The sequence below is a fragment of the Nyctibius grandis genome, chromosome 4, assembly GCF_013368605.1.
Source record: "Nyctibius grandis isolate bNycGra1 chromosome 4, bNycGra1.pri, whole genome shotgun sequence".
In the NCBI taxonomy this organism is placed as follows: domain Eukaryota; kingdom Metazoa; phylum Chordata; class Aves; order Nyctibiiformes; family Nyctibiidae; genus Nyctibius; species Nyctibius grandis.
Window position 1 is genome coordinate 100,447,051 of NC_090661.1, and position 58,166 is coordinate 100,505,216.

At 41.1% G+C, this 58,166-nt stretch overlaps 3 protein-coding genes across 5 annotated transcripts; 2 read left to right on the forward strand and 1 right to left on the reverse strand.

Annotated features, from left to right (window-relative positions):
• The first annotated feature begins 6,930 nt into the window (after positions 1 to 6,930).
• On the forward strand, positions 6,931 to 9,925 carry PSTK (phosphoseryl-tRNA kinase). Its single transcript, XM_068397461.1, has 6 exons — positions 6,931 to 7,224; positions 7,530 to 7,821; positions 8,218 to 8,416; positions 8,856 to 8,931; positions 9,430 to 9,523; positions 9,720 to 9,925. The coding sequence occupies exons 1-6, from the start codon at positions 6,931 to 6,933 to the stop codon at positions 9,923 to 9,925; spliced, it is 1,161 nt and encodes a 386-aa protein (XP_068253562.1).
• Positions 9,926 to 10,381: 456 nt separating this feature from the next.
• IKZF5 (IKAROS family zinc finger 5) lies at positions 10,382 to 24,677 on the reverse strand. 2 transcript variants are annotated; one of them, XM_068399007.1, is made up of 6 exons: positions 24,594 to 24,677; positions 22,838 to 22,903; positions 21,859 to 21,953; positions 21,413 to 21,576; positions 20,940 to 21,122; positions 10,382 to 15,664 (listed from the first exon to the last, which is right to left on the reverse strand). In XM_068399007.1, exons 4-6 carry the CDS (start codon positions 21,543 to 21,545, stop codon positions 14,721 to 14,723), a joined length of 1,260 nt encoding a protein of 419 aa, XP_068255108.1. In that variant the 5' UTR covers positions 21,546 to 21,576; positions 21,859 to 21,953; positions 22,838 to 22,903; positions 24,594 to 24,677; the 3' UTR covers positions 10,382 to 14,720. The 2 variants fall into 2 exon arrangements, with proteins under 2 accessions (XP_068255108.1, XP_068255109.1); XM_068399008.1 differs by lacking the exon at positions 24,594 to 24,677 and adding an exon at positions 24,003 to 24,062.
• A 94-nt stretch (positions 24,678 to 24,771) lies between these two features.
• On the forward strand, positions 24,772 to 44,924 carry ACADSB (acyl-CoA dehydrogenase short/branched chain). Of its 2 annotated transcripts, XM_068398912.1 has the most exons (11): positions 24,772 to 24,829; positions 29,511 to 29,670; positions 30,566 to 30,666; positions 31,443 to 31,649; positions 32,109 to 32,279; positions 34,200 to 34,325; positions 35,668 to 35,760; positions 38,390 to 38,479; positions 40,031 to 40,168; positions 40,864 to 40,963; positions 41,643 to 44,924. In XM_068398912.1, the coding sequence occupies exons 1-11, from the start codon at positions 24,791 to 24,793 to the stop codon at positions 41,711 to 41,713; spliced, it is 1,296 nt and encodes a 431-aa protein (XP_068255013.1). In that variant the 5' UTR covers positions 24,772 to 24,790; the 3' UTR covers positions 41,714 to 44,924. The 2 variants fall into 2 exon arrangements, with proteins under 2 accessions (XP_068255013.1, XP_068255014.1); XM_068398913.1 differs by lacking the exons at positions 24,772 to 24,829; positions 29,511 to 29,670 and having other exon boundaries at positions 30,574 to 31,054.
• Positions 44,925 to 58,166: the final 13,242 nt, after the last annotated feature.

Genomic DNA, 58,166 nt, shown 5'->3' on the forward strand with positions numbered 1-58,166 from the left:
CCCCGGCGCCGTCCCCTCCCCGAGCTACCTCAGCGTTTCCCGATGAAGCCGCCCGGGTGCTGTCCCCTCCCCGAGGTACCGCAGCCTTTCCCGCTGAAGCCCCCCCGGTGCCATCCCCTCCCCGAGGTCCCTCAGCTTTTCCCTCTGAAGGCCCACCCCGGCGCCGTCCCCTCCCCAAGGTACCTCAAACCTTTCCCGCTGACGATCCCCCCCCGGTGCCATCCCCTCCCCGAGGTACCTCAGCGTTTCCCGATGAAGCCGCCCGGGTGCCGTCCCCTCCCCGAGGTACCGCAGCCTTTCCCGCTGACGATCCCCCCCGGTGCCGTCCCCTCCCTCAGGCACCTCGGCCCTTCCCGCCCAAACCGCGCGCGTGCCGTCCCCTCCCTCAGGCACCTCAGCCTTTCCCGCCCAAACCGCCCGCGTGCCGTCCCCTCCCTCAGGCACCTCGGCCCTTCCCGCCCAAACCGCCCGGGTGCCGTCCCCTCCCTCAGGCACCTCAGCCCTTCCCGCCCAAACCGCCCGCGTGCCGTCCCCTCCCTCACGTACGGCAGCACCTGCCTCTCGCGCGCTCTCACACCCCCACCGCGGCGCCGTCCTCGCCCTGCGCCGCTTCAGCGTTTACCTTCCCGGCCCGGCGCTGTCCCCTCGCACTCACTTCAGTCAGCGCAGGGCTCCCTTCCCTCAAAGCCACTCTTACGTTTCCCGCCGCGCCTGGGCCCTCCCCCACCCGCGATGTCGCGGCTGCCGAGGCGCCTCGGCATCTCCCCGTGGCTCCCACGGGCTGGCTGCCCCTCGCCTTCCCCTCGTCCCTCACGCTCCAGCCTCCCCCCGCACCCGGTACCGGGGTGGCCCCGCCAAGTCACCTCCGTGTCCGCCCGCCAGCCCCTCGCTCACCTCCCGACCCATCGCCCTTCCACCTGCTGCTGCGCCCCGCCGCTGCCGCCGCGCCGACCGGCTCGCGCTACCCACGCGCCGTGCGCCTGTGGCGCGTGTCCCCACCATTCCCGTCACGGGGCCACGCCCCCGCCTCGCGGCCCTCGCCACGCGCCGGCGGCCGCAGAGCGGCGCCCCCCGCCCGCGGCGCGTCCCCGCTGCCGGGCACCCGCGGACGGTCAGGGCGGCCCCGGGTGACGCCGGCTCGGGCAGGGGCAGCCCGGGGACAGTCCGAGCGCGGAGGCTGCACCAGCCGCAGCGCAGCGGCAGGGAAGAGGCCGCACGGCAACACGAGACGGCAGGTTCTGTGTCAGTTTCACCTCCCGGTTTGCGGGGCTGCACCCTTTCTGCTGCTTTAGCTCGAGCATCTTTCTTGCTTCTAATTGCAGAGCAGCTAACACGTGCAAAAAGTCACCTCCGATTAGCTTTCCACACCAATCCAATCGCACCCACACAGAGAAAGTCAACTGTGATCCCTGTCCTGTACCTAACAGGTACCTACAAACTGTCCAAAACCTACTCACAAACTACCTACCAGATTTCATCCATTCACATCCACTTGCTCTCTTACTCTCTGCACTACACCTCATAGACAAGCCTACACAAAGGAAGCCTCTCTTCCTGCAATCATACGCCAACATCAGCAAACATCTGCATGAAGACTCTCACACTCTCCCAGAGGCCACCCTACACTAACTGCTGACACAGACACACTGTCCTCACCACAGCCAAAACACTGCTGCAGAGATAACATCGCACATGCAGATCAGCCTGTCCTTTTCCACCTTACCCAAATGTTCTGCCTGCCTGGGGGTGCCTGAGGCATTCCCCAGCTCCCACCTGGAGCTCACAGCCTCACCCTTCTCCTCCCCAGCTTCAGCACTCCCACTGTCCTGCACCCAGACAGCAGGTGAGAAAAAGCAGCTGGAGTACACATGAGCCTTACATAAACAGTGCTCACTTTCACACTACTGGTGAAGGTAGTCTAAAGGACAAGATGGTCAGAGATGCTGAAATAATTACAACAGGGAAGACGCAAGATGAAACACACCACAAATGAAAAATCCCATTTACTGGTTGCTGGGCCAAACACACACACCTTTAGTCCATGTCCCACTATTAAATATGTAGTGTAAGGGGAAGAGAACACCAAAGAACTCATAAATTCCCCAAAACAGCAGTACTGAACACTGAATTAGAACTACAAAGCATTTAGATTTCATGGTTAGAAACAATTTCATTCAGTTAATAAAGGGCAGACACTTGTTGAGACACTGAAGGAAAATTTGCTTGCCAGACCTGGGCAGACAGCCTCTCCAGGAGCTCACCAGCCACTGCTGAAGCACTCCTGAGGGGAATTTCTTTTATTGGTTAGAGACAATGCTGGGACACTGTCTTCATTTAGCCCTCACCCAGGGCTAAACTATACCCAGCTGTTCTCTCACCCAGTGTCCCTTCCCCAACCAAGGAAGGAAACTGGGGAGAAGGGGAGACTCATGGGTTAAAGTTAAACAGATTTAATAAAATAAAGAAACCAATATCAATGATAACACAAAACACACAAAATTATACTTAGCTACAGAGTGCTGGCAAGTTGCTCCACAAATAGCAATCCTTCAGAACACAAACAAAAAAAGCAAGGAGAGCACACAAAAAAACCCCACCCCTCCTCAGCAGCTTTCTCTTTTATAGTGAAATTGACATAAATGATATAGAACACACCTGTGGGCCAGCCTGGGTCAGCTGCCCTGGATTTAACTGCTAAGGGCCTTGATCACCATGGCTGGCCACAAACTGAAACAAAATGTAACAGAAACTTGATTCTATAAATTTCATTCCCATGAAACCAGGACAGACACCAGTTACAGACTAACTCTCTGTCCTGAGCAGAAGTGGCAGTTCAGCTCTGAAGGTCCTCACTTCCTCACCCCTACCCCCACCCCCTTGCTGGAGGACCAGCACTGAAGTGTCCAGCTCTTTAACATAACCAGCTTCTATCTGGATTTTGAACACTTCTTTTGGTTTTCTTCCAGGAGTTTAATAATCATCACAGAGGTTTAGGTTTTCCCAGATGTCTCATCTTTGAGAAACCTTGTGCAACAGAGTTATAGCACTACACAATAATATAGTCACTCTTTGCTGCAACTAAACCTAAAAAAGACACAGTCATTGATAAGTGATTCTACACCCAAGTTCCCATTTTTTTATTTATGGTGCTATGTTCATTCTCTTGGTGATAATCCATTCTCAGCAGGTTCCCATGCAACTCATACACAAGCATTTGGTTCCCACTTCCAGACAATGTGAGCTGAGCTAGAGCTCGTGGTTATCTCCAGGGATGGCATCAGGGCGAGAGGATGGAAAAGCGGCGGTGGCGGTACTAATCCATTATTTAATATCAGAAGAAAAAACTAGACTTCCAGGCAGTGGGCACCACACCTGAAGAAGCACAAGTGCCCTGAGGGGCTTGGCTTGAAAGCCAAAGGTCCCTCCTCCTGTACAATGCGACTGGCTCATGGGGCGCAACCAACCAGCAGTTCACTCCCAGAGGTGACCCACGCTTAGAGAGTCAAGCGGCTTCCTTCGAGGTGCTCAAAGAGCAGCTTCCCGTAGGCTGGGCTGCTGTCAGTGCCAGTGGCAGGGTGTTTGGTTACAGGCTGCTGCTTTGACCCAGATCTAGCGCAGCCAGCAAGGAGAGGGACACACACACGCAAACACCTCTGCTATGGCAGGGCACTAAACGTGGCTGTTACCAGACTGTTGGGAACACGACAGGTTCAGCAAAAACCAGGATTTGTTGCATAAGAAACCTTCTCCAAAGTGCAGTAAGTGTATTTAAAGAAATAACAAATGCATCACTATAGCACTGAAAAAAGTGCACTGTTTTGGGAGTTCACACACACCAGTAATTTCTTTTCTTCGGGGAAGAAGAAATACAAATAAGTATTTGTACAAAAAATGCACGTATAGGAGAAAGGCAGTCAGCCCTAGTTATTCCTTCAAAGATACCCCAGCGAAAATCTTTACATATATTAGATATGAGAACTATCAGGTGTCATGCTTTATAACCTCATTAAGTGATAACGAGTGAAGAACTGCAAGGGCAGAGGAAATAGATGGATGCCTGAAGGGGGCCAGAGTTTCTCCTCATCTCCATTTGGGCAGACATATCCTCCAACCTTGGCAGGAGACAGGTGAGGAACGGAAACAACCGTCCTGCTGTTTGTGGCTGTCTCTTTTGCATGTGTTTGTCTTCACCTCTGCGTACTTCTAAAGCTATCTGCTAAAGCAGAGGCCTCTTTACGGACCCTACAAAAACCCTGTGTTGTTAGACCATCCTGTCCAGAGACATGCTCACTCCCTAAGGACAGTGCCTCGCTGCCCTCCAGTGGTGGGAGCCTCCAGAACACCCTTGCATTTCCCCATTGCTTTTAGCCCCTTAAACTATGTTAGACCCAGATCCTTACGGAAATTATAACACTAATTTTCCATGAAAATTGGATGTTTAAATGCCTTTGGTGAGCTTACTTTTGGTTTAGCCTGGAGAAAAGGAGGCTCAGGGGAGACCTTATTGCTGTATACAAGTACCTGAAAGGAGATTGTAGGGAGGTGGGGGTCGGTATCCTCTCCCAGGATACCGACAAGCAACAGAACAAGAGGAAACGGCCTCAAGTTGCGCCAGAGGAGGTTTAGATTGGATATCAGGAAAAATTTCTTCACAGAAAGGGTTGTCAAGCATTGGAACAGGCTGCCCAGGGAAGTGGGGGAGTCACCATCCCTGCAGGTATTTAAAATGGAAGGAATAGAAAGAGTGGCAGAATGTGGCCATACCTGAAAATAAACAGTGACAAATTGTCTGTTCCTGCTGCTTTCACTTTGCAATACAATTTAGTATTCTGTCTTCATAGCCTCCGAGAGCTTTGTGCCTTGAATAAATCAGTAGGTAGAAACACAGTATTTTCTTTAGATTCACATTTTTTTTTAACACTGATTCTCTTTCTTAGTTGAATCATAACAATGTGTTACGTCATGCTACAGTAGTTGCACATGAATTGGGGCATAACCTCGGAATGAAACATGACGATAAGAGGTGTCCTGCATCCTATATTATGCACAGCACAGATAAGTAAGATTTCCACTTATTTTAATAGTTGTTATTTATCTGCAGTGACTATGCCTTATAAGCTGTGAAAGTCCCATGAATCCTGAAGAACTTTTGTGTATGGGGAGTTGTTTGAAACATTTAATCACAGAGGTGAATTCACTGACTTAGGTCTTGACATCATTTTAATTTATTTGAAATGTTATCTGTTTTTCAATCCAGTCATTCTTTATCTGTAGCATTCCTATAAACTTATTTGAATTTTCGTAATTCTTTTTTTAAATGATAGTGCGTTGCTGGTTTTTTTTACCCTGCTGACAATGCCTTGCATATATTCACTGGCTTTGTGCAAACATGCGTCCTTCGCACAGGTTCTCTTAACAGTTAATTTAAACAAAACCTCTCGGCCTATATTTCTTTCAGTTCATTTGTCCTTTGGCTTCCCCTTAAGAGAAAAAGATCGTATTATTTTATCTATCCACATTTGTATTAATAAATCAGGGTAATTGAACACTGGACAAAACTACTATAAGAAGATGCATTCCTGAGTTCTTAGGGACTCCACGTTAAGGTGAATGTCTTTCTGGAAAGTATTTATTAATCAAGAATTTTAGGCTCAGTACAGACAAGGAATTTCTAAGGCTTGTTTTATATAGGACACCAGAATGGATAATCTGATGGTCTCTTTGGCTTCTGAAAGTACTTGCATTTATGTTACACCTAGTATTTTTAACTTCTAGTACTGCAGTCTAATCCAAAATAAAGTAAAAATGAAGTATCTCATGATCTCCTAATGTTATGAAACATGATATTTATTATAGAGTGACAATATTTTAAGGGCTTAAGTTGTATATTTTCCTGTAAGCAAAATATTTATAGTGAAAAAATAACATTATGCTTTCCAGTGGCTCCTGGAATTTCAGCACCTGCAGTGCTGATGATTTTGAGAAACTTTTTCTAAATGGAGGAGGCAACTGCCTTAGAAATCCTACCAAAACAAGTCATGTTTACAAAGAACCTGTCTGTGGTAATAATGTCATTGATAACAATGAAGAATGTGACTGTGGCAAACCGCAGGTAATGAATGAAATTCAAGTGGATACTTGTTGTATGTTATATTATATTGTATTATATTATATTATATTAATTTGTTGTATAATGCTGGCCTTTTAGCATACCTGATTTGCATTAGTATCTGAGGAGTTTTCCTTGCAAATTTACATTTTTGCAAGCAATATGAAGATAAATTTTAGAAAAAGCCTACAATCATACTTTGACTTTGATAGGAACTCAAGGGCTTTGAGCCAATGCCTAGGAAAGAAGTGCATTTCAGTGCAGAGTATGTGGAAACGCCATTGGTTTTTGTGCTGGTTTTAGCAACATGGATATTTCTGTTACATGAAAGAGACTACTCATCTATAGAGCACTCACAGGTTTCCTAACTGTAACCCTGAAGCTTAGTCCACAACAAAATAACTTTTGTTGGTCATATTTGCATTGTCAAAATGTCCCTCATTACCAAAGTATTCTGCTTCTTTCCGTGTCCATAGTGTAAACCTATGCTATACCCCTGTGCCACAACACATCAAAACAGATGTTTTTCTGATGACTTGTTGTAAAAAAATACAGCCAAACTGTATGCTGGTTTCTGTTAGCACAGAAGGCTGCCAACCTCAGAACATGCAAGAGAGACGGTGTATTTAAGGTTTCCTTTGTCCTTTTTTTCCTTTTCTGGGCACACCCGGGATCACTCAGCCGTCTGGCCCGTCTGGGTTCACTAAAATGTGTTACTGAGTTTATTACCAAAATGAAATTGAGTGAAACCGGCTGTTCCGCGCCCACGGCCGCACCACTCCCCGCAGCCCCGCGCCCCGCCCGCGGGCACGGCCCCGCGCATGCGCACAGCAGCGGCGCACGGCTGCCGAGCCGCGGGAGCGGCGGCTGGGCTCCTGGCGGCGCTGGCGGCGGCGGAGGAGCAGCCGGGCGGCGGCGGGCGCCCTCCGGTGGGGCTGTGCGTGGTGTGCGGGCTGCCGGCGGCCGGCAAGTCCACCCTGGCCCGCGCCCTGCGCCGCCGCCTGCCGCAAGGCCCCGGCTGGGCCTGCGCTCTCCTCACCTACGACGAGCTCATCCCGCCGGAAGCCTTCCTCCCGCGCGAGGCGGGGGCGGGGCCGGAGGGGCCGTCCCCATTGGTCAGTGCGGCTCCCCTCCTTCCCGCTGCGCGCTCCCGGCTCTCATTGGCCAGCCGAGGAGCGTCGCTCAGCAGCGTCACTGGTCGCGCGGCGGCCGCTGCTAGGCAGCGCGGCGCGTCCCTCATGCGCGGCTCTGCGCCCCGCTGCCGGTGCCGGTGCCGCCGCGGCGGGGCCTGGGGAGGGCGGACGATGGAGGAGGGCCTGAGCGGCGGTGCGGGAGCAGCGGGGAGCTCGGCAGCGGCGGTGCGGGAGCTGGGGCGGGGTGGGTGCGCGGGCCTTCACCCCGCCGCGGCCTTCCTCCGCAGCTGAGCCGCTGGAAGCGGAGCCGGCGCGAGGTGCTGCAGTGCCTGGAGCGGTTCCTGCGGGCGGTGCTCACCGGGGGGCCGCTGTCCGCCCCCGCCGCCGCCAGCCAGCCCGTCTGGCAGCGCTTCCTGGCCTGCTGCCGCGGGCAGGGGCTGCTCGCCGCAGCGGAGAGTCACGCCGGAGCTGGTCGTTACCTGACCCGTGCGGCCACGTCTGGGCCGCTCTGCCTCATCTTGGATGACAATTTCTATTACCAGAGCATGAGATACGAGGTGTACCAGCTGGCTCGCAAATGTAATTACTCTTTGTTCTGTGCATAGGAACGTTTTCAGCTTTATAGGAGGTTCAGAGCGTTTTAACTGCCTTTCTTTTAAGTGCTTTTGTGGAATATTTGTTATGGTTAATTGCTAGGTTCCTGCAATATCATAGGCAGCAACTTAGTTTTATTGCTGTATTATTAGAAATTGCTAGGTCACTTAAAGACTTTCTTATGTCTGTTGATCTCAGAAGTTACTACTTGAGCAGCGTTGAAGGTAAAATAGTTTGTATTCTTTTTAGGTTGTATTCTTTTCAGGCTCAGAACTAGCATAGAAGTTACTTACTCATGCAAAGCCTTTCTCCTGCGTATTGCTCTCAGAAATTTTTACTTGAACAGTTTAGAGGTAAAATTGTCTGTTTATGTTCTTTTAGATTCCTTGAGCTTCTGCCAGTTATTTTTAGAGTGTCCACTCGAATGCTGCTTGCAGAGAAATCGTCTAAGAAGTCACCCGTTACCTGACGAGACAATATATTTAATGGCAAGAAAAATAGAAATGCCGGATCTCAAGAAAAACGCTTGGGAACGGAACAGCCTCATTCTGAAAAGTTTTGATGGCACTTCAGAGGATAAGTATGTTACTGTATTGACACTCGGGTTTTCACTGAGTGCTGTTTTCATAACTGGGTGGGTAGAAGCTGTTTACCTGTATTTAAACAGTAAAAAACTATTCCATATGCTGATTTTTGGAAGCCAGTCAATTACACACAACAGCTGCCAGCTGTTGGGAACTCACAGCCATTGTCCTTTGCAGAGGTAACCTCAAAACCAACTGCACTTCTGAACTGTTGTTGACAATGTATGTAAATTGTCTGAAACATTAAGACTTGAAATAATTGGCTGTCATTTTAGTTGTAATTGTTTTTCATCTAAATTATGTCATTGATTGCCTCATAAATTTAACTGAAAACTTGCTTTTTTTTCTGTGATGAGGTGTCATTACAAAATGAAAGAAAAATTTTCAGTGAAACTGTTTGATTAATGTGGTTTATTCTTTTGTTTGTTTTCTTAGTGAGCAGATAATTAGTTTGCTGGCCACTGCTTTGGAAAATCCAGTGAAGCAAAATGAGGAAAACGCTGAGCAGAAGGTAGCACTGTTTGTCTTCACGGTCACGGCTCTTTCAGATGATGGTGATTGAGTGATTAGTTGTTCCTGAGCTGGATGCAGAACACTGATGGCAGAAACAGAAATAGCTATTGCATTTCTTGATTGCAAAAGCATACACAGAAGAGTTCATCCTATTTGAAAGGGGTACTTCTGCCACCTTATTAAGTTAAGCCACTGAACTACGTTTAGGAATACTGTTGTGTGTCCTACAGTAATAAAGAATGCCTTTGGGAGCTCTCCCATCACACTGAGGGAAATAATGTTCACTTCCTAATGCCAAACATACATGTCTCTGGCAGTCACCCCGGTACACACACCTGCCTCTGAATTCAAAGGAGCAGCTGTGCACTGTGCCAGTCATGGCATCGCTGCTAATGTGTTACGTCTTTTCAAAGAGTATTTCAAAAGCTGATGACAGTCTCGGTCATGTTTAACGTGTTTGTGTGTATTCTTCCTTTCTGTTGGTCACCCTGGCCAGGAAGCAGATCGAGCCACCTGTGCAGCTAGCACTGTCCATCAGGCTGATCAGATGTGCAGGCGCATCATCTCTCAGACAATGAAGGACGCAAAAGGTACGCATAGCCTGTTCCAGGTGCCAGCCCACAACATAAAACTGAACCCATGAAATTGCTAAGAAATCCTAACACTGCAGCTGTGACTAAGGCAACTGCCAAAGCATGGTCAAAGTTAGTTGTAGAATGTGAGTCAAAGTCTGTCAATTTTGTCTTTAAGTATGAAGTTAAAATTTCACCTATAATTTTCTTTTAGATAAAAATGTCCTCCCAAGTGAGATGAAGAGCTTGGCAGAAGAACTCAACAAACTGAAAGCAGAATTTCTGGAAGACTTGCGTCAAGGAAATGATGTGAAAAACCAAATTTGCATACAAAATCAATATTCTGACCTTGCTACCAGTATAACTTCTTCATTCCAACATGAAGCAACCAATGTAGTGAATAAATATATTTTAAAATAATGACAGAGAATGTTGGTGGTTTTTAAGAGTCCAGAGTGTTTAAAATGCAGTACTCTTTCAGCAGTACAGCCAAAAACATCTGAGAGGGACAGCTTCCTTCGCTGGAGGCCTGTGCCTTCTCTAACTCCTCTCCCCCTATTATGGAAGGGAAATACAGCCTAGCACGCTCTGTGTGACTTTGAAGATCAAGTCAACAACAAACCATCCTTAAATTTTATTTAAATTTCACAGAAGATGACCAAATGTGCAAGATTAACAGTGGAAAGAAGTGTGTCCCAGTTCAGCACTAAAACGAAGCATTTTCAAATTAAGTAGACCAAAACAAATGCACCATTCCTTGCTTACCCAAAAGATAAGCTTCCCTTCCTTACAATACTGAGACCACAGTTAGTCATGAGTAGTTCACCAGTTCCACCTGTTGAAGCATATCCAATTAAGAATTAACATAAGACTTAATTAGAAAGTGTTATTTTATTCATATCTTACAAAAGCAAAGCTTCACAACATGAACTACACTAGATATAGTTATTTCAGAATTAACCTTGTCATCTGAAAACATTCACTACACAATAAAATTTATTTTACAACTCTAACAAGTTTCAGGTTTTGCATACAAAATATGCTCTTTACACTGCAATACATATTATTAACAAAGCAGGTACTTAGAAGCACATACATTGCTCAATGAAAAACGCTTCAGCAGGGAATAGATTTCCTGCAGCAGAACATCCATTTGCTGTAGATTTTCAAAGCAGCTTAAAATTAATAGAAAACTTGCCAGTGAAGACTTCTAAATTACATTCCCTTCGTCAAAAAAGAAACAAAAAACAAGCAAACCTCCCAAACATTCTGGAACAAAAAAAATAGCAACAGATCATTTTGCTAGGCTACACTGTTGGAACGTGGCTTCCAGCACTGAGTTTTACATTAAAATGCCAATCAACATCTTATGTCAAAATCTTTATCACCTAAACATTTTATCTGTAAAAAAACAACTATTATTCCCTATTAGCTGCTTCACAGTTGGTCTGAGTATTATCTGACATAATCTACTAAAATCTTCAGTCTAATATTTGCATCTTCATTGGAATATTCAGTCTCAAAATAATGTCTGTCCTAAGAGTACTATAAATAGTGCATGTTAAAAATGTCAACCAATCTATAAAATCACCTATTACAACAAAAACAAAAAGCCCACACAGTTAATGTTTTGCAACTACAGAACTTAAGAGTCAAGGTATGGAAAAATTTCAGCTCATTCCCAGCCTTCCCTGTTAATCCAAGTTAAAATGCTAATCACCACCTCATAATATAAGGATCTTTTTTTTTAAAAAAAAAAGCAAGTAAGTGCAGTGTAGCACATGGAGAACTCGGTATGAAAAGTCCTACTAGCCGAGGACTCGATCCCACAATGCCTGACAAGTGTCCCTCATGGACTCTGCGTAAGGCCTGCTTGTGCAAAGGAATCATCAGGATCATACTCAAAGTACTAATTCTGGTCTTCAAATTATAGTAAATAGTACATATAAAATTATGAAAAACCAATATGAAAATACACCTTCCAAACCTGCCCAGGAGACAGAAGGAAACAGATACAGTCAGGTGCTGTTTGGCACAACTGAACACAGAGTGTTACGTTGCAAAATGAAGAATCCTAGCCCAGAGGGTGACCCTGGGTGAAGGCTGAGGACGTCAGCAGGGATCCACCCCACGGCTCTGGTTGCAGAACCAAGGGGTGAACACCAAAGCCTGCTGCCGCCTGAGAATCCCCCTGCAAACAGGAGCTTGCAGAAGGAAAGCAGGGAAAATAGTTGTATCATTGTTCAACAGTTCATAGATGTTTGAGCTAATTTTCTTTTCCTTCAGTACTTCAAAGCAGAAACAATGATACAAAGTCAGCAGTATTAACATACTTCTAAACAGCAATTTGCAAGGTTTGGGGTTAGATTTTCTTTCATTCTGAGTTCTACTATTAAGAACATACGTTCCCCTGCAACAGAGGATCCCTTCCTAAACGAGAGTCCCTTTTCAATAAGATCATGCAAGCTTCCTCTTGCTACTAGCCACCTCTATTAGTGACCTAACTATTCTCCTATATAAAATTTCCTTCAGGGGCATCATGGCTCAGAAGTGACTTTTCTAAATCACCAGATCATGAGCCTACACAAAAAGAAAAGTCTATTATGTTTACAGGCACTGCCAGTGAAAGTCCCAATGGATCAGAAACTGTGTAAGTGGAAGGGAAGGATGAAATCTCAAACATTTGTGCACGTTGGAGTTCACCTCCCTACTGATACCAAAGGGGAGAAAGGCTGGAGCTGCAAACCAAGGAGAATGTGGCTGTTGTGATGGGCATCATTCAGCACTGGCAGGTGCTCCCAGGAGCACCACCACTGCCAAAGTTTCCTTGGAGTTGCTAGAGCCTAGGAACAGCAGTTTGCATCAGCTATCAAAAGGCAAGGAAAATGACCTCTACGAATTACTAATTGTAATGCTCTTTAACAGTAACATTTGTAGTTCTAATATCGTATTTTAGCCAAATTTAGATTTTAGAGCATGTCACTACGTCATCGGAAGAGAGCTATCATTTCTACATTATTCTTTGACTGGAAGCATCATGCTACAAAACCAGTACAGGAGCAGTAACTTGCAACTGGATTCCAGTTCAGCCAAGTTTCAGTCCTTAAAATACATGATTCTGTATGTTTATGCATACAGAGTTGCAGTTTTGCTTATAAAATAAATTTTAAAAGTATAAAACAACAAAGATATATTTAGGAATTACAAAGAGTGCCATTATGAAAAATGGAAATTACATTCTGATTTACAAATCCACTGAACTGGATTTTGAACGAGGCCTGAAACCAAAAACATTTTTAGGAGTGATAGCATGTTATCATTCACCTTCACTACATTGGAAATACTTCAATGGCATATTTTTGACCTCCTTACTACAAGACTATGTGCAGCCAAGAATCCAGTTCCTTCCACTGGTTATCTAAGCATGGAAAATTCAACAGCAGGTAAGTTAGGTAAAGAGAAGTGTAATCGGTTCCTAAATTTCTAGTTCATTTAAGTCAAAATTACTTCTAAAGCTAAAATTCTCAGAAGGGTGGTTTTCCCTGCGTTGATCTTACACTGAAGTCATTGTAAGTTTTCCTGTTGGCTTCAGGAAGCTTTAGCTCCCATCACAACCCAAATTTGAAGAAGCCAAACATTTGTTATTCAGATCCAAACCTCTGACTTACAGAACATTAATAAAATCTTCCTGCTTTTAACAAAACATACTTGCTGCCATATTTTGCTTATAGTAAAAGGGGAATATAAAAGGGAAGCTTTAATTTATCTCAAGTAAGACAAACTAAGGTAAAAGTGCACGTCTAAATATCGGAAAAGTAACAATTCTTCACTTTTCTGAAATATTAACAAATTCCTATGTAGCATATTAAGAGCTTTTATTACTTTTGCTGGGAGGTTTTATTTAGGTTTATATTAAAGTGCCTGCCCATTACCCTAGGTGCTTCTAAAGTATGACGTACAGTATAAAAAATACAACATGTGCAATGGACTTCATGTACATCTCTAGTTACCATTTGCAATTATTAATCACAATGACTTCAGATGCAGACAGACAGTACGCCTTCGCCTACAACATCAACAGTTCAGAAAACCCAGAAGCCCTTCCCCTTACTTCTAGCACACCAAAAGGACAACAAATCTGGGGGAGGAGACATGACAAACCGACTCCCCGGTTAGCTGAAGTTTACAATAAACTAGATGATACAACTTTCAAACATACAGGCAACCTATCAAGCTGTAGCTTGGCCCGAGATGAAATTGAACACATTATTTTTCATTTGTAAACCTCTTGTTTGTTTCTATTAGAAATTCCATCAGCAAGACAGAAGTCTAATTGTGCAAATTTTAAATATCTGTACAAATTAGTTTAAGGCAGTTCAAAATCTCACTGAATGTCTATTAGCTGTACAAGCTCTGTATTATGACTGTTCAAAAATTACCTCCTTTTAAAAAAGAACAACATGTAAAATTGGTAAGTGTAGTTTAAAATACGGTGTCATGTTTAATTTTTCTTTTGTATTAACTAGTGAATGACAAGCTTTTAACTTTTCCTTTTTTCCTACCAGCTTCACTCACAATAACCTGTTATCTTCTAGTTTTGCAATGAGTTTTAAAAATAATAGTTAAATTAGTGTTTGAGCCTTAGCATGCTCAGTTCAGACTATACTAAGCAAAAATTTATTAACCTTCATCAGATTAAAGCAAGTTTTACATCAAATTAAATTTGTATGTGAAAGTTGCTTCTGTTTGTTTTTCCAGTTTGGAGTAGCTAAGTTTTTAAGCATAAGTATGTCTCCAAAGTAACCATACGTCATTGCATCAACCTTTTGTATTTTATGGTTAATATATTTTTTCTTGCCTAGTCAATAGTCTGATAATTGCATCCTGTGTTTCATGACACACGCTCTGCTTCTACATTTGTAGAATGTTTATTGGGATTAAGTGCAAGCAACTTAAATTTAGCAACCAAAGCATGTAAATGCATTCCAATTCTTACAGCACTCTCAGCTATTTTGAAAGGCTACATATAAAATAACCACCACATCTTATACAAAATTTCCCTGGCAAGTTTTATGACAACATAAAAATAAATTTGCCTCCTTTGTCGAGCTGATTAACATGAATATTCCTTATGGGAATGTGCAAGCTTTCCTTCAGCAAGTATGAAAAATATACTGTAATATGTTAAAAAAACTAAATGAAAGCGTGTTCTCAGTCAGTGTTGACTATGTTGGCCTCTTGCAAAATGGCAAGCGAAGTCATACTTGTTTTTACACTTACACCCACATATGTTGCACTGAAAAGGATTTTCAAATCCATGACATCCCATGTGAATAGTATAAAGGATATTGTCTGCAAAGTACATGTCACAGTGTTGGCAGTGATGCAGAAGCTGAGGGTCCTGAACCGGAAGGGTTGGAGCTGGAGTACTTGGTTGACTGTTACTTATGCTGGGAGTACTGGTGTGGGCACTGCGATCACTGCTGGGACCTGCCACAGGACTGTAGTTCCTTTGATTGTGTGTAGGCCGAGGATCTGGGCTGGTTGGAGATGAACTTTGAGGAATATTTGCTGACACAGCTGAAACTACTGCAGGTGCAGCAGGCTGCTGTATCATGAAAGGCTTTTCATCTTGACAGGAAACAACCTCAGGAGAGGCTGGATTTTGGTTTTCAGGGGGCAAGCTAGATAACTGTCCGGCTAACGTAGAGAGCTGGTTTAAAGGATTATCTACCATAAGGTCTTGTGGATCTCTTGGCAACCCACTGCTCTGAGTTGTTTTTGTCATGCTCTCATAGGCTTCAGTCTGGATATTTGGGATTTCATGAGTGAAATCATTAAGGTAGTCTGGTTTCTGAACCACCATGGAAGGTGGACTCAAATTAATTAATGCTCTTCTGCTGTACCCCAAATTGCTGGTCTTCTTCTGCAAAACCCCCCACATTTTCTTGCTGCTTAGGGAAGACCTTGTACCCTTGATAGGCACCATTTTATGTTTGCGCCTGCGGTGGTGAGATAAGTTGCTTCTGTCGCTGCAGCGAAAGGAACACAATTCACATTTGTATGGTTTCTCACCAGTATGCGATCGCATGTGAGCTTCCAGATGACGTTCGTAAGCTGATGCAAAGGGACACAAATGGCATCTGTGCGGCTTCTCACCTGGAAAATTGAAATTGATTATACTATAGCATCTCACAGAGTGCTTGAAAAAGGCTTCTCATGGAACAGAAAGTAGCTAACTGGGAGCTGCTAATCAAACAGTTCAGCTTCAGAGTCACTGCTAGCCCTGAGCTTAGCTAGATTTGGTGGAAGAGCAGAGTAAATTTAGACAACTCTGCCTCACCCAAGTGGTAATAAGCATAAGAAAAAAACGTGACCAGAATTAGCACAACAGATCACTGCTGCAATTCCTAGTCAGGTTATGCCAAGGACTGAATGCAATGACGTTTGTGTGGTGCTCTTAACTGGATCCAAATTCTACCTCACCTATAAAGCACATAAGGAGTTGGCTACAGGAATGTCTGCACCACCAAAAATGTAACTGTTCTTAACGATAACTGTGTTTAAACACGGAGGGAGAGCATCCTTTCGATATCTAAATAACCCATGTACACATGCATCCACTCAAGAAGTGAATTTTGAAAAAGGATCCTGTGGCTAAAGGGTTATTAAAGAAAATGTAAGCCAGCTAATCCCTGGACAGCTGTGTGCTCTCAGACATGATAGTACCAGATATTCTCCTTTCTGATAGGCAGAACTTTGCTTTTCTATTAAATTATGTTTAGAGATATTCGCTTTAACACTTTTAAAAGTGCTTAGAAAACTTTCAAACATAGTGACAGGCCAACACATTTGGAACATAATACTTTGGGATTTCTGATTTTCCTTTCATAGACTGATCTTACAGGAGTTTTTAGATCCAGGTCTGCAATGTTAGAAATGCCTAAGGGATCTGATGCATGTTCAGGTGCTGAAATGAAACATTATCTTATTTTCCTATCTAGAAGGCCAGGTCAATTTCTCAATCACTGTTGTGCAACTGATTCTCATGCCACACAGCATGATGAACTGCAAAAAAATGTGAGTGGGCTCCTTCTCTTCAGCCTTTACAGGTTTTTTGGAAGCATTTTCTACTATTTTAAATACAGGGCAATGCATCTGTTTTGTGGCTTTCAAAATCCATCTAGAACAACTGTAAAAGCCAGAGACCTGAATGCAGCGAGGGCCACTATTACACTGCAAGCACTGGACAGACTCCAGAAGATGGCATGTGACTGATACAGAAAGCCCTTCCCATGTTGAGCATCCCACAGTTTGGGATCACAACCTGGGACACTGAAGAGTTGGGGTTTTTTTTCGCCACATCACTGGCTCTTCAAGAGGAAAGAAAGCAATTTTTGTGCTACCTCTAAGTACCTTATTTGCACCAACTGAAACCATGATTTCTCCATCAGCATATATATGTATTCAGACACATATATATACACACACACACCCCTGTGTAAAGATCTGGAGATCTGGTACAAAAAAAAAAAACAACGTAAAAAGACTGACAAACTCTCTGCATTCACAAAGAACTTGTCAATCTATATGAGCTTATTTCATTCTAAACTGGCTACGCAGAGATGATTTGCATCCCATGTTGCACGCCCTTAATAGAACACAGCTGGTGAATGACTAATTATGCTGCTGTCAGGCTCAGCATGAAGTTAATTCTGCAGTAAGCTGCACTTAATAATGGTTGTGTGGTCATGCCTGGGTCATAATTACTTTGGCAGATACCTTGCTGCACTTGCATGTTATCTAGGATGCATTATCTGTTTACTTACATTGCTCTGAGGCTACTAGTCAGCTATCACTTTCCTGTTTTAATGCTGACTCAGTCACTCTGAGCCTTCATAGTCCATGAAATCCATCTCTTGGCCCTTTGCCATGCTTCCCCCCCATGCTTCTGAGCAAAACAACACTCAGGTCTTGGGTCTCCTTGCCCTTCAGTGAAAAAAAAAACAAGAAAACAAAACCAAACCAAACCCCTTCTGTGTTCTGAAGTCCCCCGTCTCTGTACAAAGAAACAAAGCAGGGCTTTCTGAAGAGCCATTAAGGTAATGGCAAAATGGTGTTGCCATGAGGACACCATTTATTAAAATTAAGGATATTAAATATATTGTAAAAGGAAAAGAGAAAATTATACAGGAAAACAAAAAGGCCTCTGGCACCCCAAGATTCTTGTCTATATTATAAAACAGAACAGACTGGTATATGGAAATGAACTGTTATCATTGTACATTCACTGGTATTTCGTTAGGCATCGGACACGCTTGAACCAGTCATCTGGCTATAAAGAATTCACTGTGTGAAGGTGCGTCCAAACTGCTGAAGCTCTTTGATACACAGTAGGCTGACACCCCCTGCATCCCTCTCTCACTGCTAACTGGCTTTCTGAAATGGAAATAGTTCCGACTGCATGATTTTGCAGTAGAGTGATGTGTGCCTTCAATTCGGCCACCTTTTCTGAGCACCTTTGTGAAAGTTTCTTTGATCAAATGAGTCACGCACATACCCTCTGATAACGGGAATACCTGCAGCAGCACTGAGACAACAGTCATCCCACACGTAAAGCTCCCTTCTTCTGCTATAATGCTAACAATATAATGCTAATAATGAGAAACAACTCAAAATGTTAGTCAAGGCACAAACCCAAAGTAGCATGCTTTGCCCTAAAACCCAAATTTGTGTAGCTCATGGAATGTTTGCTTCTGAATAATGACCACTGGGTCAGATTTTTGAGGACTTTTCTCAGCATCCCAGCTTTGGTTGCAATCTTTCTTGCTTTTGTATATATTCTGCTGCAACCATGCTGACATGGTCATAATCTGCAGCAGGTATTGTTCAGCTACCTTTAGCCACTTAGTGACCTCTACTCCCTAAAGCAGCAGCAGGATAAGAAAGCATTCTGAAAACACAAAAGAACTATTAACCTAAGATCTGAGAGTATAAAAAAAGCAGGAAACTTCCTAGAGTAAAAGAAGGAATGCTGACACTATACCAATACCGACACTTTGATAGGTAAGGGAGATCTGATTTTTTGCACTTGTCCTGGATTTGCAGGGATAAAATTTATAGAATCACTTTTCTGTTCCATTTTGTGGCCAGCTGTGGGATGGTGATCAGGCCCATCAGCAGTTAAACCCAGGGCAGCTGCCCCAGGCTGGCCCACAGGTGTGTTCTATAACATTAACGTCAGGTTCACTATAAATGGGAAAGCTGCTGGGGGTGGGAGGGGCTTTTTGCTCTGCTCTCTCCTCCTTTCCCTCTTTCTCGTTCTCCTCTCTTCTTAACAGTTGTAATCCCTGGAGGAACTTGCCACCACTCTGTGGGCTAAATATAATCTTGTGTCTTTTATATTAGCATTGATATTGGTTTCCTTATTTTATTAAATCTGTTTAAATTTTAACCCACAAGTCTCCCTCATTTTCCCAACTCCCTTTCTCAGTTGGGAAAGGAACACTGGGTGATAGAACAACTGGTTATTGTTTAGCCCTGGGTGCGGGCTAAACGAAGACAGCTCTCTAGTATGGCTAAAATTTATGACATTTGATATTAAGTAACAACATAATATTTCAGTCATTCTGTTTTGAGAAACCCTATGCACACTAAAGCCATCAAAAACATATCAAGAATCAGCAAACCCACAATACCAACATCTTCTAGTAGCAATTTATTTTTCCCATAAAATATTTTTGCCACAGCTCTAGCAGTCCATCTGCTCATGTTGACAACTGGCCAGTAGTAACTGTGGGCTTGGGGATACAAGTTTTTAGACGGCAATAGCTATATGCTACTGAAAAGGCATGAAATTTTAAAGTTGATGGTACTTCTGCATCTTTAAGCACCATCTAAAAGTCATCTTAAAATGCTACAGTGAGCTGCGTAAGTCTGTAGTACAGTTTCTCCTACTACATGACCCTCATTTCACAAGCTCAGAAACAGAACTGCACAGAGTACAGCTGTTAAAAGAAAAACATCTCTCATTGTCCACTTACCATACAATGCAAATGGTAGGTGAAGCTGTGATAGGAACTGCAAATGGTAGGAACTGCTTTATGAAAAACTAGACCAAAAAATGCTCTAAAACACATTGCTGCTTTGCAGATCCGCAGCAAACATTGCATTAACACCGTGTCAAATGCAAGTAGACAAGCCACAGTGTTTTATCCACTATTGGAACTACACAAAATTTGCACTGGGAGTCTGAACACAGCAACAGCTACACACAGAGGTAGCTCACAGTAGCACAAGAGAAAAATTTACAAGATCTTCAGCATCTGGACCTCAGAACTCTTTGCCTTCTAGTGGGTTGCTGTTTTCTATCCCATTACGCCTTGTCAAAACCAGCCAACACTGCAGGGCCAGTGCAAGGATCACAGACTTTCGCAAAATACACCCTGGGAGTTACTGTGTAGAAGCAATGATTCACAGCTAAGCGAGAATCTGACTAACAATAACCATCCCTAAAGCGAACAACAATCACATCCAACGAAACAACGTGTTTCCTTCAAAGTGAGCCCCAGAATACCACCTACTCAAGACCACTGAAATGATACACTTAAAAGTTTTGGGATAGTCCATACCAGACTGGAAACCTGTAAAAAACTCCATTCTTTGCAGAATACAGGTTTTTTTTCTTATTACTCTAGTTAACAGCCATAAAGTCTTCTGTATCAGTGTAACATACTCAGCAGGCACCAAAGTCAGACTTCACAAGGACCTTTCTTTTGTTTTCTCTCATTTGCCAAGAAGTTGGAGCTGACTTTGTGAACAGTTTAGGATATTCTAACCTTTATTGCAAGTTTTGCTTTTCAGCTTTATAAACCCAACAGTGGCAAATGCTCTTAAGCAAGCCACAGTAAACAATTATTCTTTTCATTACTGTTATTAATCACTTATTTGATTATATGCCCTCGCATTTGAATATTCTACCAATAAGAAAACTTTATTCTTATTACTACGTTTTGTACTTCCAATCTAAAGTGTTGTACAAAACAGGAATATTCTCATACAGAGGAAGAAAAGCCCCTATAAATCTCCATATAGCAGCACGTACGTTTTTCACTTTTCTGATTAGCAAGGAAAAACTAAAAGTTACGTTTAGGGCCCTTCAATTTACACCTATGCTTTCATGCTAAACTTGACTCCCACGTATAGTTACTTCAAATTCAGTAGTCTGCAATAATAAATGTAAGTAGGAATTTATATAATTTAAATAGGTAGGTGACACACCTTTAAAAAAACAGTCTATTAAAAAACCAGTTCTAACTATTGAGTAACTAAGAATTATCACGCTGCTTGAGGATGCTAACTCCTCACACGCAAATCGTAATATTGAGGTAAAGCCACAATGCCTCACAGCAAAGTACTGCAGAATATTTCATACCTGTATGAATTCTGATATGCTCTATGAGCCGTGCTGTTCCTTTGCTGGCATAGTTGCAGTATCGACACTTTAACTTTCCATCAAATGTCCTTTCAAACCCATCCACTAACATTCCTGAGTTTTCATCCAGTGAAACTTCAACAGAAGGATGATCCAGACCATTCTGATCACCTTCTGTCCCAGCTGTGAATAATGCAACAGAGATTTCAATCAAGAATCAGTGGGATACTATCTATCGAGCTGTGAGAATATGCCAAATACCTTTTGCTTCTGTATGCCCTTGGTCTTCAAAAATACAGAACTGTAAGAATAAAACCTGATTAAAACAAAGGTATGTACACATCTGTTGTGATGTGAAAATGACTATCAGAAATGCTTCCATACAATTGTAGCAGTCTGCCTAATTATCTGGAATGTAAACAGTGCAGTCATTCTCAAAAAAATAAAATTTGATAGCACCAAAATTGACCTACCTCCCTGAAGAGTCTCTGGTTCCTTGTCTCCACTAACTGATCCAGAAATCATATTCACATGGTGAGTCTGCTGTGTCAGATATTCCTGAAAATCTTTTACAAAGTCCAAAGGTTCTGGCTTCTTTTCACCCATATTCACGCTTTATGTTTACAACCTCTTGTGCCTACAACGAAAAATATTTTCAAAACACAAGGGTCACTGAATTTGAATGCATTTGTTAAAAAAAAGAAACAAACTTGTTTTTAAGTGAAGGATTACTTTTATGACACAGCATGACTCAATGCACAAACTGACAACCATAAAAATATTACTTTTAGAATTTTTAACTCAAAGATCACTAAATACATATTACTGGGGAAACCATTCTCAGCAACAGCAATATCAAATTGGATAAAATGACATCATAATCAACTTGTCTTTTTTTTCCTTTTTAAATAGATCATACCTGAATTTTAGTTCCGTGCTAAGTAGCAAACATGCTCCAAAATGTACTCCCAACAGGTCAGATAGAAAGCACAGCACACAGCTTCTCCACTTGCCCTGGAAGGAAAAAAAGGAAATTTAAGTCCATTATTCTTCCCAATCCCCATGAGTTGTAAAAAGAAACTTGAAAAAAAAAATGTATGTTTCAAAAGACAGGTTCTAACACTCTACTGCTCTAAGTTTTATTAAAACAATTACACTTGCAGGAAAAGCTTTTCAAAGACTGCATCTATTCCTTCATGTATTTCACCGAAAGACATTTCTATCTCACTTATCGTTTGAATAGTTTTTCTGGTGAACATATGGCTCCAAAGAATCCCAGAGTTGGGTCAGTCAGTTATGGCAACTGTGATGTTGGGAAACCAACTGAATGTCGCTGATTAGCAAAGATGGAAAGAAGCCTTATAGAAAGCAGCATTTCATGGTTCTCCCAAAATTTTAGTTTCATATTCTGCATAAAAGTCTTAATCTGTTTCATTATTTTGCACTGAAATAATGAAAATATTCACTAGAAGTCACTGGTCATGCTCTTTTCTGGGACTGTAAATGAAAAACCTCTAGAGTCTCAATTTGCAATGAATTTGTGAAGACAGAACCTAGGTTTCAGTTGGAAAGAGGGCAATGAGTCAGTCACATTATTATTCCTGCAGATTATGATCAGGAATAATTTATAATGCTACATTTTCAGTAAGAATATCATTGTGTTTTCCAATAGCTACTAAACAAAACGTTAGGTGACTTGGGAAAACTCAAGTTCTGAGCTCAAGACCACATATAAACACAGTCTCCTGTATTTTCAAAGTTATTTACAAGCGTTAGTTCATTTCTGGCATCTAGATGAGCATGTTCTTTCACATCATACCTAAGTGTGCTCAACTACTAGCATTGTTATCACCATTAAGTTAGTTTTGAACATAACTTTACGTTTCAATTTTGCCTACCCTCTTTCAGGTGTCATCAGCCTCGTGCAGGCTTAAGTTAATTTGTGCTCCATTTGTTGGTGTCTCCTGCAATAAAACAAAGATATCAGGATATGAACTAAAGAGATGGAAGAGAAAAAAACAGGACAAGGTAATGTAGAGTGCTGACTAGGCCAACTTTCACCAAATTATAATAATAATAAATAACAATTTAAAATTAAACCATTCTAAATGTGAATGGTTCAACACGAAACAAGGTTAAAGGTCCATATTTTCACAGAAGAATCTGTGTATCCCTTTGTGTAATGCACAAAAACTTATTTGATTACTTTATAATGAGATTTATTTTTTAAAGAAAATTACACAAAATTTTAAAAATCTGATTGGAGAAAAAACATTATTTTGGGGATCAACTGCATAAAACTTCCTTTCTATACCTCATCAATTTAGTTTGAAAACATTTATTTTTATTTTTATGTCAATGTAGGTAAAGCTGCCACAATTTAATCATCACCTCAAACCTCTATATTTGTATGCACAAAAGAACCTTTTGTGATTTTATGTGGTATTTTTTTTACAGCTATACAACCAGCAGTTCCCTTTTTCAGGGAAGAAGGATACAGATCAGATGCTTGCTATGTCGCTACTGCAAACTAGTAAATGCAGTTTTAATTATCAGAACCTGAGCAGACCAGCTCGTGTTTCACGCACTGGCTGATCACACCAGATGTCCCTCAAGTTCTATTTATACAGAACATTTTCTGCATAGACAACTACATCTTCTCCAGCTTCATACACCGATGGGTGGAATACTGGTTATTCATTTTCTACACAGGCACAACTGTTGGATTTAAGGTTAGTTACAGTGCTGATGCGTACTAAGTTAATTACCTAAGAAGTGCTATACGATGGGCTAGGATGAAAGGCGTTACAAATATTTTTACCTAAAGAATTCTGCTAAAGCAAATAATTCAGGCACAGTAAAACCAGCAACTTAACACACAGAGTAAGAACTGATACTGCAGTAATTATAAGAGAATTAAATAATATGACTATGAGCACGTGTGTGCATCCTGTCGTCTTTTATGGAATGAAGGAAAAAAAAGGGCGGGGGGGCGGATCTCTCTGCCCCAGTCCAATCTTAAATGACTTAAAATAGCGAAGGAGGAAGGACCCCAGACTCTACCCAAACCATTCCTGCTCCTTCCCGAGGACTTCGGTGCGCGGGCAGGGAAATAGCAGCGTTGGCGGCTGCCGGGCCGAGCCCCACGACCTGTCATCAGCCACGGAAAACCGCCGGTCGCTCCGCCACCCCCTTTCCACGCCAGACGCCGTATGAACACCCACGGCGTTCCCTCCACCGTTCCCCGGCCCACGCCGCCTGTCACGCGTGGGCGGCAAGTGACACGGCCACGGGAGACCTCCGCGTAAACCTGGGGGTCCCCCTGCTCCAAACCACGGGAGAAGCCATGGGGCTGCACCGGCTGACCCAGCCCCCCGGTCCCGGCGGGGCGGTGCAGCTCCCCCGGCCCCGCTGCCTTTCCCCCGCCGCCGCCGCCGCCGCCCGCCCACCCACTCCACCTCCCCCGGCGAGGCGCCCCCGCCGCCCGGCCCCCCTCACGTCAAAGGGAGGCCCCAGCGGGGACCCCGCGGCCGCCGGGCAGGCGTGTCACGGCTACTACGGCTACCGCTCATCGCCGCCCCGGGTGGGGGGTGCGGGCCGCGCCGCCGCCGAGCCCCCTGACGGCGTGGTGCGGAGGGACAGCGCGCCACTCACCGCCGCCACCCCGCGCCGCGGCCGCCTCCCATCGCCGCCGCCGCCGCCGCCATATTTGTTGTGCCTCCCGCGGCCCGGCCCGGCCCACCGCAGCCTCGCGAGACCGCGCCGGGGGCGTGGCCCCGCGCAGCACTGGCGGGCGGGGGGGCGGGGCGCGTTGCGTCATCGGGGCGGGACGGCTCGCGGCGGGCGCCAACATGGCGGCAGCGGGCGGCTGGCTGCGGAGCTGCACGAAGGTGAAGCGGGGCGGCTGAGGGGGTGGGCTCTTCTCCTGCCGAGTTGCCGGCGTCCCCCGGTGCTTCTGAGCCTGTGGGTGCGGCCGCGCCCGTTGCCAGGGCGATACCGGGGCCGCCGGGCGCCTGAGGGAGCGTCGGGACGGGGGTTCCGGGCGCGGGGTGATCCCGCCTCGCTCTCCCCTCAGAGCGCCGGTTAAGGCTGCCGAGGGGCCACCGAGCGCCGTGGAGGGGGCCGTGTGTGCGCGGCGGTGCCGAGGAGGCCCCCGCGTGTCCGTTATGCGATCTCCGGTCCCGCCGGTGGGAAGGGGCAGCCGCGTTCCGCCCGCATTCGCTGCGGCTTGCTGGGGCCGAGGGCGGCTCGGGGGCGCGCCCGCCGCTGCAGCGGCCCCCGGGGAGCCCCTCGCTGGGGCTGGGAGCGGGCGGGGTGCGGGGTGGGCTCGGCCGGGGCAGGTGCAGGGCTGCAGCGGCAGAAGGGGGGTTTGGAAAGGCCTCTTCTCCTCTGGCCTTGCGGGTTTGGTGTGGAGGGGTGGTATATGGTCACTTCTCGGTAAGGAAAGTTCCTGCAAGTGTGATACGGCTGAGAGATGACAGCACAGCTCTAGCAGCAGAGGTGCTTTGATGTCTCCTTTACTTCCCTAAACAGACTTCTGTAAGGGTAATCAAAAGACAAAGGAAACAAGCGGAAAACCTGGGTTTGTGCCACACACACACTCTTTTACTGTGCAGAGTGAGAAGACACCTGGGACCTTCTCATGGCAGCTTGTGGGTGTGTTGTGACAATGGAAATAAAGAGAACCATGCCCATAAATGAGGGCAAGCAAGCTTGCTGTGATGGAGCTTCTCTGCTGAGAAATAGGAGCTGTCTGAAAGCCAGCTAGAACAGATACAGGAGTGGAAGTCATCAGGGAAAAACTTAGGAAAATATATTGCTTTGGCCTTTTTTTATTTATATCTTAGTGCTGCTGCCAGGTCCACCGGCGTCAAAATCTCATTTTAGATTGTAAAACAAACAGAAGGAAATCAAAAGAACTAATCTTTATAGAGCTGAGGCGGAGGTAAGAATTGAGATAAACAGAAAAATCAATGTTACCAGCAACCCAGAAACCAATTTTTAAATATGTGTGTTTAGTAGGGCAAGCAGTCTGAATCTTGTAGCACTGTAAATCATTACCTTACCTACAGAAAAAGAGGAAAAAAAAGCAGGGAAGCAGTATCAAAGCATTTGAGTAACATTTATGTACTTTAAATAACTATCTGAAAGTTTGTAATACAATACAACTGCATGACTTCTAAGAATAAAAATGTAAACAATAATGTAGTGACTTGATTTTGTTTTTAATCTAAATGTTAAGTCAAAACCAAATCACTTTTACACCGTGGTGTTACTCTGGAGTGAAATACATAACACCCGTGGGTTGCTGCTCTGCGTGTGGGTGCTGTCTGTGTCCCGTCCCTTGGGGCCAGCTTTAAGACTTTTCAAGGTAACCGTGTTACGAATATTCCTTTTGTCCTGTAGCACCATCTCAATCAGGTATCAAACAACTGCTTATCAAACCATGTCTGTATACGTACACTGAGGGTTACCTTTTTTTCTCCTGCTGCGGTAGGACACCTTTCTCTGCCACTGTCAAGCGGGTTGGCTGCAGTAGAAGAGCCTCCAAGTGAAAGCTCTGGTGGGGGGGGCAAAGCCTGGGGTGGTGTCTACTAAGGAGGAGGGAGGGGAAGCAAAGGATGGGACAGTTCCCATGGGAGCAAAACCTTTGGCATTGCTGCCAAGAGCAGGCCTGCTATCCTGGCTGTAGCCTCTTACAAACACTGAGCTGTTTACTGTGTTGCAAAGCTTCTACTTGCTAGCCGGGCTATTGGCAGGTCACTTCAGCCCCCTGCACACTTGTGCATGACCTTGCTGAGCTGCTTTTAATCAAAGTTGTCCAGCTTCCCATTTTCATGAAAGCACATGAGAAAAATCTGTGTGTTTTTTAGCTTACAAAATCTATACTTCCCGCTTTGGATGGGGCAGAGCCCTCTGCATGCGTTTAGTGATGTGTTCACTTGCGTGGTCGATAATTCTACATCCAAGTGTCAGGTGCCATTAAATGAAAGTAGAGGTAATTCCAGAGTACTACTAGTTGTTGTTTCAACAGTACTGGCTTCTTTCCTACTGAGTATAACTACTTGCAGCTTTTCAAAAAGTTTTGTATTCTTGAAAAGGCACCATGTATTTTTCCTGACAGCTCTTGGTCAGTACTGGTGAAATATTCTCAGTGATTCATCTTTGGTTATGCCACCATGAAAGAAAAATGCTCTTTTATTTGTACTTGGAAATAGAGTAGTAGAAGCAGGAAGTATGTGTGATTTGTAATCCTGTAACTGCTCAGGAAGCGTGCTGTGTTATATATGTGTGTGTGTGTATACTTAGGTTTTTCCTTCTCAGACTTTGCTAAGAATGTGGACTTACAGAGGTGGATGTTTAGTCTTGCACGTCTGGGTGTTGAGTGACTCCACCATAGCCAGATGTTCTGCGAATAATCCATTCCTGACTGACAGCTTCCAGAACATGGTTGCCTTGAATTTTTTCTCCATTAAAGCAATTCATATTTTGGTTTTCTGTGAAGACCTATAGTGACTCCAGTAACATAGTCTTCATTTGAAAGTGTTGCTGATTGTCCAAACTTTGTATTCATGAATCAGCCCCATTAGTCAGTATTTGTTTTGTGTGACCAGGAATGTTGAATGAGAGCGAACATTGAATGTTCACAGCAATATTTGTTTGCTATATTACCACTTCTTACTATTTTTTTTTGTCATGCATGACGGGTTGTGCTGAAGTTGGTGTTTCCTTACTGTAATAGACTTACGCATCTTCTCTCTCAGACAAAAGGAGTCCGTAGATCTGTTTTACATCAGTTCTTCAGCCAGGGAGATGACAAGTGTTGAAAGCCAACATGAAAGAGAGTGAATTATTAGAAGGATCAAAGAAATTTTTACTTCCTGACTCCAAAGTTTCTTCCATTTTTTGAGGAATGCTGCTATCACAGTGTGCATTGCAAAATTGTCCTGCATTCTGTGAGCTAAATAGCAGTCTGGTTATCACACTGCTCACTGTGGGGTTGAGTGTGTGCTGGCAAAAGTGTATGTTGGCAGGCATATGCTCCTATATACATTGTTTTTATGGCACAACTGTGTCTCTACTGGCGATTTCTGTCAGCAGTTGTCTTGGTAGGACATTAATGTCTTCACAGTTTAGACTGACATAGCAATAGTGACGGGTATCTGTAGCAAAGATCTGATCTGTAGACGTTAGCCACAGAGTAAGTTGGGGGTTGGGAGCTGTAAGAGCAAAGCCATTTTTCCATCTTGCCTCTTTTGAGATCAGTCAGTCAAACTGTGCTTTTTTTTGAATACTGCTTTTCAGGAATACATTTTGCAGCAGTTTAGCTACTGTTAGCCTGTTACTTTTTAAGCCAGATCATATTCATTATGCTAAGTTTAAAAAAAATCCGAAGAAATTATTCTGTGGTTAGAAAATATATTAATTTTCAAACCAAACTTGTTCCTTTCTAAAGCCTGCTGTTACCTACTTGAGTAAGTAATTTATAGTTCTCCAAGGTACAAAACTAATTACCTGTCACAGGATCTGTCTCCACCCACCTGACAATCACCATGTGTAGCTTGCTCCCCCAAAGTCACTGTCTGTTCTGTGCATTTTTGTGACTTTTGCTATATATGCCTAGTGCCATCCTCCTATAGTAAAAGGCTCTGTCATACCTCTGCTCTCTTGGTTGGATAACCAGTGTTTCTTGATATCATTTGAGATTGTTGTATATCGTGGACAAATGGGGAGAGGTTAAGCATAAATTACTCAATTTTACTTCCTTCCTCTACTTTTTTAATAAATCAACCAAATAAGGCACAATAGTTACATAGTGCTATCAACTTACTAACTATAGGATTTAAACTAACTATATAGAAATTAACTATACAGAGGCATTCAAATGCCAGGGCTTTGTCTGTGAAATGTGTGCTCATTCTGAAAATCATTAAGTGGTGGGTAAGGACTCAGTTTGAATGCAAAAATCCACAGTGATGTTAAAAGTTACGCCCTTTCACAGCAAAATACCAATAATCCAGACGAAGTCCTGTCAGATGGCTTTAGAAACAAGAGTTGCTGGCCCCTAGAAAACCAGGGGGAAAGCTAAGTCTATCATTAAAGGTGACAGGTCTTATGTAAAAAACATTTGTATGCCTACTTCACATTTCTCTTAGCATATGTGTTAGTCAAGATATTAATTCTATCAAAATATACTCTTAGTACTATGAATATTGGAGCAGACTTGCAAAATCATCTGTAAAAATAAATACTATCAGCAGGATTTATTTGCTGTAAACACTAAAATTGACTAAAATTCATCTTTGTGACTACACCGTAGAATAACATTGTGTTAGCAAACTTCCAGAAAGAAAATTGTTTGGAGTTAAAAGAAGAGTAATTACAGGGCATTTTCTTTTAGGACACTGCAAGGGGTTATATCTTCTCAAAAACTTTCAAACTAGACATTGAACACAAGTTATATTTCCCATTCATTTACTGAATAGAAACTGTAGGTAAAATTGTGTATTGCTGTCTGTATACAAATACAAATTCTACTAACTGTTTGCATATTCTGTATTCTGTCAACAGCTGAAAAGAAATTTGCCAGCGTACTTGGCTCCCTGGAGGGCTTCTCCATGTGTCTTTAGATCCTCCAAATCACAGCTTATGCCAAATCTAGCCAGTGATGGAGTTGTCTGTGCTCCGCTTCAAACATTCACTGAAGAGGAGACGATGCTGAAAAATATGGGTACATATTATCTGTGTGGTTAAAATTTGGAAATGTCTAACTAGAAGGGAAATTTTAGCTTAAAAATTTCTTTTCATTATTTAATTCTAGTTAAATGTTGAGATTGTTGTGTGGGATTTTGCTTAATGTTAAAACTGCCTTAGTTCACCAGAGAAGAATGTCATGTTCTTTTTCCATGTTACCGTAGCACAATTCCACATACCACAGTGCAGTTTACTCTGCATAAATAAATATTAACTGTTTAAAACTTTTACTGTCACAGAAGCAAAGTTGCCTGGCATTGACTCATGCCCTTTCTAAAGTGTTTAGTGCAGCTACAGTTAACTGCTGTGGCTGGTTTTCAGAGATTTCCAGTATATCCAGAATGGTGAGAGATGTGTCTGCCATGCAGCCAGGCCTGCATGAGGAAGACGGTGTTTCAGAAGAGATCCTCAGAGCAAAGGTGAAAGAGTGAGGACCTTCACATCTAGGAGAGAGCTTATAAAAGGCTCTGCTTAAACAGGAACAGCCTTACAGGATTTTGTGCACTCAAAATAACATGCATTAAAGCCTGAGACCACATTCCCAAACTGCAGGTTTAATTTCTAAAGAACTATGATACAGCTAACCAAATAAGGGATGTATTTGAAATATTTTCTGTAATTTTTTTGGTCAACCAATGTTACATAAACGTTGCTGAGATGCTTTCAAAGTTTCTGAATTTATAGGAAGTATTTGTTTTGTTTCAGAATTGTGGCTGAGCTCAGAAAGCGATGATAATTTAGCATTGTGGCACATCACCTTTTTTCACTCGGGCAACTTTTTGTCCTTTTATTAACTTGTTATAACTGTTGTATTGATCTTCAAGGAGAGCAGTAGAATACTTACATGCTTTTCTTTATTCTTTTCATTACAGTGGCAAAATTTGCTCAGGAACGAGTTGCACCTTTGGTGCAAAAAATGGATGAGAATTCGAAAATGGAAGACTCTGTAATACAGGGATTGTTTGAACAAGGGGTCTGCACACTTTTTCTTAATCATGTATTCAAAAAGTGACATCATTCATATCGATTTCTAGCTGTGCACTTTTCAGATTTTTAGATTGAGGGATATAATTCAAATGATGACGTAATGAATCATTAAAAACTTTGGATTTATCAACAGCGGGGCAACTTTCTCTTCTTTTTTACTGCATTATCATTTTCCATCTTTTCCTGTAATATTCTTTCCATCTCTCCCACATCACATTCTTCATCTTATCTTTAAGTTCCTTATCTTCCCTCCACCTTTTCTTTTTAATTATGTAAAAATAATTGCATAGAATGCTAGAACTGGCATGACTCTGATAAGGGTATCAGGAGGCCTCTGTGTCCTTACTGGGCAACCATGAAGACTTGTGTTGCAGGTATGCTCATGTTCATTCCTGGATTCAATTTTAGCCTTCCCTGCTATCAGACCTAAAGCTTGTCTGTGTTTAGAAAGTTATTTTATACAATGACAACTCTAAATATTAGACTTCTGTTGAGATTGCAATTGTTCTGGAAAATGTAATCAAATTAGGGTGATGATTGGCCTGTATACTGCACATTAGTTATTTCTTGCATGAATTGACTAGCAACTTCTGTGAAGAATTATTCGTTTGTTAAGGGTATTGAAGGAAAACCGGTCTTTGGGGAAGGATCTGGAACTTTACATTCTGTGATTTTTATTTTAATCTCTTAAGTATCAATTTGGGCTAACAAGTTATTGACAAGAACTAACAGATTGATATATTTGCATCTTTTACATTTCAGCTGATGAGCATTGAGCTTGGGGAAGAATATGGAGGAACTGGCGCTTCATTGTTTTCAGTCATATTGGTGGTAGAAGAATTGGCCAAAGTTGATCCAGCTGTAGCTCTTCTATGTGAACTCCAAAATACACTAACAAATAGGTTGTTTACCACATATGGAACAGAAGAACAAAAGAGGATTTATTTGCCCAGAGTGGCTAAAGATACAGTGAGTCAAAGTCTCACTTTACCTAACTATTAAAAAATACATTATAGTCTAGTAATGTTAGTGGGTTTTTTTTCCGGTAACTAAATGTGTGACTGCAGCATTGGAAAATATCTTTATGTATGAACTTCGTGGTTAGAGCTGAGATCTGTGCTGATACAGATACATCCTGTCATCAGTAGCTGAGAGGTTAAAGTGGAAAGGTGCTTATTAGTTTCATTAAAATTTAATTTACTGTGGAAAATAACTTTAAAGCAGTTGACTTTGAGAGACAAGTAGTTACATAGTGTTTCTATTTTAATCTCCATATCTGAAACTTAGTTACTTTGATGCAATAGGTTAAAATGTTTGAATTTAAGAGACTTTTGCTTGTTTATAACTATTTTCGTTGCAGAATTTGTTACATGTTGTGCCTATATGTTCAGTAAAAATTAAAATGAAATTTTTCCCTTCAATTGACAGATAGGCAGTTTCTGTCTTTCGGAGGCTGGATCTGGCAGCGATGCTTTTTCTTTGAAGACTCGGGCTGAAAAGAAAGGAGACTACTATATTATCAATGGCTCAAAGATGTGGATTAGCTTAGCAGAACACGCAGGAGTTTTCTTCGTGATGGCAAATGCAGATCCATCCTTAGTAAGTTGCTAGAGAATAGTTGCATTTCAGTTGACAGCTGGTGATATATGAAACTATGGATTTTATATTAATAATCTGATTTTATATTAATAATCTGAAAGTTAATATTCTTTGCACCTTTTCCTAACTGACAGCAAACCTTTAAAAATATTTCCCAAGAAAAATTGAGAACTTGCTGAGCAATTTAATAAATTCCTCCCACCAGCAAAAATAAAAATGTCAGAATCATAATTGCTTAGATGAAGAGCACAGCATGCACTGGTATTATTCTGAGTAACAGAAGAACAGATAGCCTAATCTTTCCACCCCTTCTGACTTAACTAACAAGTTGCTGTTGTTAAAAGGCAAAATAGAGCTTAGGCTACATGCACTGGAAAACTAACAAGTATACTATAGTGAAATATGTTTAGGTAAAAAAATAAGTAGCTGAATACGCATGTTTCAAGTTTTGTCACCAGTTTGGATATAGATAGTAGATTCAGAAAAGTTAACTGCAGACTTTAAAATGTACTATATCAATATGGTAGAGTAATAATCAAATACAAAACTAAATTGTTTAAAACTTTTATTTTTTAAACTTCTTCCAGTATCTTTTTCTTAAAAATTTAACTTGAAGATATTTATTTTTAAAATTAAAATTTCAGGTTTTGACTAAATAAGAAGAGGGTTTTTTCTTTCACTGTATCGAACAGTTGAACATTGTGTCACTTTCTGAATTTTTATTCATTTCTTCACAAGCTGGTGGGTGATTTGAGTACTACACACAACAAAAATATATTTGATTTTTCAGTTTCTATATTTGTTAACTGCTATGCATTGCCATATAATCTGGAGTTGTTTCTGCATTAGTGTAACATTCTAAAATGTTAAATGTAAAAAAAAAAGTGGTGGAAAGGAGAGAGAATTGGGAATAAGAATTACACAGAGGGAAAAAGAGAAAGTGACAGCCATGAGGAATCACCATTCTGTACTTCAAAGTCAAGTTTAAGGTGTCAAAGATGTGAAGACTGTAAGCTTGTATGTAGGAGATGCCAGAATTTAGATTTGCTACACAATCTATGTGTTGTCACATGCATTATTTAGTGTCCTGTCCAATCATGATCTGAATACCAAATCAACTCTTTGAGCTTTTTGATAACAACCATCATAATGATTTGAGAGTACTTTAGTAAGTATATTCCCACTACCTCTCCAAAGTGAAGAGACAGTGATATCCATGTTCTGCAAACTGGAATCACAAGGAGAATGTGTGCACCAGCTCTGGGTGTTAGATTAGGTCTGTTGTATGCTTACAACTATGCTCCACTTTGAATATTCAGCACAGTTCCTAGTGCAACCAGTCTCATCAGTTAGTGCTTTTACTTTGGACAGCCTTAAAAGGAAGAGTATATATGCAGCCTTCCTTGAGAAGAGTAGCTGAAGTAATTGGGCTTAAGTAAAATCTTGCATCTTATAGAATCATCTGACACGTGAGTTTAGAGCCATTATTCATTTGACCACTTCAGTCTAAAGATACCCTGTGTCTTCTTGCAGTCCATGGTTTGACTGTGACATATGTTCCAACAGCAAGCAACTTCATTGCACAGCGATAACTTGCTTTCCCAGTGATTTCCAGTATAGACAGGTACTACGGTCGTATCTGGTTCATTCATGTAATATCAGTCCCTTGTCTTGTTGAGAGCTTTTAAGGTTGTTCTGATTATGTTTTCCACATGGAATATTTTAATAGGAAGGTATCTCTGGCCTTTGTTAAACCATAATTAGCAGACATAGAGGGAACAGATGACAGTGCCAGTGTTTCATTTAGTAATAGAGTATTAAGCAGGTGTAAAATTTCAGTATTGGAATGAGATATGTAGACCACCATTTGGTGATATTAGTATAAAAAACAGTTCTTGATTATTTTTTAATTCATCCTAGGGGTACAGGGGAATTACATGCTTCATAGTAGATCGCAACACAGAGGGACTACATGTGGGGAAGAAGGAGGACAAGCTTGGAATCAGAGCGTCTTCCACCTGCCCAGTAACGTTTGAAAACGTTAAGGTATTGTAAGTTGTTTAGCTATTAAAGCATAATTTGTGTGTAATTGGAGCTTGATCACATATAAGGAAAGAATGCTAACTAAATTCTCAATATTTTTTTTCCTTAGACATACTGATTGTTTGGCATATTTTCACTTTTTCCTCCCTATTCTTTCACAAAAGTCTTGAGGAGGGTTGGGTTTCTAAAATTTTGATACAGTTTTTCCTAATCATCAGTTTATAATCACATGTATCAGAGAACGTTCTAATCAGGTATTCTAGGAATCATAGAATCATAGAATGTCCTGAGTTGGAAGGGACCCACAAGGATCATCAAGTCCAACTCCTGTCCCAGCATAGGACAACCCCAGAATTCACACCACATATCTGAGGGCATTGTCCAAATGCTTCTTGAATGCTGTCAGGCTTGGTGCCATGACAGCTTCCCTGGGGAGCCTGTTCCAGTGCTCCACCACCCTCTGGGTGAAGAACCTTTTCCTAATATCCAACCTAAACCTCCCCTGGCATATCTTCCTGCCATTCCCTCGAGTTCTGTCACTGGTCACCAGGGTGAAGAGGTCAGTGCCTACTCCTCCACTTCCCCTTGTGAAGAAGTTGTAGACTGCAATGAGGTCTCCCCTCAGTCTTCTCTTCTCCAGCCTGAACAGACCTAGTGACTTCAGCCACTCCTCCTACGGCTTCCCTTCTAAACTCTTCACCATCTTTGTGGCTCTCTTCTGGACACTCTCTAGTATCTTCATATCCTTCTTACACTGTGGCGCCCAAAACTGCACACAGTGCTCAAGGTGAGGCCACACCAGTGTAGAGCAGAGCGGGACAATCACCTCCCTCGACCGGCCAGCAATACTATGCTTGATGCACCCCAGGGCACGGTTGGCCCTCTTGGCTGCCAGGGCACACTGCTGGCTCATGTTCAACTTGCCGTTGACCAGAACCCCCAGATCCCTTTCTGCAGGGCTGCTCTCCAGCCTCTCATTCCCCAGTCTGATGTACATCTAGGGTTGCCATGTCCCAGGTGCAAAATCCGGCACTTTCCCTTGTTAAACTTCATGCGGTTGGTGATTGCCCACCTTTCTAATTTATCTAGGTCTCTCTGCAGGGCCTCTCTGCCCTCGGGGGTGTCAACAGCTCCTCCCAGTTTTGTGTCATCAGCGAACTTGGATAGTAGTCCTTCAAGTCCTGCGTCCAAATCATTAATGAACATATCAAATGTCTGGTTTATGTTTTATACCTTCACTTACGAGGAACATTCAATAAAACATATACACTGATTCACCTGTGAACCGTACTAGCAGTTGCAAAGCAGAATAGAACAGGAATAACTGTGTGGTTTTATTCTTTAGGTTCCTGAGACCAATATTCTGGGACAGGTTGGACAAGGCTATAAGTATGCAATTGGAATGCTAAATACTGGCAGAATAGGTATTGCTGCACAGGTAGGTAACTTTGTTTAATACTGAGTACAACCCGTGTATAACTTTGAATTTGGATTGAAATTGACAAAATATTTAAAGCTGGTAAGAATAAAGTATTTAGAAAATACTTTATTAAAAACTAAATTGCCAGTAGGTGTCACTATTCCTGTATCTAAGTTACAGTAACATACCGAAACAACTGTAAATGGTAAAATTCTCCTTCGATGACATAAGCAATAGATTTAGAAAACATTAAATGGCAATTAGTTTGGTGGTTAACTTATTGCTACAGAAATAGATCAACATTTTTATCTTCCATTATGCAAATTTATTTTATAAAGAAAACTAGCTTTGGCAAATGTAGCACACTGAAATGTGTAATATTAATGCTTTCAACTGTGATTGTATGGGATTGCCAAATGTGACCTTATGCTCACTGATGTTTTCCCAACAACTTATTTTTAAAAGTCAATTTATTTTTAAAATAAGTGTGACATTGTATAGCGGAAGTGTCCTAGTTCATTGTTGTGTTTGAGAATTGCACCTTATGGCATCTTAGGGGAAAATATTTGCTGACTTTGGAGTTATTTCAAAATCTTGTGTTTTGTTGTAAACTCAATTTGGATCTCATATTGCTGCTGATTTCAGTGGAAGTCAGGTTCAACCCTATAATAAAATTACTTATGACAAGTTTTTATATTTTTAATTCGCTTTTGAAAGTAATCTTTTCTTTGTTTCTACTTTGTTGTGGATGTAGTTGTGCTGTATAGGGTGTAATCATAGAATCATAGAATCACAGAATGGTAATGTGTCTGTACCACCAGTCTCCCTTATCTTTTGCCCTAATTTGCAAACAAACCAGAAGTAACAGTCCTCGTGAAATTTAGACTTTCCACATGGCAGTATATTATGCTGCTAAATGGGTTGGCTTTTCCATCATTTCTAAGGATTATCTGTGATTAAACTTTGTCTGATATGGCATTTAAAAACTAGAGCTGTGGGCCCCGTTGTTCCCAGAGCTGTAAATAATACAGAGGTTCTGGCAGTAAAATAGGTGGTCTGGATTTTACTCTTAATTACTCCAAGTTACACTTATAGCCTAATTAAAAGTTAAGGTCAGGTAGTTGTTATATCTTAGTTACTACTTCCTTGGCACCTTCAGATGAAGAGAAATGCACTTGAATGGACAGGAAGAGCAGTTCTAAAGCCCTGTAGTACTGAATTCACTTTTGCAGTAGTAATAATTTTAAAAGATAATGAATATCTTATAAAATGTAATTGCGGCTGTGAAAACAGTTTCAGACAGTTTTAGTGCAAGGTAGCTGCATATATTGTTACAGGTGCTGAAGTTGATATACTTGGCTCATCTATATGAGTTTATATAAGAAATCAACAAATCTGCTAATACAGCTGATTAGCAGCAAATTGCATTAATTTCTTATGTTATTTTCCCACATACTCATTTTCCTATGTAGTGTGGGTTTTTTTCTAGTACCTAAATGATTAAGGAGTAGATGTCTGAACCCAGTCAGAGTCATGGTTTTATCTTCTTGGGGCCCTTGGCTTTCAGCTTAATATGTGGGTCTGTCCAGAACTACCCATACACTATTGTGCATCATTAACAGTAGTTTGACTGAGCTGCTTGATGTGACAGCTGACTGCCACATTGTAATATCCCATCTTGAGTTAGAAAAGTTTTATGAGATACTAATTTTACCATATACTGTTACCTTGCTTTTTAACAGTTCTTCATGCCATCCATTTTCCTTTTTTTTTTTTCCTTGTTTGATGCTTCCCCTGATCTAATTTCGTATCTTTTTTTTTCCTAGGAAAGAAACTAGGTAGAAAGAATGCGTTCAGATGGATGGTAGTTATATAATGAAACCAACTGATCTTATTTACTAATAGCTAGGTATTCCAACATAGATGAATGGCAGAGTCCTTTCTTTACTATCTTGTTTGGGATGGAATACACTTCTCAAAATCTGGTAGTTAAAAAGATGTAAAACTAGTTTACTTTCCAGATTTCATAATGTTTCTTTAGGCTAATAAATCAGACGCTAAAGTAGATGTGAGTTACTTCTTTATAAATGTTCATACGTAGTTTTCCCAGATGTTATCCTCCAAGATAACAATTGTGTTTTGCTGTCTTTCCTGCTGACTGAAGAGAATGTGTGAAAAGACAATGGGTCTTCCAAAATTGTTCTGTTGAGTTGTTTTTTTCCTAGAAAACGCTGGAACAAATGTTATCTTTCCTTCCACTACACTAATTTTTTAACTTCTGAAATAAATTGCTAATTCTGAGAGTCTGCTGTCTTCCATAAAATAAGAAATTATTTTTATTATGAAAATAGCTTTGAATGATCATGCATATTATTTTTCCTTTGTTAGTGTAGTGTAGATCTATAAATCTTTAGTTTACAGTAATTTTCCCATGTAATTAAGAATTTTGCCAGAAACACTTAATATTTGCGCAACCACATTTGACCCATAACTTTTGTTCAAAAATTAGTGGTAGTGTTTTCACAAATACTTTGCCGTTTTGCAAGAAAGTTTCTTTCAGGAACGGAATAGTATGGAATAGGCTTATTCCTGAAAGTTTTGGGGTTTTTTTGTCCTAACTCACCTCAGTGTGTCTTATTTCTTACAGATGTTAGGACTCGCACAGGGGTGTTTTGACCACACGATTCCCTATACAAAGGAGAGAGTCCAGTTTGGGAAAAGCGTATTTGACTTCCAGGTACTTGTTAATGAACATGTGGGAAGTTTCCATGAAGGGAGTAGTAGTTACCGCAGTAGATGAAGTCAGTAAAATGAGTAATCTGATTTGCATAATTTGTGCTCCACCTTGTGTCATGTCTCTGCTTCTCAATATTTGAGAAGAATTTTTCAAACGAATTTCAGATGAGCATTCATCTGCCACGTAAAATATATACATTCAGTGCTGTGTGCCTTTTCAAGTACCGTATAAATAATTTAAAACTTCAAAACATTATTAACATAACTCGTTTTCCTTTATAGTATAGATCACTGCCATTGAAAATAATACACATGGAACTTCTTTCTCTTCTGCTTTAATATCACAGTATGTTGAATGTGTTCCAGTTTTTATACCCTTTCATGAGGTCTAGGGGAAGGCCTTTTTCTGGAGACACTAGAAATTATAAAAAGATGAGGAAAACTGATTGAATTATTAGATTTCCTGTGTTATACAAAGACATTTAGTTTTCATGATAATATCTGTATCTTAAAGCAAAAAAGACTCTGTTGCAGAAATGATGTATAGTTTAATAAGGAAGATCTATAATCGTAATTACTGTAGTAATTTTCTTCTTAAAAGAAACCTACATCTCGTATGAAGGGAAGGAATATTAGTACTGCTCATAATTTATACAAATTTTAGGAAGCACCCACAGATATCTAGGAAATTATTGGAACTGCCTCTTTTGAATGGGAAATGGAATTTATAATTGCTGAATCATTTTGTTATTTTGACCTGCATATATATTTTTGCAAATTTTAGGGAGCAGTGTTAATGTTCTAATAAGATGAAAGATTTCATTGTATTTTAGGAGCAAGTTAGACAACTAAATGTTCATTTTCAATCATCATAATGTTTGGGTCTCTTTAAATAAACCTGTTTTTCTGCAATACCTACCATTTAGAGGTGAGCTGCATCAGCTTTTTCCTTCCCTTTGAATCCATTCATCAGTCATGTCCTCTAAACTTTTATGCTGCTCCTGACTCTTGTCTCATGGCTAAGCGACATGGGAAGTACTTGTCACCTTGCTAGTTCTCCACTTCGTTTAAGAGGTACTTTTTTCAAGTCTTTCTCAGTTAAGCTCATCGGGGAACTAGACTTGTTAATGTATGAATGTTCTCAACAGACAGCTGCAAAATAAAAATACAGCTTTGACCTATTCGTGTCTCTGTGGTGCTGAGGAGAACATTAAGATTTAGCTGAAATTTTCCTTTATATTCATGGGTGCAGACAGGTTCAGGTTGAACCCTCCTGTCCAGACAGCCAGGCAAGAAGTTCCCCAGTACTCCTGAATCCAAGAAGAGGGAAGGAGAAAATGAGAGTGCAGCTCTTAAAAGGACTTTGTTGGCCCAGAGTTTTTCCAACTTCGATTTCATAGATGGAGAGATGTGCAGAATTACTAGTCCATCTAGATTTTGTATTTTTATTTTAGAGTGTAGGTATGTTCCTTGGTGAAAGAATGGTTCTTCCTAGGAATTCCACTTGAGTACTAGATACTGGTTCTGTCTGACTTGCGGTGTGTTATTACAGGGGATGCAACATCAGATAGCTCAGGTGGCCACGCAGCTGGAGGCAGCGAGGTTGCTGACCTACAACGCAGCTCGTCTTGCAGAAGCGGGAAGGCCATTCATAAAGGAGGCCAGCATGGCAAAATACTACGCTGCTGAGGTAACCTGCAGTATCTTTATTCGGGGGATTTATTTCACTGCTGTTTAAACATTTCCTCTCGTACTGAATGTAAAACTTCTAATTCATGTTTTGCTGTGAAATCTGTGGATGTCCTTTTATCTTGTTTCTCACTCTCAGTCTGTGTATGGAATGTGAAGTAGGCCACCAAAGAATGAAATGCTCATGCCCCTAAATAGAATTTTGAAAAACAAGCAACAACATTAAAAGAGAAAGTGAATTGGTATTTGCACTCATCTAGAGAGATTTCATTTTCTCAGAATTTTCTTTTTGTGGCTGGAGAAATGGCATGTGAGACTTCATTTGTGACCACTTCAACTCTGCTGCTCACAACTGCGAGTCTTAGTATGATTGAAAACTGTATTGCCTCTACCTCTTTGTAATTGCTGTCTTGCATACCACTGCTAGTCTTTTTCATAGTGCAGCATATGAACTATTGCAATAACGGTTAGTGAATTCTTGATGTCTTCTGATTTAGAAAAATGTCTTTTTTATTCTAAAATAGCTTGCATAAATAAGAAGAATACAAAAATATCAGTCCTTCCTCTTTGCACTTGTTCTATTAACTGCTTTAATTGCTGTTTTGTTTTTACTTTAAATAGCTACAAATAATAAAATTTACTACCACCTGCATGAAGTTGAATCCTGAAATTGTAACTCTGAAACTATTTTCATAGGTTGCAACACTGACAACTAGTAAATGTATTGAATGGATGGGTGGCATTGGATTCACAAAAAATTACCCAATAGAAAAGTACTATCGTGACTGCAAGATAGGTGAGTGATAGTTTCTTAACAAGTATTTCTTGTAGCATTAGTAGTATTAAAGTTTGGGGATGAATGACTGGCTGTTTTTTTAAGATATTTTTGCTGTGGACTGTAATCAATGCTCGTTCAAAGGCTCAGATATAAGAAGGTAAAACTTTAGGTATAAATACCTGTGTATGTAAGGCTAGTTTAAATGTTTAATTAGATACCAATAAAATAGAGTCACACATATTGTGTCCCATTCTGTTAAGAAAATTACAGTTCAAAAAAATTGAAAATACTTTCTTTGGCTTTACGATATGACTCTGTGTGGAGTTTTATTTTCAAGACTTCCTTATTTACCAGGATAATCCTCAGACCTAACAGTTTGACATTTCTAACAATATTACCCTTTGACTTTTATTGCTGATAGCATTTGTAAATACTTAATTTTTGTTGGTTACTTAGGAATTGCTTTTCAAGAAAACATCTTGTCATTATGTTGGACCAGCCGCATAGTATTTTAATCGTTGCAGACAATAAAATGTGAACATTAATGTAAATAATAATTCTATTTCTAGAATTTGCTCAGTAAAACTTCACTTCATAATTGTAAATGTTCTAACTGAACTGTTAGGATGATATCTTGGTCTCTTGATATACTCACTGTGGTTTTATAGTCTTATAATTTATTTTCTTCTTATTTCAGGTACAATATATGAAGGAACTTCAAATATCCAGTTGAGCACCATTGCAAAAAGCTTAGCACAAGAGTACTGAAACCATAAGGACTTCTTGACTGTTAACAGAAATTATTTCACTGAACACTCATTGTGAATTACACATTTATTTGTAATTATAAAAATCATAAATAAGAATACATCATCATAGACAAAATCATAAGGAAAACCATGAATTCCCCGTTTCAGGACAGTGAGTAATTCATGTGAAATCATTCATTCCACATTCAAATTGAAATCATGGGTTAAAAGTCTCTCTTTCTGCCTGAGACACTTTTAAGCTAATACATTGGCTGCAATTATTTTGTTGCCTTAAGTTATGCAGTGTATCTCCACTTTGAGATTCCAAAGTGAAAACAGAAGAAGCCAAATCCTTGGCTTGCCTGGTGTGAAAGGTTCTGTTAAGCCACCTGGGAGAAAGGACTCCACATGTGCAGCAGAACTGTTGCATGGCGTGAAGCTGCTGTTTGTTCGTGATGCCCTTTATTAGCATGGGGTGCAGGAGAGGTACATGGAAAGAGATAGAAGTGATGGTTTCCTCTCCCAGGCAGAGTGATGTCAGTGGTGCTGCTGTAATTGCAGTAATTTTTATAGCAGCCCTTAGTGTGTTCTTAAGTATATCTTGGTAATTAAGCCCTTCCAGCCCCAATTTGTAGTGCTGAAAGGTGGATAATATCTACCTCCCTTTCCAGCCTTCTCAGCTGTTAAGGGTTTTAATCTAAGAGGCTATTTATAGTTCTCCTTTCATAAAAGGTTGAGTTGAAATCTTTGTGAAATTGGGTTAAAAAAGCTCTAGTAGTTCTGCAAAAAGACAGAGATATAAGCTAGGTAATAGGAATGCTGTGGTACTACCTCACAGTGGCCTTTCCGTTTCAATGCATTTTACAAACTTTAATCCTCAGAGCCTTCCTGGGAGCTAGGGAGGGACTGTTAATTTGCAGGTTAGAAAATGCACTCGTGGAAGTTAGTGGTTCTCTACAAAAAGAGCAAAGTTTTTCTCCTTTTGAGAGAGAAAGAGCGGGGCAGGGGGGTGAGAAGTATTTCTTTTTTTATCCCTCTCTGTTTACTTTAAAAATAGACGTTTTATTTACTGCAGAAACCTCTTCAGTGCTGGAGAACTAATTAACTAAGAATCAAGAGATGGAAAGATTAATATATGAAAAATTATTATAATTGCTGTAATTGGCAATTTGTTTCAAGTGTTTTTTGGGAGAAAAGGATTGATTTTCTGGTTTTGGCTGACTTAGAAGAGTCTCATTTTTAAAGCTTGCTAGTCAGTGATGATTCACTTCGAGTGGAGCTTAGAATGTTACAGTCCGAGACTCCCAAAGGATTTCCTAGCAAAACTAGGGTAAATGGCACTTAACAAGTATGATTTTGTAAAACAAAACTACTGCAGTGCCTTATACAAAGAAACAAGCAAGGAGGAAAAGCACTATTAAAAAGTTTTCTGACTTGCTGTCAGCTTCAAAGGGAAGTAACTGCTTTAGTGAATCACACCTCCCGCCCCATACACGCTTTGCCTGTTGATAGGCAAAGAATGAATGTGCTAATTATCCTTATGCCAATAAAAAAAGCCCCTCCCATATCAGTTTGATCAACAGTTTTGAGATTTTCAAAAATAGAAGAGTAGGAGGGTAGACTAGATGATTTCTGAAGTTTCTTCTAGCATCCTTATTATTATTACTATTATTATTAATGCATTTCAGGTTGTTTGCAGGCTTTCTTTCAGCTGAATTGAAATGGCTGGGGAGATTGTTAGGCTAGAATTAAAACTACAGACATCACAATTAACTACAGTTACTCTGCTCAACATAATCTGTCTGTGAGTCTAAAATGATCCTAACCATACTACAAAATGTTTGAGTTAACGTTGATTAAGGTGATGAGTTGTGCTAATGTGAGGCAGTCCTTAGCTGCTGCAGTTTAGCGTGCTTTGCTAACATGAGTGTCAGCAGAGATGAGGTTTTGATTCATACTGGTTAGTAGGTCTCCTAGTTTGAGACACTATCTTAGCTTGGCTTCTGCAGTTTTACATGAGGCTAGGAAGTAACTTAACTGACTTAATATAGTGCTAAAAGCAAACCCTTTATGGAGGGAAATGCAGAGCTCTTTGGAGGACTGTTAAGGGCTGGATATCCAGGATTATGTAAAAGGACTGTCTCTTTGTGTAGAACTGTGTCAGCTCTCCATTTGGAAAAAATAATCAGGAAAAAATCAAAATAATGTGATTTCCTACAGTCTGAACTCGGACGCCATAGTCCAGGAAACAACCTGAACAGCCTCATCAGCTACTCAACAGATCTTCTCAGACAAGCAAGGTCAAGCCTTTAACTAATGTTACAGCTGTAAATATTTCATGCGTCTCAGTTCTATATGCTGTGTCCTGTACACAATAATTTTTGAAAGAAATGTATGCTTTGTATTTGATTTTTATCTACAAAATTTTGTGGAGGAACATGCGCACAAATGAATTACAAACACTGAGTTTCTTTCATTGTTGTTTTAAAAGGGCAGGTACCACTGTGGAGAGCATTAGCTATTCTGGTTGCTGACTCCAGGAGAAGTTAACTTGTTTCATCACCTTAAGTCTGATTCCATTGCTGCATTAGTGCAGACATTGGTTTAGTAATAAAATTACTGTGCTGTTGTGTGGGAGTTGTTAAGAGCTGCATTTGGGACAAGCATTTATGGATTGTCATAAATTGCATTTCTACATTTGGCACTGCGCACAGGACTGTTGATGGTGGCTGGCTGCATCAGTAGGTGTAGGGCTGCAGAGCTGGCGTTGTGAATGCTGTGAGGCTTTCTGTGCTAAGACAGGGCTCAGAGCTGCTTTATACACAGTAAGTATTTATGTTAGTGAGTTTTCACTTTATATGTCCTCAGTCAGCCCAGTCAGTTGAGTCTATTGCCCTGGAACAGCACCTGCAGTAATCAAATGTTGCATCTGGGCTTCCCCGGTTAGAAGAAAAGACCTGTGTTGAGAATGTATTAAAAAAACCTTAAATTTGATATTTGACTTGATACAATGCTAATCTTGTATATCAAGTGATGGTTCTCTAATAATCTCTCATTTACATTTTTTCCCAGATCTTGCAACTTTTGTACTGGGAGAGAATGACTGTATCATCTGTCAGGTTTCTTTAATTCTGTTCTGGTTTGTGATAAAGGTCTGAGCCAGATTTCCACGGAAAGGTTTAATCGCTACTTGGGAAATTCTCAAATACAACATTTTATATGATGTTTTCTATGCTGTTGTTCTTTCTTCCATATTTTCTTTTCCCTGTGTAAAGATTGTGTTAGAAAAGGTTTACGTGAAATACCAAGTAATTGTTCATTGGGAGCCTTTTGCTATGTAAAGACTTTTCCAATTAACATGTTATTGCATTTCCATTTGGAAATCTTTTGGTGAGAGACACATTTCAAGTTCTTCCAACCAAGCTAAGCTTGATTTGAAATACAGTCTGCTTCGAAAGCATCTATCTGACTTTCCTGAGCTTGCTTATTGGATACACAAAGGCTGAAGAGATGTTTTTCCTCAACCCCAGAATGTATTCAGTGTACCAATGTGATAGCTCTCCTAAGAGAATTACATGAAAGCGGTTAACAGCTACCACAAATACTTCATAAATATTTACCTGTTATGTTATCACTGTGCAAACTGTTGGCAGAGGCACAAATCAAGTGAGAGCTGATGGGCAGATGAATATGTATTGTACAATTCACAAAGAATTTTCACACAATTTGTCATTTTGTGTTGTATCGAAATACAGTCGTTGCAGAGTGTTTTGCAAGGAGTTGTCTTCTCTGAAGTGTAACTCCTCGGTCAAGGTCCAGGTGAGGGGGCACAGCCAAATCTTACTCTTCTGGATTTGTCTGCCTAGAGCTACGTAGCATGGTCGGCTGTACACACAGGTGAGAGGAAGCAAGAGCTCTTTCCAAGTCCACACCAGAGACAGTCAAACATCTGTGCATAGTGAATCCAGAGTTCCAGGCTAACAAATAGGAATGACAATCATTATTTCAGTTAAATATGCCAGTTGTAAGATCAGTTGCTGTAAGTAACAAAGCCCAGCTTAGTGGCATTGAGGGAATTTCTGGAGACATTATTAAGCTGCTTTGAAATCTTGGCATTTATTATCCTCTAAAAATATTTTGTTCATGTGCAATAACTGTCTGATACATTAGGTGACTAGAACTAACCACTGTGTTTCCTGATAGCTTGTTTCATAGATCAGAGCATTCAAATGTTGATTCCCATTGATATATTAATGTTCAAAAGAACATGCAATGTACAATGTAACATTTCTTCTGATAAAATACTTCAAAATATGAATGAAAAATACGTACAGTCTCAACAGGCAGCAATAGCATTTTTATGTACTCTTCCATCTTTCAAGATCATTTGGATTTCCGTCTTTCTGAAACTATTTTTCCTCTGTGTTATTAGCTGTAGAGCCTCTAATACTGGAAGACTATACCTATAAAGAAATCTCAGGGTGACTTCACTGAAGATCCTCAAGAAAAAGCACTCCCCCCTTGACAGAAAGCTGTGTGTCTATAGCTAAGTAACCAGTACTTTCAGAACTAGGGTTATTTAATATACACAATGAGGACTTCTGAATGTGCAGAAAAACATATTCATCATTTTGCAGGGATCTCTGAAGGAAAGCTATCATAAGCTGTAACCACTCTCTTACAAAAAAAAATAGCAACAGGAAAAGCGAAAATACAGCAATAAATCCCCAACTTCACATTGCAAGTTTATATTATGTGTAGGTCACCTGACCAGGAAATTAGCATATATGGACTGGAAAGTAAATTCTGCTTTCTAACCAGCCAGACCTGGAGGTCTTACAGTCTGAGGTGTTACACAATCCATTGGCACAATTTGTGACAGCTTTAAAAACATCTATTATAAATATCACCAGATAAGGCAGGGCTGGGCTGCTTTGGACATGTTTAACAGAGAAGTCCAGTTGCAGATATTAGCAAGACTTAAAATGAGCTTTGGGTCATCTGTAACAATGGCTGGAGGGTCATGGTGGGAAAGTGCTCGTTGGTGGGAAAAGCTGAAACGGAGCGTTGCTGCTTCTTTGGTTTAGGGCAAAATGCGAGTTGGCAGATCAAGAATGCCTTAATGTTTGCAGCTATGAGATGACTTTTTTTCCTAGCCTAGAGAGAAGGAAGAGTGGAGCTGCAACACCATGGGTTCATGTTAAGTTTGTATCCCGTGCCTCTCTGGGCCCAGTAAGTTTGATTGTTTCGAGTTTGGAAAGTTTCCATTTTGGAGCCTGCAGAAGGACTCTGCGTGCGTCTCTTCATAGGACACAAGAAGCTCTGATACACACAGACAGAGCTGATGTTCTCCTGGTTGAGGGGTTGTTTCGTGCCCTCTCTTAGGAACATTCAGCCAAGAGTTTTAAACAATGACCCACCTGTCAGAGGAACAGAAGTAATTTTCCCATCATCCTTTTCATCTGGTTAAGTTTGCTGCAAGTTTCTTGGATATTATTGGCCTGAATTATTTTCTAGGACATGCTGCAAGATTTTTCTATTCACTAATTTGCAACTTAAATATGCAAATTAAATGCAAATTTTTCAATATAACCAGAGCAGTCATCCAGTTTTAATTTGATACTGTTGCTGAGTTTTTCTGCCTTTGTTTAGATGGTATCCAAAGACATGATAATTACATTTTAGAAAGATGCTAGCTTCTCTGGATGGTTTTTTATCTGTAGGGATATAAAAAGCAGAGAGTTTGAAAGGTTAAGAGTCCCAGAAGCTGCAAACATTATTTATGCTAAAAAGTATTAGCTGATGTAACTTTGTTTATGGAGTCATTGTATCACTCACCCAACACTGGCTAAAGGACCAGGTGAAGGGAAAAAGCCAACATTTAAATAATACTGAGTTGTAGGCACAACCTTTTACTTTTTTTTTTTTTTGCATTTTATCTCATGAAGAACAGCTTTGTGTCAGCTCTGCTAAATTGACCTAAAAAGAATTGGGGAATAATTCAGAAATTAAAGTTAAGCTTCTGGAAATGTAGTTAAATACTGAAAATCCCCATAGAACTTGTTTCGTTAATGGAGCTGTTGAAGATATATTTGGTATGGAGCAAACGTGTTTTAGTGCAAAAACTGATGCTGTTTGTTTTAGGAAAGAAAATGTTAGACATTCTGTTCCTGAGATGGAGGATGTTTACACACCAAATGCTGCATTTGCTCCAATTGTTCCCGTAAGAACTGAGGCAAAGCACTTTTTTCAGCTCAGGTACTTTTTGAACTTTGAAAATGTTTTATGACTCCCTATTATGTACTAGAAGATGGTTATATGAGATGAAGGCTGTATTTACGTTCACAGTCTTGTTTTCCCCATGTTCAAAGAAAAATTCTTTATGTTCCACTGTATGATTTTTACCAAACACAAACTGTTATGCTCCCTTCTTAAATTCCAAATTACTTTGGTCTTCTCAATGTCTGTCCAACCAAGCTTTAAAAAGAAAAGAATTTTCTCAGTTTTAATTGCAGCAATGTCTACATTTGATTGATATGGCAGGTTATTTTGATTGTTGCTTGAATAATAAAAGCTGGATTCAGCAAGCTATTTGTCATAAAATATATTTGAGTGCCACGCAGGATTCACAGTTTCCAAGGTCCAAAGTAAGGTGCAGCAGCAGGTCTTCCATTTTATACTAGAAGTATTTTAGCTCTACTGTGCTTTGACTTCAGTGATTCAATTTGCAGAGATAAACAATTCTCTGGAGGTAATATAGCTTGTCATTATTTAATAATTATTTAAAATGTGCCTTGTTACCCTTGTATAAGAATCTGAGCCGCAAGAGAGTTGTGGGTGTTCTCTAATTCTTCAGGGTGCTTATGCAGCCCCTGTAAAGCACCCAATGGTCTGGTGTCTCAGACTATTGTAATTTAATAGCCAACCTTCTCTACACTGCTGCTTCTATTTAGAAGTGTCCAAAAATCTTTTTTTTTTTGAACGGTAAAAGCCTTCTGGCACTGAATTACGTCTATTTCTTGACTGAAACATATCTGCTCTATGCTAACCTCATTATCCAGGAATGATTTCTAGAAGAGGAAGTGAAGAATAATTAAATCATTCCTAACTGAAGGAAATGCTTTGCAGAACTATGCAAATTCCAATTTGGCCAAGACGCTGTGGTTTCAAATTCTATTTCTGGGAAGGGCAGAGGGAGAAACAGTTATTTTTGGAGTTAGGGGTAACCAGGTTCTGGCTTCATTTTTCTCTCTTGCCTTGAGATCAGAGTACGCTGGGACACCCCTGTTCAGGAGGGAGCACGATACCTGCTATCACCTGCTTCTCAGTACCTGTCCTGCTGTAAGTGCTTGTAAATTAAACTTGCCCTACTTGCTGCAATGTCATCTGCTTTGGTTGACACTTGCTTAGATCCATGAAGCGGGGTAGGGTTCAGCCCTCATCTGAAGTAGCAGCTTCTCTGCGGTGGTGTGCTGCCCTGGCTGTCCACACAGGGCAAAGGTATTGGGCTCCGGGGCTCACGTCTTTAGATTTTCATTTTTCCATCCGCAAATCTCACTTCTACAAGGCTTAACACAAAAAGAGGGGGGGGAAAAAACCTAGCTATTTTCACGTGGGAATGTTTGCAAATACATTAGTGATGTGCAATTGAATTATTAACTGGGAAAAATATAATTAGAGTACTGGAAGAATGGCTTTTCAGTGCTCCACAACTTTTGTCTTTCAAGGAATCAAATTGCTAAAATGAGTTACGCACTCAAGAAATCCGCTTAGAATTAACAACACATGTCCTACTTTTCCAGCTTTTCCTTTAAAAGTTATATATTATAATAATGAAGTGTAAATAGCGAACTTCAGTGGTTTGCAAAAAGTACCAGCCTTGCGTCTTTTCTAAACTGGTTGATTTATGTGCTGTTTGCTGTTTTTGAGAACACAAAACAATTAATTTATGTGTGAAAAGAACAGTGAATTAATCCTAGAGAGCCCTGGAGCCTTTAAAGACCTGAATCATATGTTGAGCTCGTTTAAAACTTGCATAAGAAATTAATGTAGAATAAAGCCCTTTAATTTGAAAAGTGCATCTATAGTAGGTGTCCCTAGGATATCTTCTGGATCATTATTCAGAAAGGTTAAGGAGGACTTTATTTTTTCCTTTCTTTCTTTTTTTTATATTCAGCACGTATTTTCCAGTTTGCAGCTCAACATGGTGCATTTCAACTTATAAAGAGACAGAGATTTTAAAAAGAAACGGGGAGCTTTTTATTCACCTTCCACTTAATTTCCTTGCTGCCTTGCCAGTCCCAGCTTAATGAATGTAATTGCTACCTTTGATGAAAATACTATTATCAAGATCACACATTACATTGGAAAACAGTTTTTCTTTAAACACAGCTACTGCAGTCTCTAATTATGCATGTAACAAGTGGCTCCTGAACAAAAGAGCATGTTGTCTACAATTGCTAGGAATTGGAGCAAGGCAAATTTGAACAAAGAACAGATTAGATTTGCTCCATGCTCCACAAAGCCCATTCCCCTGATTAATTTCCTGCAAAAACTAAAACAATTCTCTCTTAAAAGAAACTAACCCTCATCCCCAGAATGATCCATATGCCATTTGTGTCAATCTATATGATGATAATGGCTACAGATTTAAATTATTAACTATTAGATGTAGTAAAATAGGAAAGCTCTTTTATAAACTTACCTTTTCATATGTAAATAAGCAGTATAAGGACTTAAGGAACAAAAACCTGACTTTTCTGTGGAAACCAGGAGCAAGAAAGCGCCCAGTAACTGAAAGTCTGAATTGTGCATGTATAATCCAATTATTTTGTCAGTTTACTCTGCGCTCCGTATTCTGCACAGGCGCTGCAGCAGGAGTATCGGGTCTCCTAACGTCATGTTGGGTTTTCCAAGAATGACAGATTTGAGGGCTGCTTCCCATGTGTGCCCCTTGAGGAGAGTTCTTCTGGAAAGGATTTCATTTAATTCTTAAACAATTTTGTCAACAGGATTTAATGAGTCAAAATCAGAACTGGAAATACATTTTGCTGTTATTCCATGGAAAAGCTGGCCGACCCTGGTAAAATTTTGAATTAGTACTTGGTCACTGATAAAATCCTGACAGTATGGGTTGATTTGTTTTTTGTATTACTAATACAAGGAATTATTCATATCAGTTTAGAACATGGTGTTGGTTTTCATTCTTACTTCTGTTGATCTAGGCTCTCTATCTGTGGCCCATTGTACAAGACGCATATAAAGATATTAAAAAAAACCCTTCTGCTTCAAAGTGTTTACAAGCTGGGTTAGGATTGGATGTGGACTAATGTAAACTTGTGTCTAGATTATTTTTAAGAAAAATTGGTGAGCAGAAGCAGTGTACTGGTAAAAAAGCATCCCTAGCCCTGCATCCTCTTGCCTGCTCTAGTGAAAGCACTTTGTCCCTGCGAGTAAAGTCAGATTAGTCACATAAGAACTGGACCTGCAGCTGTAGTGAATGGTGGTGGCTGCTCGGCACAGCTCTCTGCCAGGCTGAATCCAGAGCCCCTTTACACTGCAGATCTTGGTCCGGTTAGTCTGGGCTTCAGGCATGAATGGCGTCCTCTCTGCCACCATCAGCTCTGCTTGGGCAGGCCACAGACACTGACATGTGTGAACTCCTCCAGTGACTACAACCTTCAGCACAGTCAATGAACAGTGAAATCTGTTCATAGACTCACTTGGTGCTCAAACGGATAATACCAAACATATTCTCTGTCATAAACCTACCAAAGATATAAGCTGTTGAGTCCTATGTATAGTTTTACAATACAGTGAACTATATCTTAATAGGGTTGGTTTATAGTCCTGAAATTTGGATTTCTAAGCAAGAAGCTGCTGAGAAATCTCCAAGCTTCCGAGCTATTGCCTGCACTCCCAGTCCCTTTGCATAAAGCAATGGCTCTTCATCCGCAATGTATTTTCATGACTGCATATCTGTATGTCAGCTCCACCCCTGCACTGCTCTGTGATGTCTAGTTTAGGTCTCTCTTAGACTGTGTAACTCTGGTCTGTAGAGTTATGCTTGAAATAGGCAATGCTTCCACGCTGGGATGACAGCATTATGCAGTGTAACGCAGGACCATAAGATGCAGCAGAAGAGAAATGATTCTAAAATTAATGATGTGCAATGGCCAATAATAGGTTTCTCACTGTGAAGCTATTTCGCAAAGAGAATGGCAGGGAGGGAAAGGAAAGGAGATACCAATTCTATTTTTCAAACGGATATTAATTGTGAGGATTTTTCCGAATATCCACAGCCCTTCCTCTTCCTCGGGACTCACCCTGCAAGGTCCAGTGGTCTCTTGTTCTCATCTTTCTGGGGGATGAAGGCCATGTGGAAACCTCCAGGAAAAGCAGCGAGTGCTTGCAGTAAGGGCAGACTTTGCCAGTGCTGGGGAGTTCAGCACTGTTGGAGCTGCATTGCAGCACACTTGCAGGGGCAGGCAGAAGCTACCTCCTGCAGCCTGCGTGGCTTCTCATGCTTCTCTTTGGTGCTACGGCAGAACTCAGGAGTTACAAGTCTGTATGCTTAGGAAATTAAAATTTTACTTTTTTAGAATATCAGCTAAGCATCAAAAAGTGGTGCCAGATGGCCAAAGTCAAAAGATTATTTTAATCTTAAATGATTTTAGGAAGCCTACAAGAGTCCCAGTCTTCCAGCCTGTCATTTCAAAAGCAAGTTACACCACGTGGGACGTGCATCCTGCTGGACGTGGCAGGGCTGGGGCTGCTGAGCTCTGATGTCTCATTCAAAGCGCAGCAAATTGTAAGGAGCTTCTCTCCGAGAAGGAAAGATAATAACAGACATGTTGTGTTCAGTGCCAGCGGTGGAAGAAGTGAGGTGGCAGAGGTATGTGTAATAGCAGCCTACTTTTTTCTGCACAGTAGCTTCCAGGGTCTTTGTATTCTCATAATGTCAATGCAGAGATCAGGGGGACAATCCTGCCCCTGTTATACCTGTCATTTTTCCCTTCTCAGTCACTAAAGGTGCTTTGTTTGTAGGCTATCACAGTTCTTCCCAACTCGTATTACTTGCAGTTAACACAAAATCTTTAAAACGTACCCTGCAGATAAGAAAAAACCCTCATAATTTTCCATGTGGATAGAATTACTCAAGATGCAATTATGACACCAAATGAAATTACTCAGAATATCATAAAATCCTTGTTCATCTCAGCGTCAGTATCTTCAAGAAACTGAATAAAAGAAAATGTAAGTAATTTCTGTGGAAATTAAAATAATTTCTCTTTCCAGTCACTTTTTCTTGAGTGTTTCAGATGCCATGGGTCTTCTGATGATAGGTCCACTGCAGAGCCTGCACTGGTGGAAAAGAAACCTGAGAACAGCCCCATATTTCTAAGTCTTCTAGCTGCAAATATCAGTGACAAAAAAAGAACAGGGTTATAATCACTACCTGGGGAAGCTGGACAACAAAAATAATACATTGAGAAAATCTAGAATTGCTTGTGTAGTTCCTTGTCTTCCCCAAAACAAGTTGAAAGTAACCTCATGAGTTTGGGGAAACATGTTTGTGCACTTTAGTGAAGAAGTGTTAGGCTGTGAGTTTTTCTCCTTTTAGAAACCAATCCATTGTTCCCTGCAGTGGGTGTTAGGCTCTTGTTTTACTGTAGCATTTAATGCAGCACACTGTAAAAAGGCTGGCTGGAGAGAAGACGTGGCACTTGGACAGCATGAATATTTATCCCTTCATCACACCATCATTGCCTAGGTCTCACATCAGTCAATTTCAGAAGTTTAGCACTATTACTAGCGTAACCCCCAGATCCGTAAGCATTCTTCCAGGTGTGATGTGGCACCTAATAATGCATTTTTTTAACATAGAAGTTGTCTGGAATAAGCATTCATTCACAGACGCCCTCATAGCCCATGGTGTGGTAGTTGTGTGGGGGTGCAGGAGAGATTTCTCTGGGGGTATGGTGCATGTGCTTGCTAATTGCTACAGAGGAGCTCAAGCCTTGTACCTGTCAGCATCAGTGGTTATTTTGTATATGCAGATCAAAGCAGGACTTGAAAACTCGAGCCCCGAAGCCTGCATGTGGTGCTACAATGAATGGAAAGCAACCAGCCCCATTCCCTGGGCATCCTCTTGTTTCTGTACGAAGTCCTCCTCGGTCAAAGGGTAGCGTTGCTCCCTCCCTTTCACGGGCACACATGGTAGCAGGGCGTCCGTGGTGACCACAAACTGGGATCTAACTGTTATACAGACAGTGGTGGGGCAGGGTGAGAGGCTTGGGACATCCCTTTGAGGGAGAGGTGCTTGCAAACAGTGGACCAAAGAGGTGACAAGGAGGAGGCATCTAGTGAGCTTGTACCCAGCTCAGTCTCCTTCCCTTCTCCATCAAGTTCTTAAAATAGAGGAGGGGGCAGTTCTTGCATTTGCTTTTAAATAATCTCAGTGCAAATAATCTCTTTGCTTTTAAATAATCTCAGTGCAAATGCAAAAGGGAAAGAGTATTTGATGCAAGAGGCTGCAGAACTAGAGAGATCACTTGTCTCTGCCGGATTGAGGGAGCTGAGAACGGGCCAGCTCAGTGCACCTTGGCTTACACGCACCGGTCGTTTATTTCACGCTCTTCTCTATCTAGATGTATGATCCAGAAAGAAGGAAAAAGTAGTTGAGGTTTAAACTCTTATCACTAAAGTGAGTCTCCCTCTACATTAAAAAACTATCCAGACATTGTAACAGGAATGGGTTCAGTTCTTATGTCATAAATTTGTGTGTGTAGAAAAAAGACTTATTGGTGAATTTAGCAGTATTTTTCGTTGAACTGGCAGTTGCTAACCATTACACCAGTATTTATTTGATTCTTAAAGAGCACAAAAGCATGGACTACAAATAAAGAAGATGGAGTAATAGCTTTTGACTGGACCACTAGCTTTAAACTTGAAATGAAGTGTCCAGTTTTGAGTTACTGTGTCCAAATGCCATTTGTACAGTTTGAAAAGTGGGGGCATTTTTCCAGCTTGTCACTGTTAGCTGTAGTTCATTCCAGTGAATGATATCACTGAAGGAGCAGTTGTTCTGCTATAAGTACTTCACTCATGACTGGAATGTATTAAATGTATTAATCTGTGCCTCAGAGTGTAATTTAGGGAAGCCCTATATTTGACACATTCTTGTACATCCTTATTTTATTGCCTTATCCTGCAGGTAACAATGTCTCAAAAGCAAAGAGACTGGATGAAGTTAAAATTACATGTCACCAAATATTACATGCACTTTTTGTTGCTCATTTCGCTGTCAGAATTACAGATTTTCAACAACATTAGTTTAAATATGTTTATGACTTGATTTACACCTCTGATGTCAAAATAAAATCCCAGTCAGGAATCCAAGGCTTCTAATGAGCCGGGAGATGAGATGAAGCCATGAGGGGAATGTCCCCAGCCTCACAGCTACATCTTTCATGGCAAAACTCTGTCGCAAATGGCACCTAGGCCAACCAAAGATAAAACGTGAGGGCTGAGTTATCTTGGAGAGTATTTGTCAAACCTGCTTTAAGTCAGCAGAATAAAAATGTATTTTTGCGGCAAGGTTAGACCTTATGTCAACTAAGTGAACCCGTAAAGCTTTTATAGCCACCTTGTGACTATTACCTATCATAAATTTGGAGCACTCTTAATCCATAGGTGTATAATTTTGAGGTACTTCGAGATACTCTTACTACCTTCTATTTGCAATGTAGCAATCATCCATATTGCTGTTGGCGATTAAATACGGACATGATTAGTAGTAATAAATAAATTTTCTGACCTGTGTTATGAGTTATGCACCTGTGAAAAGAAATACATCTATTCCTGGGCAAACCAGGTGTGGGTATCGAAGCCCTGGCTGTTGCAAGCAGAGATAGAAGCGTACGCGATGTTCTGGTTATTGGCCCCAGATTCTGGGCAGTTAAGACAGTTTAAGTAGTTGGATTGAAAGTACAGCGCAAGTGGCTATGTGCTGGAAACTAACTCACCTCTCGTTCCTTCGTGTGATGGGGAAAGCGTTCAACGACCGGTGCATCCCTTATTCATGTTTAATCAGAATTTCCCTGGAAGAGCTGAAACCCACAGCGCCAGTGCTGCACTACGAGCCAGCAATATTTACTCTAAACACACCGAGCTGCTTTTCCTGTATTGACATCCGTGTCTTCCCTTGTATACATTTCAAAATAAATATCCCGAGCTAGCCACAGCTTTTCCTACGGGGTGGAAAAGCCTTCGCTACGGAGCGAGGCAATTCATAAACATAGCCAAGTGCCCCCGCTCCACCTGCAGGCATCGTTAGCTGGCAGTGATGGGGATGATAGAGGAGATGGGACCAGTGACTGAACTCCGACCTTATCGATCCAGCCACCTCCACCCAGCTGAGTTGCTGCGGTCCAGTCAGCTGAAAAGGAATTTAAAGGGCAGTCGTCTTCCCCGCTCAGCCCTCCTGTCATTAATAACGTTTTCATCCATGACAGTGATAAACACGCGGTACTTGAGGAGAGTTTATTAAGGTCAGTCTATAAATAAAAATTAAAATTTTAAAAAATGGGTTTACACAGATGAACAGATGGATGAATAAAGTGATTGGTAAAACAATAAATATGAAAATAGACAGATGGATGAAGTACCTGGCAGCGATCCTCTAAAAGCCCAATGCCTCAAATGCTGGCAATGTTATACCAGACCCTTCTCTCCCCTCTGATAAAAAACAGATTTAATGAAGCTGCTGCAGAACTTATAGGTTTCGTGGATCTATGGCCTGACTAATATTTTGTCATTTAATGCCTATTCTCCAGCCTGATAAAAAGGATTGCAGCCATTTCTCTATGTCAGGTATATAACTGAGTGCTACTAAAATTTAAATGTCTCATCTGTCCTTGGATTTAAATACAGATGGCCTTAAACCTTCGAGTTTTTCTTAATGCAAGAGGGTATACAATACCCTGCCTGACTTCTTTTATCATTCTCAAAGAGACAGAGATTTGTATCTCAGTGGAATTCAGGCTACCAGCAAGCAAATATTCATCTTCATTCCCAAAATCTGAGTATCATTCAGAACAACAAAGCCAAAAAGCCCCAAAACATTTCAGCCCACGTCAGCTGAGGAATGCTGGCAGGTCTTTATGCTTTATAAAACGCAAGCCCACTCAATCCAAAATTTCCTTGGAGATCATTTAATGGCCTGCTATCACGTGAGTTAAATCATAAATTTTATCTTTAGTTTAGCGTTGTTTAAAAGTGATAAGAAGCTAGCAAAGGAGGAAAGTTCATTGCAATTTCATGTGATTTTCAAAGCCTGATTTTTTTGTTTCTCTGCTGGCTCTGTAGCTAGCTGAGCTTGAGCAAGGGGAGGCATCATTTAGGGAAACTTGTAAGATCATTAAGGATAAACACTTGACTCCGATTCAAGACCATAGGCTTTAAGTTTGCAACATCAAAAGAACCTTAATTGTTGCCTCTGGTTAAATATTTCAAAACTGTTAGTTAGATCATTGCGATTATTGATCCTTTATTATGCCTTCGTTCCTTGATGGTTATGCAGACATTACCTCGCATTTAGTGGGTTCACGTGCATCACTGTTTGCTGCAAATGAAGATTCTGAATGCAGAATCTGACCGTCGGCTCAGGACTCGCCCAGCCCAAGCCTGCCATCAATTTCGATTGAAAGCAGCTGCCTAAGTAAAATGGATGAGAAGAGAGGGTGCCCGGCGCCTCACAGAAACCACGGGACTCTGCATGGTTTGGTCCTCAGGAAGCAATTCAGTCTGATAATGAAGAGGTGATGGGGCACATAACTACTGTTAGTTAAACCCAGGTTTAAATGGAATAAACCAAGAGTATTGCAAGTCCCTAATGAACAATCCAAAAGGTGGTTAGGATTGTGCAGTGTGTATTACAGTGTGCAGCTGTATTACTTAAAAATAAGCAACAGTTAAGGGAATAATGGCTTTCAGCCAGTTGTCGAGCAGATCTGAATGGCAGATCAGGGAGAAGGCAGAGTTCCTTCTGTCAGCCGTCCCCATCCAGCCCGGGACTGAGCTGGCCATACCCTGTGACACAGGATCCCAGCACGGTGGCTCTGTACCCCATGGGCTCACCAGGCCACTGGCACGGCTCCTTCTGCTTAGAGGGAGCAGAAGGCAGCCCAGGGGCCCGGCCACCAAACCCAGGAACTGGAGGGTCTCCACAGGCAGCAAGCCTCCAAATTTGCTGCCAGCTAGAGGAGGGTGAGCTCCCTTCCTGGCAGGAGAGAACAAGTCAGGATGCAATTTAACCATTTCTGGGATTTTAAAACTTTTTTAAACAGGAGGTTGCATTGTTTTGATGATGGGATTATGTTCAGCAAAGCTGGAGTTGAAGCTATAGGAATTATGGGGGGGGGGTGGGAGGGAAGGATGCTTTTGAGGCTCTCACTTGTAGCATGTCTTCT

Coding starts and splice junctions, on each gene's coding strand:
- PSTK (XM_068397461.1), top strand. CDS start 6,931: ATGCGCACAGCAGCGGCGCACGGCTGCCGAGCCGCGGGAGCGGCGGCT. Junction 7,822..8,217: donor GTACCAGCTGGCTCGCAAAT/GTAATTACTCTT, acceptor ATGTTCTTTTAG/ATTCCTTGAGCTTCTGCCAG. Junction 8,932..9,429: donor AGGAAAACGCTGAGCAGAAG/GTAGCACTGTTT, acceptor CACCCTGGCCAG/GAAGCAGATCGAGCCACCTG.
- IKZF5 (XM_068399007.1), bottom strand. CDS start 21,545: ATGGGTGAAAAGAAGCCAGAACCTTTGGACTTTGTAAAAGATTTTCAG. Junction 21,123..21,412: donor ACCAGAGACTCTTCAGGGAG/GTAGGTCAATTT, acceptor CATTATTCACAG/CTGGGACAGAAGGTGATCAG. Junction 15,665..20,939: donor GCATATCAGAATTCATACAG/GTATGAAATATT, acceptor TCAATTTTCCAG/GTGAGAAGCCGCACAGATGC.
- ACADSB (XM_068398912.1), top strand. CDS start 24,791: ATGGCGGCAGCGGGCGGCTGGCTGCGGAGCTGCACGAAG. Junction 31,650..32,108: donor CCAGAGTGGCTAAAGATACA/GTGAGTCAAAGT, acceptor TTCAATTGACAG/ATAGGCAGTTTCTGTCTTTC. Junction 34,326..35,667: donor TAACGTTTGAAAACGTTAAG/GTATTGTAAGTT, acceptor TTTATTCTTTAG/GTTCCTGAGACCAATATTCT.